Raw genomic sequence first — 72089 nt, forward strand, 5'->3', positions numbered from 1 at the left:
TAGATACAGCTCACTGTACAAAAGCTGGAGCATGGCTCTTGGCTCCCTCGGACTCATCTTGTGCTTGATTGGAAGACATTCGCTATATTCAAAATAGTTTCAACAATTAGGAGACATCACACTATCAACATTCGAATAATGGCATGTATAACGAATTTTAACATCCTCAACGGTAGTCCTAGAATCGATTAAACCGTAGCTCTGATACCAATAAATGTAACACCCCTCACCTGTACCCGACGCCGGGATAGGGCATTACCAAGACTATACATTTTGAAACGTACCAAATTGGGCCGCCAAGTTTTACTCAAATTTTAAGCTTTTCATCCATGAACAACTCGTCCTTATATAGGCCTTCGAGGCCTATGACATACCTAGAGGCAATGCGGGATAAATTCGGGTACGTTCGATAAGCCTTGGGCTCCTTAGGAAATTTTTCCTTATCATAAAATGTCACACGCCCATGTAGGTAGGCCGTGTGGACTCACACGCCCGTGTGACTTGGGGCACGCCCATGTGACAGCCCAAAATTGACCCTAGTCGGGAAGTGGTTTCGGGACCGCTAAACCGAGTCACCGAAAGGTTTGAATGTGATGTTTATTATCTAGAATATGTAATCATCAATGTGTGAAAATTTCAAGCTTCGATTTAGTCGATTGCATGTGAATTTAGTCAATAGGACTTATATGAGAAAATTTTAAAATGTGATAGGTCAATGCATGAGGACCTATTAGTGCATGTGGAAGAAAAAGGGGACTTGCATGTCAAATTCCCCCTCCCTAATATGTAGCGGTCGGCCATGCTATGGGTGGAAACATGTCACCAACATGTTGTGTTAGTGATGTATGGTAAGGAAAATAAAATATTAAGCATGATAATTAAAATAAGTTAAAGAAAGGAATTAAACAATGAAAAGGAAGGGTGATGAAAAAAAAATGGTCTCATCCATACCCCCCCTTGTTGCCGTGAGTTGAGGAAAGAAAACAAAAAAAAAATGTGTGTTCATTCTTGAACACCTTTGGCCGAATAGAGGAAAGAAAGGAAGGGGAAGAGCTTGAGAAAATCGGCTATGGTGGTTTGCTAGACTAAGGTATGTTTGATGTTGTTCTTGAGATGCATGCATGTTTTAGTAGTTGACTTGAGTTCTAAAAACCCATGGTTCAATTTTGTGGATTGATGATGATTTTGTGTTTTGCCATTGATGAGTGCTTGAGCTTTTTGATAGTTGTTGATGAAAAGTGAAAGATATGTTAAAGATTAATATGTTTTGTGTTGAAGTTTTTGGTGATTTTGAGTAGTTAGAGCTAAATTACAAAAACAAATTTTTGAAGGACTCAAAGGTGAAATAAATGAGATGTATGGACTTATATGGGCACTAGGAAGATTCGGCCCTTAAGGAGTGTGACCAAACTTTGTGTGTTTTGTGTTTTGTGGAATAAAGACTAAATTGTGAAAGTGCGAAATATTAGGGGTAAAAATGTAATTTACCCATTTATGCGTTATTAGACTAAATTGAATGAAAATATGTTAAATTAAGGCTTGGCAAGCTAGCTATTAAGGTGAAATGCTAATGTTAGTATTTGATTCGGTAATAATCTGTTTGGGGACAGCAGCAGTAAGGTGATTTTGGAAAATCGCCATAATTTGTAGGAGTTGAATTAGAAGCTGAGTGAATTATGCCATTAAAGCTTGAAGAGTCTATTTTCTTACAAAAGAAACTATGAAAACAAAAGAGTTACCGATCTTGAGATATTTGAAGTATTGTGGGGCTGAGTCAAAATGACTACTAGATTCCCTGTTCTGTTTTTAGAAAATCATTATAAATTGTACAAAAATGATTATAAGATAAAATTTATATGCTTAGACTCCTTAATGAGTCTAGTTTCAAATGAGATCAAATACAACACATTTTGAATTCTGTAAAATGAGAAATTTGATTCGTAGTGAAGAGTGGTCAGAATAGTCAAACAGTGAAACAGGGGAAACTTTAAGAAAAATCTGGTATTGATTGGCCAAGCCAAAAATTCTGAAAATTTTATGGATGGAAGATATACGAGTCTATATTCAGGGAAAATTAACGGCTAGTGATTTGGAGTTTTGTAGCTCCAGTTATAAACAATTTAGCGACTACTGCTCAGGAAAACAGCTCGTAGTGAATATGTGATTTTGTTGTAAACATTAATGAAAATTTGCCAATGAGTTATTTATTGACTATTATAAAGCTTACTATAATCTATGTGTGTGAAAGTCAAATCAATATATATATTATTCTGAAAGTAATACTTGAATAGTCGATTAATGACTATTTTAAATTATTGATTTGGCTCAAGGAGTTAAAGGAGGTGAATCGAGTAAAGGCAAAGAAAAGGTTATCGAGTAGTCGAGTTGGAACCGTCTTACCCAACACGAGGTAAGTCATTAAGCATGTAGTTGGTATTATTTCAAATGGTCATAATGTGTATGTATTGATGCGAATGGAATGAATAAATATACATATATATATATGTGCATGTACGTATGTGATGATGAAATCGTTGAATGAAAGAAAAGAGGTAAGATGTACTGAGTTGTTGATCTCGGCACTAAACGTGCGGGATAACCATTTATGACCATGAGATTGGCGCTAAGTGCGCGGGATTAAATTGTACAGCACTAAGTGTGCGATTTGACTATGTTGCACTAAGTGTGCGAAATGAATATGATGCACTAAGTGTGCGAATTGACCATGCGGCACTAAGTGTGCGAGTTTGACTATGTAGCACTAAGTGTGCGATTTGATTATGTAGCACTAAGTGTGCGAGTTGATTATATAGCACTGAGTGTGCGGACTCGATATACATTCGTGAATCATTATGGACACTATGTGTGCGACACTATTGAGTCGATCGCGGACAGCGGATCGGGTAAGTGTCTTGAGTACATGGCTAATAGGTGCTATGCTTATACTTGGTGTTGAGCTCGGTAAGTTTGAACCTATGTGACAAATATACTTGAAGTCACGTACATAAAATTTATCGTAGGATGAGTGAAAGGCCGTTTAGTCGTTTGATTGTAACGAAAATAAATTGATTTATGAAAATGCTTCAATGTCCTATTGATGAGTATATGGAATGTGAATGCATGAATTGATATGAAATTGAATTGATAGGTTGGAGGAACTATGGTATGGTTCGGAATGGATGGAGTAATTAGCCTCGTTCCATTTTGTTTTCTCTTGTGATAATGTTATTGATGGATGGTAGTGCATAGCTTATGACTTACTGAGTTATAAACTCACTCGGTGTTTCCTTGTCACCCATTATAGGTTGCTTGGACTCATCTATTTTTGCGTGGTCGGGCCGTCATCGAAGTCATCACACCGGATAGCAAGTTTTGGTACTTTCTTCTTAGTTGGCTTAGAAGAACATTTTGGCATGTATAAGCTAGTACGTTGTGTTTGAATTATGGCATGTAAACTTTAAGCCATGCGAAAATGGCACGAATGTTCGATTGAGTTGGATCAAGGGTAGGCATGAAATGGACCTAGTTACTTTCGTAACAGATGCTGGCAGTAGCAGTGTCATGAGATTGAAAAATCACTAAAAATAGTAGGAGTGGAATTAATTGATGAATAAATTATGTAATCGAAGCTCGATGAGTCTGCTTTCATGAGGAAGTAACGAAAAGATCATATGGGCAGTATATTAAGAGATAACCAGATTTTTGTGGGACAGGGCCAGAACGGTTTCTGGATTCCCTGCTCCGACTTTGGAAATTCATTATAAATTAACCAGAGATAATTAGGGGTCGTACCATATATGTACAGATTCCACTCTGAGTCTAGTTTTCATAGAAACAAACGGCATCAGTATTGAAGCCCCGTACAGGGAGATATTCAAGTCGTAATGGGAAAAGGTCAGTGTAGTCGACCCCTGCAACTTGGGGAACTTTGACTAATAAACTGTACTAATTGGCCCAACCAAAAATTCTAGAAAAAATACATAGATGGGCACATGAGTCTAGTTTCTGGGAAAAATTACGAAACTGATTTTCGAGTTACGAAACTCAAGATATGATTTTTAAAACGACTAGTACACAGGTTGGGCAGTGTCTGGAAAATAAATTTTGTAAGGGGTTAAAGCCAGTTAACACCTCGTGTTCGACTCCGGTGTCGGTTTCGGGTTCGGGGTGTTACATTTTATTGGTATCAGAGCCATGGTTTAGTCGGTTCTAGGACTACAATAGCGCGTATGAGTCTAGCTATACATGCCGAATGTTAATGTTTAAATGTGTGATGACTTCCGACGGTTGAAATGTTTTTGTTTTGATTAGTAAATGGACCCCGGTGAAGAAAGAACCCTAGCGGATGACGTTGAGAGCATAGCGGCTGCTCCTGCACAAGGGACGCCGCTTGTTGAACCTCAGTCATCTGCGAATAATCAAGGTGAGGGGGCTAAACAAGCCTTCTTTACCATGATGAATGAGTGGGTCGCGCAATATGCCCGAACCAACCCGGCTGTCCAACAATTCCCGAACTTGAATAATCCACCCCAAGAGCCTGTAATGCCATCAGTCGTTGATCCTGTGAGGCTGAGTAAGCCACCTGTAGACTTGATTAGGAAGCGTGGGGCCGAGGAGTTCAAGGCCATAGTAACTGATGATGCCGAAAGGGCCGAGTTCTGGCTAGATAACACCATTCGGGTGTTCGATGAATTGTCATGTACACCCGACGAATGTCTAAAATGTGCTGTATCTTTGTTGCGAGACTCAGCCTACTATTGGTGGAGGACCTTGATTTCCATAGTCCCGAACGAGCGAGTAACTTGGGACTTCTTTCAAATGGAATTCCGGAAGAAATTTATTAGCCAACGGTTCATTGATCAGAAGCGTAAGGAGTTCTTGGAACTCAAGCAAGGCCGTATGACTGTATCTGAATACAAACATGAATTCGTAAGACTCAGTAGGTATGCCCGGGAGTGTGTAGCTGACGAGGTTGCTATGTGCAAAAGATTCGAGGAAGGATTGAATGAAGATTTAAAGCTACTAATGGGTATTTTGGAAATAAAAGAATTCGTAACACTAGTCGAACGAGCCTGCAAGGCGGAAGAACTTGGAAAGGAGAAGAGGAAGGCTGAATTTGAAGCTAGAGATTATCGTAAGAGATCGACGGGTAAAGCTCCGTTCTCAGCTGTAAAGAAGTTCAGGGAGGACATTAAGAAGTCGAGGGCGACTGCGGGAATTTCCATCAGGGCAAGACCATCGATGGGCTCCCGAGCTACTTCGGTAGCTAGTGTGGGCAATAATCGTCACGAGAAACCTGAATGTCCCCAATGTGGAAGACGACACCTAGGTGAATGTTGGGGCAAGTCTACTAGCAGGGTCTGTTACGGATGCGGTTCGAAGGACCACCTCATTAGAGATTGCACGGAGCTGGATGAGAAGAATAAGATTCAAGGTGCAAGACCTAGTGGAGTGACATCTAGGGGTAGACCACCGAGAATTTTAGGAGGCAGGGGTGGTAGTCAGAGGGGGGCTTCTGATACGGCCGATCGAGCCGAGAACCGTACTCCTGCTAGAGCATGTGCCATTCGCGCACGAGAGGAGGCATCCTCCCCCGACGTCATCACTGGTACCTTCACTCTCTTTGATACTAATGTGATTGCATTGATTGACCCTGGTTCTACTCATTCATATGTATGCGAAACCTTAGCAACCAGTAAGACTCTACCTGTTGAGTCTACTGAGCTCGTAATTCGAGTATCAAACCCTTTGGGTCAATGCGTACTTGTTGATAAAGTGTGTAAGAGATGCCCTCTAATAATCCGAGAATCCTGTTTTCCGACCGATTTGATGCTTTTGCCGTTCGACGAGTTTGATGTTATTCTTGGGTTGGATTGGTTAACCGCGCATGATGCGGTTGTGAATTGCAAAAGCAAGACTATCGATTTGAGGTGCGCAAATAACGAAATAATCCGAGTTGAGTCTGCGGACTTAAGGGGGTTGCCAGCTGTAATATCGGCAATGTTGGCCCAGAAATATGTAAGGAAAGGGTGCGAAACGTACCTCGCGTATGTACTTGATGACAAGGAGTTAGAAAAGAAACCCGAATCGGTGCCGGTGGTTTGTGAATACCCGGATGTTTTTCCTGAAGAGTTACCGGGTTTGCCACCTGTTCGGGAGGTAGAGTTTGGTATTGAGCTTGTACCTGGAACTACGCCTATTTCGATCGCTCCGCATCGTATGGCACTAACCGAGTTAAAAGAGTTGAAAGCTCAGTTGCAAGAATTGACGGATAGAGGTTTCGCTCGACCGAGTTTCTCACCTTGGGGTGCACCAGTATTGTTCGTGAAAAGAAGGACGGAACCATGAGGTTGTGCATTGATTTTCGTCAACTGAATAAAGTGACGATAAAGAATAAGTATCCGTTACCGCGTATCGATGATCTGTTCGATCAATTAAAGGGAGCATCGGTGTTTTCAAAGATAGATTTGAGATCGGGTTATTATCAGTTGCGGATTCGAGATTCAGACGTACCCAAAACTGCTTTCAGAACGAGGTACGGTCACTACGAGTTCTTAGTGATGCCGTTTGGGCTCACTAATGCCCCTGCGGTGTTTATGGATTTGATGAATCGGATCTTCAGGCCGTATTTGGATCGGTTCGTAGTTGTGTTTATTGATGACATCTTGGTCTATTCAAGAGATGAGACCGAACATGCTGAGCATCTGAGGCAAGTGTTGCAAATTTTGCGGGATAAGCAGTTATATGCTAAGTTCAGTAAGTGTGAGTTCTGGTTAAGAGAGGTTAGCTTCTTGGGTCATGTGGTATCCGCATCGGGTATTCGAGTTGACCTGGGCAAAATTTCAGCCATACTTAACTGGAAGCCTCCGAGAAATGTTACTGAAGTCCGGAGCTTTCTAGGGCTCGCCGGTTATTACCGACGATTTGTCAAAGGTTTCTCGATGATAGCCACACCAAGGACGAAGTTACTTCAAAAGGATGTTAAGTTCGAATGGACGGAGGAATGTCAGAAAAGCTTCGATCAACTGAAAACTCATTTGACTGAAGCTCCAATTTTGGTGCAACCCGAATCGGGTAAAGAGTTTGTCATTTATAGTGATGCATCCCTACTTGGGTTGGGTTGCGTATTGATGTAAGAAGGTCGAGTTGTGGCCTATGCGTCGAGACAATTGAAGCCACACGAGAGAAATTATCTGACCCATGATCTCGAACTAGCCGCCATTGTGTTTGCATTGAAAATATGGCGACATTATTTGTTTGGTGAGAAGTGCCATGTGTTTTCGGATCACAAAAGTCTCAAATATTTGATGACTCAACGAGACTTGAATCTGCGACAAAGACGTTGGCTTGAGTTGTTGAAAGATTACGAGCTTGTCATTGATGACCACCCGGGAAAGGCTAATGTGGTTGCGGACGCCTTAAGCCGGAAATCACTGTTTGCTTTGCGAGCGATGAATGTACACTTGTCTGTTCTACCTGACAATATGTTAGTAGCTGAATTAAAAGCCAAACCATTATTGACTCATCAAATTCGTGAAGCTCAGAAAGTCGATGATGAATTGGTTGCAAAACGAGCTGAGTGTGTTCCGAACAAGGAATCGGAGTTTCAGATTGATGATGATGGTTGTTTGAGGTTTAGAAGCCGTTTGTGTGTTCCAAGGAATTCGGAACTCATTCCGATGATTTTGAACGAAGCCCATTGTAGCCGAATGTCAATTCACCCGGGGAGCACGAAAATGTACAACGACTTGAAACGTCGGTTTTGGTGGCATGGTATGAAACGAGACATCTCCGACTTTGTTTCGAGATGTTTAATATGTCAACAAGTGAAAGCGGAACATCAAGTGCCTTCAGGGTTACTTTAGCCGATCATGATACCCGAGTGGAAATGGGATCGAGTCACAATGGACTTTGTGTCCGGACTGCCATTGTCAGCAAGTAAGAAGGATGCGATTTGGGTTGATGTTGATAGGCTGACTAAGTCGGCTCACTTTATCCCCGTGCGTACGGATTTTTCATTGGATAAACTAGCCGAATTGTATGTTTCACAGATTGTGAGATTACATGGAGTACCTATTTCTATCGTGTCGGATAGAGATCCGAGATTCACCTCGCGATTTTGGGAGAAATTGCAAGAAGCTTTGGGTACCAAGCTGCATTTTAGCACCGCTTTTCACCCCCAAACCGATGGTCAATCCGAGCGGATAATTCAGATGCTTGAGGACATGTTGAGATGTTGCATCCTCGAGTTTAGTAGTTCATGGGAACAATATTTACCTTTGATTGAATTCGCTTACAACAATAGTTTTCAATCAAGTATTAAGATGGCACCTTACGAGGCTTTGTACGGGCGTAAATGCCGCACACCATTGTTTTGGACTGAGCTTGGTGAAAGTAAAATTTTCGGAGTTGATTTGATTAAAGATGCCGAACAGAAAGTAAAGGGGTTATGGCTCGAACACGGGATCGAGGAAGCTACTTGGGAAACCGAGAGCTCGATGAAAGAACGATATCCAAACCTATTTACCGGTAAGATTTTCGGGGACGAAAATTTCTTAAGTGGGGGAGAGTTGTGACAGCCCAAAATTGACCCTAATCGGGAAGTGATTTCGGGACCGCTAAACCGAGTCACCGAAAGGTTTGAATGTGATGTTTATTATCTAGAATATGTAATCATCAATGTGTGAAAATTTCAAGCTTCGATTTAGTCGATTGCATGTGAAATTAGTCAATAGGACTTATATGAGAAAATTTTAAAATGTGATAGGTCAATGCATGAGGACCTATTAGTGCATGTGGAAGAAAAAGGGGACTTGCATGTCAAATTCCCCCTCCCTAATATGTAGCGGTCGGCCATGCTATGGGTGGAAACATGTCACCAACATGTTGTGTTAGTGATGTATGGTAAGGAAAATAAAATATTAAGCATGATAATTAAAATAAGTTAAAGAAAGGAATTAAACAATGAAAAGGAAGGGTGATGAAAAAAAAATGGTCTCATCCATACCCCCCCTTGTTGCCGTGAGTTGAGGAAAGAAAACAAAAAAAAAATGTGTGTTCATTCTTGAACACCTTTGGCCGAATAGAGGAAAGAAAGGAAGGGGAAGAGCTTGAGAAAATCGGCTATGGTGGTTTGCTAGACTAAGGTATGTTTGATGTTGTTCTTGAGATGCATGCATGTTTTAGTAGTTGACTTGAGTTCTAAAAACCCATGGTTCAATTTTGTGGATTGATGATGATTTTGTGTTTTGCCATTGATGAGTGCTTGAGCTTTTGATAGTTGTTGATGAAAAGTGAAAGATATGTTAAAGATTAATATGTTTTGTGTTGAAGTTTTTGGTGATTTTGAGTAGTTAGAGCTAAATTACAAAAACAAATTTTTGAAGGACTCAAAGGTGAAATAAATGAGATGTATGGACTTATATGGGCACTAGGAAGATTCGGCCCTTAAGGAGTGTGACCAAACTTTGTGTGTTTTGTGTTTTGTGGAATAAAGACTAAATTGTGAAAGTGCGAAATATTAGGGGTAAAAATGTAATTTACCCATTTATGCGTTATTAGACTAAATTGAATGAAAATATGTTAAATTAAGGCTTGGCAAGCTAGCTATTAAGGTGAAATGCTAATGTTAGTATTTGATTCGGTAATAATCTGTTTGGGGACAGCAGCAGTAAGGTGATTTTGGAAAATCGCCATAATTTGTAGGAGTTGAATTAGAAGCTGAGTGAATTATGCCATTAAAGCTTGAAGAGTCTATTTTCTTACAAAAGAAACTATGAAAACAAAAGAGTTACCGATCTTGAGATATTTGAAGTATTGTGGGGCTGAGTCAAAATGACTACTAGATTCCCTGTTCTGTTTTTAGAAAATCATTATAAATTGTACAAAAATGATTATAAGATAAAATTTATATGCTTAGACTCCTTAATGAGTCTAGTTTCAAATGAGATCAAATACAACACATTTTGAATTCTGTAAAATGAGAAATTTGATTCGTAGTGAAGAGTGGTCAGAATAGTCAAACAGTGAAACAGGGGAAACTTTAAGAAAAATCTGGTATTGATTGGCCAAGCCAAAAATTCTGAAAATTTTATGGATGGAAGATATACGAGTCTATATTCAGGAAAAATTAACGGCTAGTGATTTGGAGTTTTGTAGCTCCAGTTATAAACAATTTAGCGACTACTGCTCAGGAAAACAGCTCGTAGTGAATATGTGATTTTGTTGTAAACATTAATGAAAATTTGCCAATGAGTTATTTATTGACTATTATAAAGCTTACTATAATCTATGTGTGTGAAAGTCAAATCAATATATATATTATTCTGAAAGTAATACTTGAATAGTCGATTAATGACTATTTTAAATTATTGATTTGGCTCAAGGAGTTAAAGGAGGTGAATCGAGTAAAGGCAAAGAAAAGGTTATCGAGTAGTCGAGTTGGAACCGTCTTACCCAACACGAGGTAAGTCATTAAGCATGTAGTTGGTATTATTTCAAATGGTCATAATGTGTATGTATTGATGCGAATGGAATGAATAAATATACATATATATATATGTGCATGTACGTATGTGATGATGAAATCGTTGAATGAAAGAAAAGAGGTAAGATGTACTGAGTTGTTGATCTCGGCACTAAACGTGCGGGATAACCATTTATGACCATGAGATTGGCGCTAAGTGCGCGGGATTAAATTGTACAGCACTAAGTGTGCGATTTGACTATGTTGCACTAAGTGTGCGAAATGAATATGATGCACTAAGTGTGCGAATTGACCATGCGGCACTAAGTGTGCGAGTTTGACTATGTAGCACTAAGTGTGCGATTTGATTATGTAGCACTAAGTGTGCGAGTTGATTATATAGCACTGAGTGTGCGGACTCGATATACATTCGTGAATCATTATGGACACTATGTGTGCGACACTATTGAGTCGATCGCGGACAGCGGATCGGGTAAGTGTCTTGAGTACATGGCTAATAGGTGCTATGCTTATACTTGGTGTTGAGCTCGGTAAGTTTGAACCTATGTGACAAATATACTTGAAGTCACGTACATAAAATTTATCGTAGGATGGGTGAAAGGCCGTTTAGTCGTTTGATTGTAACGAAAATAAATTGATTTATGAAAATGCTTCAATGTCCTATTGATGAGTATATGGAATGTGAATGCATGAATTGATATGAAATTGAATTGATAGGTTGGAGGAACTATGGTATGGTTCGGAATGGATGGAGTAATTAGCCTCGTTCCATTTTGTTTTCTCTTGTGATAATGTTATTGATGGATGGTAGTGCATAGCTTATGACTTACTGAGTTATAAACTCACTCGGTGTTTCCTTGTCACCCATTATAGGTTGCTTGGACTCATCTATTTTTGCGTGGTCGGGCCGTCATCGAAGTCATCACACCGGATAGCAAGTTTTGGTACTTTCTTCTTAGTTGGCTTAGAAGAACATTTTGGCATGTATAAGCTAGTACGTTGTGTTTGAATTATGGCATGTAAACTTTAAGCCATGCGAAAATGGCACGAATGTTCGATTGAGTTGGATCAAGGGTAGGCATGAAATGGACCTAGTTACTTTCGTAACAGATGCTGGCAGTAGCAGTGTCATGAGATTGAAAAATCACTAAAAATAGTAGGAGTGGAATTAATTGATGAATAAATTATGTAATCGAAGCTCGATGAGTCTGCTTTCATGAGGAAGTAACGAAAAGATCATATGGGCAGTATATTAAGAGATAATCATATTTTTGTGGGACAGGGCCAGAACGGTTTCTGGATTCCCTGCTCCGACTTTGGAAATTCATTATAAATTAACCAGAGATAATTAGGGGTCGTACCATATATGTACAGATTCCTCTCTGAGTCTAGTTTTCATAGAAACAAACGGCATCAGTATTGAAGCCCCGTGCAGGGAGATATTCAAGTCGTAATGGGCAAAGGTCAGTGTAGTCGACCCCTGCAACTTGGGGAACTTTGACTAATAAACTGTACTAATTGGCCCAACCAAAAATTCTAGAAAAAAATACATAGATGGCCACATGAGTCTAGTTTCTGGGAAAAATTACGAAACTGATTTTCGAGTTACGAAACTCAAGATATGATTTTTAAAACGACTAGTACACAGGTTGGGCAGTGTCTGGAAAATAAATTTTGTAAGGGGTTAAAGCCAGTTAACACCTCGTGTTCGACTCCGGTGTCGGTTTCGGGTTCGGGGTGTTACAGCCCATGCCCTTCAGCCGTGGACAACACTGACTTATCAACACGGCCATGGCACACACCCGTGCTGCCTGGCCGTGGAAGATACTGTCTTTTTAACACGACCATGGTGCACGCCCATGTGGCCTACCCGTGTACAACTTTGAGCTAAAATTTTAAGTGCAGGGGACACACGGCCATAGCACACTCCCATGGGACGGAACCGTGTGTCACACACGGCCTAGACACACACTCGTGTGTCTAACCATGTGAACTCTAATAAGCTATTTTCCAAGCCTTTAGTCACCCTTTTCTACTACTTGTGCTTAGTGGTTACCAAATTCAAAGTAAAACACAATTATACCCTTGTAAATAATCTTAATTAAACTAGATGTATGGAAACCTCATATCATTGGTTTCATACATGATAGGTTATTTCCCATTTAGTGTTTATGGGTTCCCATGTCACTTTCATTCATCCGAAATTGGCTCTTTCATGTGACTCATTACCAATTGGTAACGACCCATCACTTGTAAATAAAACCATGCATAAATTCGTAGGTCATAGCCTACTTCAATTAAGCCAATTTTCGTGGCCATATACAAAGAAATGAACATATTTTTACATTCCTTCATTTGGAAAATCAAATGACACATATAACAAAATACTCAAAAATACTATACATGCCATTGAACAAATCAAACAAAGTCTTTATACCAAAGCTTCTCTAGTTGATAGTGTGTTGACTCTCCAATCGTCTTCCAATCCTTTCGAGTCCTCGAGCTTTGTGAGACAGGGAAAAAGAGAGGGGTAAGCATTTACATGCTTAGTAAGCTCGAATAATTGGAAAGTAAACTTACCGAGTAATTAGCATACATCCATATTTAAATCATGAAATCATCAATTATGAAACGATTCCCTATCACGTGCACTCAATCAACGAGTTAGTTACATAACAAAGAATCATGTAATTTATGTAGATGAGCTCATCATTCATCATCTTATTGACATACATCATATTAATCCCGTTGAGTTTCTAGGAAATCTCAATGGAATACCCATTATCCGTCAATTCTTACGAATGATTATTTCACATATATGCACTCCCGCGAACCTCACATCTCATGGCAGGATTACTAGTCCAGGTCAAATCCCCCATATCATGAACTCATAAGGTGATGTTGGGATTACCAGTCTAGGTTAAATCCCTTATAAGGATAAACACCCTTAATGAGCTCGAATCTAAATTACCAGTCCAGGCTAAATTCAGACCCTAATCGGATTACCCGTCCTGGCTAAATCCATAATGCACACATATTCTTCGGAAGGCTTGATTATTCAAAGGACACCCGTCCGGGCTAGATCCATTTCATACTTGAGATAATGGATTACCTGTCCGGGCTAAATCCTTACTGCAACACATGCAGGATCCCTTTACACATATTAATAAGGGTTTATCCATCGAATTCCCTTTGTCAACCTCATCCGAGGCATTTTTCACATATTACCATCAAATATGCATTTCTATGATATTTCATGCTAATAATAAATGCAATCATCATGCATTCATAAATAATTTAATTATGCATATTAGGGGTTTACTTTAAGTTATCCGAACTTACTTGGTATTCTTCTCGGAGTTGTGTTTCGGTTATTCCGAAACCTTGCGTTTACCTCGATCGACCTCTAAAATTTATTCCTTAGGGTCTATAACAACAAAATTAATTCATTAATACACTACATTACACATTTCAAATTTAATATCTACCCCCGGTCCAAATGACCGTTTTGCCCCTAACCTTTCACATTTTTATGATTTAGTCCCTCGACTCTTATAATGAAACACATTCACTTTCTATCTTACCCAAGTCTAGCCGAACACTTTTCTTTCTTATGATAGCCCACATTTTCCATTATTTTCTCATTTCTACCACACATTTACATCTTTTACAAAATAGTCCCTATAAGGGTTTTTCATGAAAATCAACTAGGAAAAGCTGTTTAATACACATTCATCTTTCATATTCCTCCATAATCCATCAAAATACAATCAACTCATGAATGGGTAAATTTTTAAACATGAACCCTAGCATGAAATATGGGTAGAAATGGAGAGAGCAAGCTACCGGGATTTCAAAAATACAAAAAGCATGAAAAACGGGGCTTGGGAGCACTTACTATTGAGCTTGAAAACCTTGAAAACCCTAGCTATGGAAACCCTTGAAGTTTCGGCTGGATAAGGAAGAGAATGGGCTAATTTTGGTTCATTTTTCCAATTTTATTTCATTAAAATACCAAATGACCAAAATGCCCTTAAGCACTTTCCTTAAAATTCCATCCATGCAAGCCCATTTTTGTCCAAAAACTTAGAATTTGGGCAAATTTCTCTCCAAGACCTTCTAATTCATAACCCAAAGCAATTTTATACAAATTTCTTCTAGAATTCAAGTTTTGCAATTTATTCAATTTAGTCCCTAATTTCCAATTGAACACCTTACTCAAAGAATTTTTTCATGAAACTTTAAGACATGCATATACTCATATTCTAGGCCTTATAATAATCATAAAGTAAATATTTTGATATCAGATTTGTGGTCCCGAAACCACCATTTCGACTAGGCCCTATTTTAGGATGTTACACCAAGCCACACACATTTCATATATAATATTGAAATGAGACCATTACTTCCGAAGCCTATCATGGGAAAGTTGGGTTTTAGGGTGATTTTTATTTGTATAGTTACGACTAGAAGTCTATGTAGAGATCTCAATTGGTGACTATTATGTAGTCATGGATCAAGGTATAGCGGAAGAGTCAGTTGACGATCGTTACACGGCCACGAACTCAAAGTTTTTGGATGCTCGAAAATGTTGCCTTATAAATATCATACAGAAGTTTAAGGGCATAATCATACGAAAAAACTGTGGGGCTTTATGCTATAACCGACGTAATTTTCTTTTTTCATTTCTAGGCAACTGATACCTTTAATCTTCCTTTTTATCAAAAGGTCGGCACCGTTGTGGACGTAGGAAGACTCTCAAGCAGGGAGCGGCTGTTCAAGTAGAGTAAAGGTGATGCTCTTTTTAGGCCGACGACAGTTGTCGTTATTGAAAAACTCATTAATTACTATAACAGTTGTCGCACCGACTCGAGTTTGACCTCTACTTTTATCAAAACATCCGGTCTCCTCCTTAGAGTCCTCTTGTATCCACCTCGGTGTTAGCTTTCAGATGAGTATGAAACATTAAATATACCAACTGGTAGGAATTAGAGAAAAAATTTACTTTGATTACACCAGAAATCCTTCTGTTTTCCCCTAAGATTGTGACTTCAATCTTATGTTTGGTATATATAAGGCACCATTTGCGGGTATCCAAAATGCTTGAACTCGTAACTGCATAACGACCATCAACTAGCCCCCAGTTATACTTGAACCCGTGACCGCATCATGGCCACCAACTGGGACCTTCACCTAGACTTTGACCCATGACCATATTAAGCATTGTCACCCCAAAGCTTGACTTTCCCAGGATGGGTTTATGAGGTAATGGTGTTATTCCACCATGACATATGTAATGTATGTGTTCTAAGGCATGTTATCACATCTCTGATCTTTCAAATATATCTATGAACTTTCGCAGTATCAATCTAAAAACCCTAACCCTAAACCTAACAAAATTAAAGGCACACTTTCCCTTTCTCTCTCAAAAAATCGATCTACTTCCTTAATTTTTTTAAAAATACTACCCAAAACCCTAATTAAAAAAATCCGCATATTTCAAGTTATAATCCCTGTTAGTAAAATAAATTTATTTATATTTAGTTTTGAGAAATGACCATTGATTTCGTTAGGTCAAGGTTTATATATGATTTGTTATTTTAACTGTAATTAATTCCATCGCTTATTTATAATTCAAAGAGGTTTTTTTTTTTTGGTATAAATTCCATTTGACAGTGCAGAAGGGAAAGCTTATAAAAACAAAACAAAATCCAAAGGAGTAGAGAGCTTGTGGTTGCCATCCGCTACCGCCAGTTAAGGTTAGGGATTCATGAATCTTGAGACAAAGAGGGAAAGTAGTCAAAATTCTCTAAACTTTGAAGTAATTCCTCACTCAACATGTCATTAGGTGTGGCGTGAGAATTTTGTGGCATTGATCACCTTCTTCAACCATTTGTAAGTCCTCTAATTTTACCGTCTCTTGTAGTTGGTTTATGGTTTTGGATAAAGAACCTTTTCTTCTACTTCATGGGTTTCTTTACTTACGGCTAATGTTGACGACTTACTTGCTCTGCCAGTGCTTCCAGAAAGTGAGTTTGGGCGAGTGAGGAGGCCATGGCTGTATATCTGATCCCAACAGCTACGCTCAACTTGTTTCCTTGTCATCCATCCTTCTGAGCTGCTGCACCTATAATAGCTCCTTTTTGTTTTTTTAACATTAAATTTCAAACAAGCAATAAGTTGAATATACTCAATGCCATGAACAAAAACAAAAACAAAAAAAGAGAGATTTTTACCTTGATGGGTTTCTGCCCAATATATCCGAATAAAGATGATGCACTACTCTATTTTTCGGATTCTTTCGGCTGAAATTAGTAGATGTGAATCAATTGTTTAATAACTACAATGAAGTTTTCCCAATGATAATATATTTAAAAGATTTATGTAAGAAATCATTATAAAGCTGGATGTATTTGGTTTGGTTATAGGGTGAGAAAGAGAATGGTAATGTTGGGTGTTATTATAGTAGAGTGGTTGAGTAAGGGTGATAGGTGTCGAATATGGAGTAAACTGAGGATCGAAAGGGTTTTCATCTAATGCTTTAGAGGTGGTTTCTGGAGAACTTATAACATCTTGCTGTTGAAAACTCTACGAAGGATCTGTCAGAGAATCATAATGAAAAGGAAATCAAAAAGTAGCTAGCATATGCCGCTAACTTAAGTAGGTACTAATTTGAATGTAACCAATGATTCATATTAATTTGCAATTAATACTGAAATCGAGATTTGTATGGGATGATGCCTTATCTGTTATTGAAAATTTTTTGTGTTATAAGTTTATTGACTAAGTTTTTTTTTTTTTTGAAAATTTAGTGGTGAGATGTCTAGCCTTTAGATATATAAGATTGATTTTTTTTATTGGCATGTGTTAGAATTAGGATCACTAATTGTATTGGATTAAAAAATAGTAGATTATTCTCACTAAGATAAGCTCCGTAAACGTAGGAAAATCGAACTGTATAAATAAACTTCCCATATTTACATTGTGCCTGTCACAGTTTTTGCAGAATTGCTCATTTTTATAGTAACTTCTACTCATAATTTGTTGTTACTATTTTCACATTTGGTACACTTAGCAATTGTTTCAAGTCAACAATTTTAATTTGGACAAATTTAGCTATTAGTCCCTATACCATGCTTAAGTTATAAATTTAGTCCTTACACTCTAATTTGGTCATTTTTAGTCTTTTTATTTTTTAAACTTTGAAATTTTAATCTAGACCAAAATGGTATCCTTTAAATTTGTTAAGTTAAATTTTGCTATTTCTAAAATCTCATAGGACAAACATATTATCAAATGTGTAATGCCATGTCAATTTGCTATTTTCACATAAAGTTAAAATAAATTTTGGCCCCTAAACTTGACAAACAAATCCACTTTGGTATTAATAATTTTTTTTGTGTTTTCACTTTGATACTTGGACTTGGAAAATAGATTCATTTTAGGACTTAAACTTGGATTTTGTAAAAGTGTGATGACGCGACAATTTGAAATTATACCATGTCACCACTTAATTTTTTTAAAAGTTTTAGTTAATGATATAGGACAATCTCAAAATTTACAAAATCTAAGTTCAAGGATTAAAATGAATCTAGTTGTTAACTTCAAGTACTAAAGTGGACCAAATTAAGCACACACATTAGAATGGTCATAATACTTACAAAAAGACAATGTTAGTTTAGTTTATGGATATCGCAACTACCATTTGAGCTAGGACTATGGTTGTTTGAACCGGACCAACCGAGATACTGGTTCGGAGAGAGGCATCAAACTGATTGACCTCAGAATTGATACGGATTGTTGAATTGACAATTTAATCATATTTTTTTTTTTTATAATTTTTAGTAATTTATTTAATTGAACTAGATGAACCAGTTGAACTAGTGAATCGATGGCCTAATTAGTTTGATCACCAATCCGATTCCAAAAACCTTGGTTAGAACTTAAATTTCAAAATATGAAAAGTATAAAGACTAAAAACGATCAAATTAGAGAACATGTACTTAATCCACAACTTCCACATAGTATGAGGCGAGGGGCAAAGTCAGAACAAATTTTTAGGGGGCTAAATGAAATTTTAATTTTTTATAATTTATATCTTTATAATTTTTAAAAGATTAAATTAAATTTTATAATTTTAATGGGCCAAAGTACAATTTATATTTACTAATTTAAAATTTTAAAAGACTTAAATGATAATTTTTTTATTTTAAAGGGGGGTTGGCAGGGCCGGCCTCCCTTAAATTCGCCTCTGTATGAGGCTAATAGCAAAATATCATTTAATGGATCTGATTGAAATTTCAAAATTCGAACACTACATGAAGTAAAATAGATAAAATTAGATATATGAATTGAATCCACAACATGGACTAGAAACAGTTCAATTTTATTGTAGAGGATTTTGGGGTTTTGAATCTGAAAATCTTATACGCCCTAAAATAATCCACCTTGAATTTTGAGTGATAAACAAAGAAGCCCATGGAGCCCAGTCACCGTTATAATTACAGAATCACCGTCATTTCAAAAAACCAATCTAATTTCGCGCCAATTCTTCTAATCAACAAAAAGAAAAAATGGACGATCTCAGCAAATCCGACATGAAATTCTTCTCCGATCAACAGCACTGTTTCGCAGACATCCTCCTTCCTCATGAGGTAACCTTTCTTCATCTACCCTATATTAATAATCTTTTTGGTCCTCTTTTGCCAATTATCCAAATAGATGAAAAAATAAATCTCTTTCAGGTTCCAGCCAGAATCCAAGTCGTTGTCCTCAATTTCCTCAAGATCTTGAGCTCTCCTGATCCGGCAATCTCCGATCTCCCTCTGGTAACTAGATTTCTCTCTTTGTTTGGTTGCTGAGAAAATTGAGGAAATATTTTCTGAAGGTTTTTTCTCCCGATTACTATATAGATCAATAGGAAGTCGAGTAATAGTAGAGTGAGTGAAGGGATCTTGACTGATGTTTCGTGGATTTTTCTGTCTCACTCTTTTTGTTCAAGATCATTGATGAAAGCCAACGCTACTAAGGCCTTTATTAGAGGTATTTGCTTTTGTAATGGTTTTAAGGTTTAAGTTTACCACTTTTTTTTTTTTCCATTTTTGTTCTAAATTAAATTGGTTCTTGACCTTATCTTTACTAAAAATGCAGTGTGGAAGGTTATGGAAATGTGCTTTGAAATCCTAATTCAAGATAAGCGAGTTACGCAGAGGGAACTATTTTACAAGTTGCTTTGTGATTCACCCCATTACTTCTCATCTCAATTGCAGGTCAATAGGACAATCCAAGGTCAATTATCTAAGTTCTTACTCGTTTATTAATAAGATAAGAAGTTTGTGTTCAGTGTAAATTTTTTTATTATCATCTTAATGCTTGAATTGATTGAGAACTTTGTGCCAAAGATGTTGTAGCATTGCTTCGGTGCAGCCGTTACAGTCTAGGAATCATGGCATCTAGAAAAGGACTTGTTGCTGGGCGCATCTTACTTCAGGTACTTCAATATCTTTCCTGCTTATTTTATTGCATTGCAAATATCATTAATCATATTGAGGAAAAGAATTGATGAAATTTCATATGCCACTTGCTTATTTGGTTTCATTAACCATGTGATAGGAGCCAAACCAAGAGGCTGTTGATTGCTCTGCTTGTGGCTCTTCTGGATACGCAATTTCAGGTGACCTGAATTTGTTAGAGAGCTTGAGTATGAAGACGGATGCCCGGTATATTGTTGTAGTAGAAAAGGTGGTTTTTTCATTGAAATCCAATCAGACATCACTATGAATTTATGATACCTACATCCAATTAAACGACATTTGCCATGCTTTTGTTTTTAAAGCACGCAATATTCCAGCGATTGGCTGAGGATAATGTATTTAACCAGATTCCAAGCATTCTTCTAACAGCAAAAGGCTACCCTGATATAGCCACAAGGTAATCGATATGTGTTCAAACTCAAAACCATTCCATGAATTTGCTTTAACCGTTTCTACCTTACTAAGCCTATTGTCATTGTAATCACGACCTTGGATGTCATTATAGATTTCTTCTTCACCGAATGAGTCGGGCTTTTCCAGATTTGCCAATTTTAGCGCTGGTTGACTGGTATGGATCGGCTACAAGAACCAAGGACTTGTTTTTTCAATTAAGCGATAGTAGTATTTCAAAGTAGTTAGCTTAGCTAGTTTCAGCACAAAATAGTACTGTTTCATTCTTGAACTCCGTTAATAGATGGGCAGAATAGACACTGGTGAACTTCAAATTTGAAACTTTCAGGAACCCAGCTGGATTAGCAATATTGAGTACCTACAAGTTTGGAAGCATAGGGATGGGCCTAGAGGCATATAGATATGGTACTTTCTTGCAGTCAGGCCATCTATTTTTTCTTCTTGTTTAAGATGTAAAAACTGAAATTATTTGTTATGGCACCATTCAGCTTGCAACGTGAAGTGGCTGGGACTGCGAGGGGATGATCTCCAACTGATACCTCAACAGTCTTTAGCTCCACTAAAGCCACGGGACCTCCAAATTGCGAGAAGCTTGATTTCCTCTACAATCTTGAGGGTTCAGTACCCTGAATCACCCAATAGATAAGATAACCTATTGTCTTCATATTTTTGAGACTTGAATTGGTTTTCCACAGGATAATTATCGGCAAGAGTTGGCAGTAATGATGCAGAGTGGTCAGGGAGCAGAGATCGAAGCTCTATATTTTAACGGATACGATTATTTAGTTAAGTATTTAGCAAAGAAAATTGTACAAGCCAATTACATCTGAAAAAAAAATAGGAATTGTTAGAGAACCATGAATCAAAACTTCCATTGATATAAATAATTTCTAAATATCTGTTGGGTTTACTCGTAAAAGAGCTGGCAGAGTTAGCATGGCCATAATAATTGGCCGATGCTATGAAATTCTTTAATATTGCCAGCATACTTTGTTGCGCGGAAGCATGTGAAAGAGTAAAATTATTGTACTGAAAAATCACACTAAGTTCAATTCCCAGGAAAGAGAGGTAGATCACGAAGATCACTTAAATACCAAGTCTTTCCTAGCCAGAATATCCCTCTATCGTAATTTAATAGCACAATAAATCACTACAATCACATTCACAAAATATGCAAAACAAATAATAAAGAACACCAGAATTTTAATGAGGTTCAGCAAATTTTGCCTACGTCCTCGGGCACTACCAAATATATTTCACTCCAAAAATTACAAGTGAAATTTACTAATAGAGAGAGAGAATAATGCCTTAAGTAGAGAATGGCAATTATGGGATGAAGAAAGTAAGAAATGGTTAGGCCTATTTATAGTTGAGGTTCAAGGATCAACTTGCAATGTCCCTATACAATTAGGGACCAAAATTGCAATTATCCCATGCCAACTTTTAACCCAACTTGCCAACCAATTTTACTTTCTACTTTCGGTGCCCACCCTTTTTGACTTTTCAAACAATGGGTGGGTTCCAATAATCTCCACCTTGAAGATTTGATTAGGATAATCTTATCTTCACACAATTCTTTCTGCCTTTGACAACAATACTTGACAGTGCCTTCTTCAACTGTTAAACTTGCAGGATATTAATCAAGTTCAAACAATGTTCGAACTTGGTTGATGTTACCACCTTGGTCATCATATCTGTGGGATTATCTGCAGTTTTGATCTTCTGAAGACAAATTTTCCCCTCTTCAATAATTTCCCGCACAAAATGGAATCGTACGTCGATATGTTTTGTACGTGCATGATAGACTTGATTCTTTACTAAATGAATAGCACTTTGACTATCACAATACACGTTAATATGCTCCTGAACCAACCCCAAGGTTTTAGCCATACCTTGTAACCAAATAGCCTCCTTTACAGCCTCTGTTACAGCCATGTACTCGGCTTCTGTGGTTGACAATGCAACTGTAGACTGTAGTGTAGACTTCCAACTTATTGGTCCTCCAGCAAGTGTAAACACATAACCGGTGGTTGATCTTCGCTTGTCCAAATCACCGGCATAGTCAGAATCAACGTACCCAATAACACCTTTACCAAGTGTATTATCCTGCTTGAACAGTAATCCAACATCCACGGTCTTCTGAATATACCGTAGAATCCATTTCACAGCTTGCCAATGTCCTTTTCCAGGATTATGCATATACCTGCTCATTATACTAACTGCCTGTGAAATGTCGGGTCTTGTACACACCATTGCATACATCAAGCTACCCACTGCATTAGAATACGGAACTTGCAACATGTATTCTCGTTCCGTATTCGTCGAAGGAGATAGTTGTGCAGAAAGCTTGAAATGAGAAGCCAACGGGGTACTTACAGGTTTTGTCTGCTCGTTCATGCCAAACTGCTGTAGTACCTTTTTCAAATACTGCTTCTGAGACAAGCTAACTCTATCATGAGCTTTATCTCTCCATATTTCCATGCCGAGAATCTTTTTAGCTTCTCCTAGATCTTTCATCTCAAACTCGAGATTGAGTTGAGTCTTCAATCTTTCAATCTCAACTTTGCTCTTAGATGCTATTAGCATATCATCAACATATAAGAGCAAGTATATGAAAGTTCCTTCTTGTAGCTTCTGAAAATACACGCAATAATCAAATTTACTTCTTGTGTACCTTTGCCCTTTCATGAACTGATCAAATCGCTTGTACCACTGCCTCGGAGATTGCTTCAATCCATAAAGCGACTTTGTCAGTTTGCAAACCCAATTTTCTTTTCCAGCAACCTTGAACATCTGGCTGAGTCATATAGATTTCCTCTTCCAAATCACCGTGTAAAAACGCGGTCTTCACATCAAGCTGAACTAGTTCAAGATCATATTGCGCAACCAAGGCTAGCAAAATCCGAATAGACGAATGCTTCACAACTGGAGAAAACACTTCATTGTAGTCTATTCCTTCTTTCTGAGCGTAACCCTTTGCTACTAATCTAGCCTTGTATCGAATTTCATTTTTATCAGGAAATCCTTCCTTCTTTGCATATACCCATTTGCATCCAATTGTCTTCTTTCCCTTGGGTAGTGTCACCAACTCCCAGGTCTTATTTTTATGAAGAGACTGCATTTCTTCATTCATTGCTTGCTTCCACTTTACACCATCAGGGTTACTTATTACTTCTGTGTAAGTAGAAGGAACATCATCATCTGTAATTGGAAGTGCATAGGCCACTATATCATCAAAGCGAGCAGGCTTACGAATCTCTCTTCTTGGCCTTCTATATGCAATTGAATCTTGTTGCTGTAGAGGTTCTTGGGTAGGAACCTCTTCATCATTTGTCCCTTCAATATTAGCTGGATCATCGTTAACCTTTTCAAGCTCCACCTGCTGCAAAGTACTACTGGTTTTGTCATCCTTTTGTGAATCCTTGTACTTCAACATGGTTGATTCATCAAAAGTCACATCTCTACTGAAAACAATCTTCCTTGTATCAGGACACCAGAGACGATATCCTTTTACTCCATCAGTTATACCCAAGAATAATGCTTTCTTTGCTCTTGGGTCTAACTTAGATTCTTTTACATGATAATATGCAGTGAAACCAAATACATGCAAAGAATCATAATCAGTAGCAGATTTACCAGTCCACATCTCCATAGGAGTTTTTTCATTTATTGCAGCTGATGGCAAACGGTTAATTAGATGACACGCATATGTAACTGCCTCAGCCCAAAATTCTTTGCCCAATCCAGCATTGGACAACATACATCGAACTTTCTCCAGTATAGTTCGATTCATTCGTTCTGCCACCCCATTTTGCTGTGGTGTATCCCGAACAGTGAAGTGTCGCACAATGCCTTCATCTTGGCATACTTGTAGAAATGGATCATTTTTGTACTCAGTACCATTATCTGATCGAAGTCGTTTGACCTTTCGACCAGAGTCTCCACCATCTTCTTCCATTTCAGAAATGCATCCAAAACTTCACTTTTTCTTTTCATTAGATACACCCATACTTTTCTTGAATAATCATCAACAAAAGTAACAAAATAGTGCATACCTCCCAAAGAAGCTACTTTGGTAGGTCCCCACACATCACTGTGAACGTAGTCCAGAATTCCTTTCGTATTGTGAATTGCTGGACCAAATTTTACCCTCTTCTGCTTGCCCAGAACACACTGTTCACAGAATTCCATTTTGCAAGAATTTGCACCTTTCAATAAGCCTTGCTTCACCAATGTCTGCAAAGCTTTTTCACCAGCATGTCCCAATCGCATATGCCATAATCTGGTAGCCTCTGAATCTACATCTTTTGTAGAAACTGTTGATGTTGATCCAATAACTGTACTTCCATTTAAAAAATACAAGTTATTTCTTCTTGTGCCTTTCATCACCGTCAGTTGCCCAGCTACTACTTTTAGTAATCCATCTCTCAAAGTGATTGTGAGCCCTTTAGATTCTAGGGCACCTAATGAGATGAGATTTTTCTTCAGGCTAGGTACGTAGCGAACATCTGTCAAGACTTGGATTGAGCCGTCGTGATTCTTCAATTGGACTGTACCCACTCACATTGTCTTACAAGCACTATCATTGCCCATAAGAACAATTCCACCTTCTAGCTCTTTAAGACTAGAAAACCAGTCCTTATTAGGACACATATGGTAAATACATCCTGAATCCAAAATCCACTCATACGTTTGACATGCCATTGCCATGCCAACCAAGCTAAAGTCTGACTCCTCATCATGCTCCGCTACACATGCATTAGAAATAGCCTTGCCCTTTTGTAGCTTAAGACAATTCTTTTTCCAATGCCCTTTTTCACGGCAAAAGGCACATTCATCTTTGGCGGGTCTCCCTTTGGACTTTCCCCTTCTACCAGATTTGCTGCTGTGTGAACGACCTCTTACTGTTAAGACTTCTGCGGTTGTATCTCTGTGATCTCTTTTATCTTTCTTTCGAGTCTCAGATCTATATCTTGGCCCACTCCTTGTCATCCATCTTGTCAGGTTTTTCTTCAAGGGCTATATCTAGCTCTTGCTGACATAAGACATCCAGGATCTCACATTGCCACATACCAAAATTATTGGTACCGTCAAATTTCTCTACTTCAAATTTTGCATTTGTCACAGTAGTCCTTGCTGATGACGATGCTGCTGCCATTTTTCTCCTCAATCCCAACTACTGTATACGTGAACAGTACCGTATACGTGAATAGTGCCGTATACGTGAATAGTACCGTATACGTGAATAGTGCCGTATACGTGAATAGTACCGTAAACGGTCGTATTCCCCAAGTACGAACCTGGCTCTGATACCAATTGTTGCGCGGAAGCGTGTGAAAGAGTAAAATTATTGTACTGAAAAATCACACTAAGTTCAATTCCCAGGAAAGAGAGGTAGATCACGAAGATCACTTAAATACCAAGTCTTTCCTAGCCAAAATATCCCTCTATCGTAATTTAATAACACAATAAATCACTACAATCACATTCACAAAATATGCAAAACAAATAATAAAGAACACCAGAATTTTAACGAGGTTCAGCAAATTTTGCCTACGTCCTCGGGCACTACCAAATATATTTCACTCCAAAAATTACAAGTGAAATTTACTAATAGAGAGAGAGAATAATGCCTTAAGTAGAGAATGGCAATTATGGGATGAAGAAAGTAAGAAATGGTTAGGCCTATTTATAGTTGAGGTTCAAGGATCAACTTGCAATGTCCCTATACAATTAGGGACCAAAATTGCAATTATCCCATGCCAACTTTTAACCCAACTTGCCAACCAATTTTACTTTCTACTTTCGGTGCCCACCCTTTTTGACTTTTCAAACAATGAGTGGGTTCCAATATACTTCTTGTCAGTTTCTGCATATACAGGTTGCTAAAAGAATATAAGAATTACATTTTTTTGTGTGTGTGTATTATCCATTGTTGTACACAATTCATTAGTTGAAATCTTTGTTTAAAAATATACCAATTAATAATTATTTTTTATAAATATAAATTTAATGTTTTAATAATAATATTTACTATTTATAATATAAAATATTAAACAATGATTTTATTACTTTTTAACTTTAATTACGTAAGTACAGTTTAAATGGATACTTTTTATCTGATTTTTCTTTTAATATTGTTCTAAAAAGTTTTGGATCATGATAACATTTTCAATGATAACTTTTTTTTTATATCAATAACCAATATTGATAAACTACATATTAAATGAAATTTACATTCGTGTACAAAAAATATCAAATTAATATAATTTTTTTAAAAATAAGTAAATTATAAAGTAAATAAATTTAATTAAATAAAATATTTAAAATATCAAATAGAAATAAAAAAAATATCAGCTGAGTTTTTAATCGATTAAAAATCTTGTTGACATTTTTTTATCTTTTATATCTATTTTATCATTCATAATCGGTATTCGTAATTACTTCTTTTAACAATGTCTTCTTTAGAGTTCAAACTTATACTTTCTTTTTAAAAATACAATACATCTTACCACTACATTTAACATTTGTTGATAACTTTTTGACAACTTATGTATTATGATTAAAAAATATTATATTTAACAAACTCAAAATTAACTTCAAAAATAAAAACTTCACTCTATAAATTTTAAAATCTATGAAGTTGCCCAAAACAAAATGTTTGGGTTGGGTTAAAATTTTGGACTATGAGGTGAAAGTAATATTTTGAAATCTAAAACACTTTTTAAACAAAATGTCTACTAAAATTTTTTTAATTCCTTCAGAATGATAAATTTAGTTTACAATTTAAAATATAATCCATAATTATTAAATTATGGCAATTAAAATAACATAATAAATTTAGACATTAACATCAGAAGTAGGGTTGAGCGTTCGATCAAATCGAAAGAAAAAATTTCAAGTTGACGAATTATATTTTATCATCCTAATTTAATTTGAAATTTTCTCGAATTGAGTTGAGTGAGATGGAATTTGAATTGAATAATATATTTGTTCGAGTTAAATTTTAAAAAATAATTTTGTCCACCCATCATAATAAAATTTGTCCACCTTAACCAAAATTTTTATTAACTTTCACCACCTCATAATTTATTTATTAATCTTTTATATACGGGTTAGCTTCTTTGCTTGCTTAGTTGTTTCAATTATTTTCAAATTCTTGTCACTATGTATTTTGGAATTAAAAAATATATTAAATGTAAAAATGTGATTTTTTAATAAAAGTTATTTTAAAGATAAAATGTGAAATTGATACCAATATAAAATTTTAACATGAATATTTAATGGCATAATTAATAATTCAATTTTAATATAGATATTCAATATGAGTGGGATGGGAAGAAAGTAAAAATTTTAGGGGAAAAGTGGAGGGAGTAAAAATTTTGGGGGAAAATAAAAAGTTTTGAGGGTTTTTGGGAGTAAAATTTTGAGAAAAAAGTAAATGGGAGAGTAAAATTTTGGTGGGAAATGAATTTTGGGTAGATTGGAGGGTTAGGATGGAAGGGGAGTAAAAGTTTTGAGTGAAAAGTAAAAAGATTTGAGAGTTTTGGGTAAAAATATAAAATATTATAGTTTAATATTTGAATTATTAGAATTATTCGAATTCGAAAACTCAACTCGATTCAAACTTGAAATTAAAAAAAAATTAAAGTTGACTCGAATAACTCGAATAACTCGATTCGTTTAACTCAAAATTAGAATTTTTTTTAATTTTTTTGAGTCGAATCGAGTTTTTCTCACCCCTAATTAGAAGTCAGAAAAACAATACATTTATACATCCATTAAAAAACAATTCATTTACTCGTCATCTCAAAATATTTTTACAAATAAAAAGTAAATTTCATGAAGGAGCTATCGTTTTTTATTAGAAATATATAAAAAATAATAATGTATCGTATTTTTACATTAAAGATATATATTATTTAAATGTGAATAGTGTTATTTAAAAAAAATAAATATTTATATTATATATTAATTATTTGATTGAGTTTATATTATTATTTAATCGAATAGCAATTTAATTGAGTATTGATAAAAATATCATTATTTTACAAAGTAAATTGTATTATTTTAAATATTGTAAAAAATGTATTATTTTGAATTATTTTTATCATTTTTATATTTTAGATAGAAAAATATTCATACAAAATAGGATTTAAACTCGAACTTTTATAATTTTCAACATTTATACATTACTATTTCAACCGAGCCTAATTTATTTTATATATATATATCAATTTTTTATTAATATATTTATTACATTCTATTTTCACCAACATTGTAGGTGTGCCGTAATCTTAGTATAATTTAATTTTTTTATATGTTTAAATATTTTATACAAAGTTGAATATTAACTCGTTAATGTGAAAAAGTATATGAAAATGTAAATAAATAAATATTTTGAAAATAAAATTAAATGGTGAACTATATAAATCGTCATCCAATTATTAGAGTATTTTTATTTTCGCTACCTAAGTTTAAAATTTTATATTTTTGTCACTAATGTTATCAAAATTTAATATTTTGATCACTCTCTATTAAACCACTAACGGAATATTGGTGTGACCTTTTTTTTTAGTGACATGGTAACAAATTTAACATGTTATAGATTCTATTAATTTGGTTCTAATTCTAAAACGTTCAACAAATTTAGTCATCAACTTTATACATTCTATCAATTTACTCTTGATTCTTAAAATTTTAAAATTAAAAAAACTTTAAAGTAAAAAAATTATTTAAAAAATTATTTTTAGATAAAAATATAAAAGATTTTATAAAAATACCTACAAAATTATAAAAATTTTAGAAATAAATGAATATCCATTTTTCTTATTTTCTAACATGACATTCATTTATTAAAATAATAATTTTATAAATAGAACAATTTATAGGGAAAAATCATGAAGAAGGCTTAAAAAGGACTTAAAAGATTTAGTTTTTTTTTTTAAATATTAATGGCCACCATGTTTAAGTTGGGTAAAAAACTACAACCTAAGGTTGATGTCTTTTAGGTTATTGCCTAGAATGAGTTTCTTGTGTTTGAGGTTGTGCTTGAGGGTGGATACGATTGTTGAGTTTACGTGTCATTTTTGGGGTTTGCAGACCTTATTTTTAGAGATTGTATTGTTAGTGATATTAGTTAGTTTCATTTTAAATATTTGTGCTTCTATTTTTAGCACATTGTTGTTTTTTCTTTGCTTATTTAAAGCTCTGCTCGATGAATAATATGGTGTAATACTCTAAACTCATATCCGTTGCCGAAATAGGGTTACGAAGCATTATAGGACTTATATCTCAATCAATCAAACATCTCATGCACATATGTCGTTCAAATCACAAACCATTCACAAACATTCATATGGTCTCTAATATAAGCCCTCGAGGTTCAAAATTCATAAATTAGGTACAGGGGTTACACGGCCAAGTCACACGCTTGTGTGACAGGCTGTGTGTCACACACGGCTGAGACACACCGCCGTGCCTTTGCCCGTGTGAAGTTACCTGAGCATTCTGTTTCTATATTTTAAGATACAAGGGACACACAGCCAAACCACGCGCCCGTGCGCATGGCTGTGTGTGACACATAGCTGAGACACATGCCTGTGTCTCTACCCGTGTAGACAAAAATAGGCTATTTTTCCAAGCCTTATTTCTCACCCAAATTAATACCAACCTAAGTTCAACCACATGCATATGACTCTAATATAATAAACATTCAAATAAACCCAAAATTAGACTTAAAACATGTATCATTATCATATACAACATTGAATTTGTTAAATGCACATTCTTCATCTATCATTCATATTCAACTCATTTGAGCAAACATCATTTTTAACATAGTATAAAATATCAACAAGTATTTACAATCATATACGCTTACAAAAACTAGTACTCTAGTGTTCATTAAACAAAAGGACACTATCATTAAATTTGTATCCTAGGTTCATGCTAAAACACAAAAAGAAAAAATGTCACCAACTTTGAGGACGGGATTCTCACTGGATGCTGAGTCCAACTCTACTATATATCTAACCTGTAACATGTAAATCAATTTATCATCAATAGGTTTCATTTATTAACTAAACACAACCCAAACTCTCTTAATATGAAATTCTAACTTAACCAATTAAGATTTCAATTCTCCTAATAATTTAAGTAATAATTGGCACCCATTGCCTAGCCGGATTAACTGACGATAATGAAAGTGAGCCCAGCTCTGGTTAGATTAACCAACAATATTTGCACCCAGTGCTAGTCGAATATACAGACAATAATGATTTTAAGCCCAGCTCTAGTTGGATAAACCAACGGTAATTGTGCCAAGCGCTAGTCGGATTAACCGACGGTTATGTGCCTAGCACTAGTCAGACAAGCTGACGAAGATTGCGCCCAGCGCTAGTTGAACATATCAAGGATTATACAATTATTTATTTAAACATTTTTCCTCACTTATTTTCTTTACTATTATTCAATAACATGGATACATTTTATATCATGAGCAAAATTTAACATTACTTAATTTAAATGGTAATTAGAAGTAAAAAAAAATCAAGTTCGAGTCTACGAACTTACTTTAACAAAATAGTTGTAATAGTGAGGTCGCTAGCTATTCCGTTACTTTCGTTTTTCCACGATTCACGTCTGATTGATTCGTTCCTCAACCAAAGTTCATAATTTCATTATTAAACTCCAAACATCATAAATTTAATAAAAATCATACTTTGCTAAATTTATTTATAACATTTAACTAATTTCTAGTTATTGCTAATCAATTTCATACCACTAATAATTTATATACTTAATGAACTTAGTGAATATATATCCCAAATTTTTCTAACATAAGAATAGTCCATTAAGACAATTCCTATACTTAACCAAATTAACAATTTAAGCTATATTATTTTAAATTTATAACATTTTAGTCCCTAGGAATTATTATCAATAAAATCACCACTCAATATGACTAATTTACTCTACAAAATTTATACTTAAATCATCATATCAAGACATTTAGTATTCATCAAAATAACCCCAAACCTTTGCATTTTCTCATCCATGGCGATTTCCATAATTCCCATTTATTCTCAAAATTTCCATGTGGGTAAACTAACTCATAATCTTATATCATCAAAAACATAGATTTCATGCTAAAGGAATCAACTTTTACTTATAGTTTTGTTCATGCATTCAACCCCTATAGCTGAGCATCTTTTCCTCCAATTTCTTCTTCTATTTTCGACAGCAAAAAGAAAAGAAAGATTTTCACTATCCTTCTCTCTACCTTCTTTTTCACTTTCTCTCTCTTTATCCCTTATTATTTATTCAATACTTTATTTCCTTTTCTTTTATTTATTCACTTCTTTTTCATATATATAATAGTTATCCTATTATAATTATTAATGATATCACCTATTAGGCTCATACTCTTCTACTAACTCTATTTAACTAACATAAGAAATGGGCTATTTATTCAAATAGTCTTAGCAACTTTTTCTTTTTTCATGGTTAACATAGTCCTTAAAAATTAAGATTTATCAAATTAACATTCAATTAACTTCTAAAGTAATTTCTCAAGATATAATATTAATATATTTAAGTTTGACACACAAAAGCGAGGTCTTGGAAGTACGTTTTCAACATCCCCAACTTTCGGGTCATTATATATAGTGAGGTAGTTCACAACATCATTGATTTCTCTGTTCTTCTATCACTATTGATAATTTATTTTCATTGTAACAGTGGTATCGAGCCAGGTCATAAGCATATGATGGTAGCAAAAAGCTTCGTCTAACCTGCCATTCCTCGTTTTGATGATCACTATGACAATTGGGGTATGCTAATGGAGAATTTCTTGAAGTCTAAAGAGTATTAGCATGTTGTTGAATCTAGAGTGACAGAACCGGAGCAAGGTGTTGCAATGACAGATACACAGAAAGCAAAATTGGAAGTATTGAAGTTGAAGGATCTCAAAGCCAAGAACTATCTCTTTCAAGCCATTGATCGAGCCAGTTTGGAGACGATTCTTTGCAAAGATACATCCAAACAGATATGGGACTCGATGAAGAGAAAGCATTAAGGGAATGCAAGGTCGAAGCATGTGCAGCTGTAAGGTTTTCGGATTGAATTCGAAAACTTAAGAATGAAGTCCAGTAAGTTGGTTACTGATTTTTATCAAGAATAATGGTAATCGCCAACAAGATGAGAATCCATGGAGAAAGAATGGAGGATATTGTCATTATTGAGAAGATTCTTAGATCGATGACAATAAAATTTAACTTTCTGTTTGTTCGATAGAAGAATCAAGAGATGTTGGTTCCCTTACATTTGATGAACTACAATGTTCTTTACTGGTTCATGAACAAAAGATTATTTAGCAAGATAAAGAAGAACAGGCGTTGAAGGCGACAATCAATCCAAAAGGTCCTAGGGGTGGGAAACCAAGATGGAAGGACAAGAAGGAGCACCACAACGCAGATGAGGATTATTCTACTCATTCTAGGGGAGAAACAAAAGGCCGTGACAATAACTATTCATATGGTTACAAGCAAAAGTCTGTAGACAAGTCAAATATTAAATGTTACAGATATCATAGGTATAGTCATTACAAATCAGAGTGTAGAACTAGTCTTAACAAAAATCGTTGTGCGAAATCAAATTTTGCAGAAAAAGAAAAGGAAGAAGAGATTTCTCTCTTGATAGCATGTCATGTAAAGGAAGAAATTCACCAAGATCCGCAGTATTTAGACACAGGTTGCAGCAATCATATGTGTGGAGATAAGATGATGTTTTCTGAATCAGATGAAGTATTTCGAAGCACTGTTTCATTTGGAGACAATTCTAAAGTTTCTTTCTTGGGTAAAGGCAATGTGAAAATCCACACTAAGGAGAATACTACTCAGGTTATTTCTAATGTTTTCTTTGTTCTTGATTTTGAAAACTAATTTGCTCAGTGTTGGTCAGCTTCAAGAGAAGAGATATCTGATTTTTATCAAAGACGGAGTTTGTCGCATTCAAGATGAAAAATTGAGCTTAGTATCTCAAGTAAATATGACAACAAACCAGATGTTCCTACTATATCTCAACAATGCTGCTCAATTATGCTTTTCAGCAAGAATGAAAAATGAAGCATAGCTGTGGCATTTTCGATTCGGACACCTAAATTTTGGTGATCTAAAAGTGCTACAGTAGAAAAACATGGTAACTGGTCTTCCTAAAATTGAAAGTCCTTCTCAAGTTTGTGAAGATTGTGTTGTTGGCAAACAACGTCGAGACCACTTTCTGAAAGGAAAATCAATGAGAGCGAAGAAAGTGCTTGAGCTGGTTCATTCTGATATATACGGCCCTATCAATCCGACATCAAATGATGGTAAACATTATTTTATAACATTTACTGATAATTACAGTCGAAAAACCTGGGTTTATTTTTTATAGTATAATTCTGAAACTTTTTTAACTTTCAAAAGTTTTAAGGCGCTTGTTCAAAAGGAAGCAAGAATGCCTATTAGGACTCTCCGTAGCGATCGTAGTGGAGAATACAACTCACAAGAATTTTTTAGTTTTTGTGAGGAGCATGGAATTCAAAAGAAACTTACTACAGCCTACACCCTGCAGCAAAATGGTGTTTCAGAGAGGAAGAATCGTACAGTTTTAAACATGGTGCGAACCATTTTAAAAAGAAGCGGTATTCCAAAAAGTTTTTGGCTCGAAGCTATCAATTGGAGTATTCATGTGCTGACCAGAAGTCCTACCATAACTATTCAAAATATGAGGCTTGAAGAAGCATAGAGCGAAAAACAACCGAGTGTTGAGCATTTTAGAATATTTGGTTACGTTGCATATGTGCACATTCCTTATCAAAAGAGGACTAAACTTGATGACAAAACTAAAAAGTGCGTTTTTCTTGGTGTTAGTGAACAGTCAAATGTGTACAAATTGTACAATCCTATCACCAAGAAAATTGTCATTAGTCGTGACGTGTTCTTTGATGAAGAATAATTCTGGTTTGGTGATGAAAACAATAACCAAGGTCAAATCCTGGTTGATTTTGATGGTGAAAATGGAGAACAAGAGCAATAGCCCTTGGAGAATACACAACCTTTAGAAAATGTGCAATAATCAGCAGACACTCAACGATTTACAACCTCTGTCATGGGAGATGATTGACCTCAATGAATTCGACGGTGACCTGCATGGATGGAGGATTATGAGGTACAAAGATTTGATCAAAGTGAAGATATTCTCACTCATTTTTCTCTATTTTCAGATTGTGATCCTATGGTCTTTGAAGATGCTGTCAAAGACTTAAAATGGCGGAAGGCCATGGATGATGAAATCGTTTTTATTGAAAGAAACAACACATGGGAATTGACAGATCTTCCACAAGGACAAAATTGAAAAAGATTGGTGAAGTTGACAAGTACAAAGCACGTTTAGTTGCTAAAGGCTACAAGTAAGAGTTCAACATCGGCTATGAAGAAGTTTTTGCTCCTGTTGCTCGGCATGATACAATTAAGTTGGTGATTTCTCTTGCTACCCAAAATTCATGGCCTATATTCCAATTAGATGTGAAATCGGTGTTTTTACATGGTGATTTGAAAGAAGAAGTGTTTGTTGATCAACCTCCTGCATATGTGAAACATGGAAACGAGAACAATGTATACATATTAAAAAAGACGTTGTACGAATTGAAATAAGCTTCGAGGGCTTGGTATAGACACATTGAAGCTTATTTTTTAAAAGAAGGTTTCTAGAAATATCCATACGAGCATACACTTTTTACCAAGGTTAGTGAAGGAGGTAAGATTATTATTGTTTGCCTTTATATTGATGATCTTATATTTACTGGGAGTGACGTTGCCCTGTTTGATAATTTTAAAAATTCCATGATGGTTGAGTTTGATATGACTGACCTTGGAATGTTACATTATTTTTTGGGTATTGAAGTGATACAATTTACAGCTGGAATTTTCATTTCTCAGAAAAATATGTGTAAGAGATTTTAGACAGGTTTGGGATGAAGAACTACAATCTTGTTTGCACACCGACTGAAGTTGGTTTAAAGCTTGTTTGAAATCCTGAAGGAAAATAGATTAACAACACCTCTTACAAGCATCTAGTGGGAAGCTTAATGCATTTGACTGCAACAAGACTATATATTATGCATTTTGTAAGTCTAATTAGCAGGTTTATGAAGTGCCCAAAGGAGATGCATCTCTTAGCTGCAAAAAGAATACTTTGTTATTTGAAAGCCACGACTAGTTACGGATTGTTCTACAAGAGGGGTGAAAAGACAAATTTGTTTGGCTTCACTGACAGTAATTATAATGGCGATCTTGATGATAGAAAGAATACTTCTGGTTATGCTTTTATGCTGGGTACAAGGGCTGTTTCATGGTTTTCAAAGAAGCAACCAATAGTCACTTTGTCTACTAATGAAGATGAGTTTGTAACTGCTATAGCTTGTGCCTCCTAAGCTATTTGGTTGAGAAATATTGTTGAAGAACTAAATTTTTTATAGCAAGGAGCAACAATGATCTTTTGTGATAATAATTCAACAATTAAACTTTCCAAAAATCCAGTGTTACATGGAAGAAACAAGCATATAAATGTAAAATTTCATTATTTGAGAGATCTCACAAATAATGGAGTCGTTGATCTAGTTTTCTGCAGAAGTGAAGACCAAGTTGTAGATATCTTTACCAAATCTCTAAAGAGAGCTACATTTCAGAAGTTGAGGACGTTGCTTGGAATTTGCGCTTTAGAAGATCTATTTTGATATTCCTTTTAAACTAATATTTATAAAATATTTGGTTTAAGGGAGGATTTGTTGAGTTTACGTGTCATTTGTGGAATTTGCAGACCTTGTTTTTAGGGATTGTATTGTTAGTGATATTAGTTAGTTTCATTTTTAAATATTTGTGCTTCTATTTTTAGCACATTATTGTTTTTTCTTTGCTTATTTAAAGCTCTGGTCGATCAATAATATGGTGAGGTAGTTCACAGCATCATTGATTTCTCTGTTCTTCTATCATTATTGATAATTTCATTGTAATAATGATTTGGGATATATAGGTGAGGATGAGATCTTGGAGATCCAATAGGTGGAATGCCATGTCGGCAGCTCTACAATCAATTCCTTGCTCAATTGCACGATGATGGAGGATGTGGAAACTAAGGATTCCCAATTAAGGGTTATTGGTGTTGTTGGTTGTGGACGAAAATGGTGCCTAACATTTGGTAAATTTAACAAACACTAAGGAATAAGAGTAGAGATATAATAAATAAATTATTCTTTATAAAATAAAACTAAAAAAATAAAGAAAAATTTCAATCTAATTTAAGTTTTGTTTGTGGTGTTTTAAAAATATTATTTTATTTATAAAATTATTATTTTAATAAACAAATCTTATGTTAGAAAAAAATAAGTATTCATTTATTTATAATTTTTTATGATTTTGTATGTACTTTTATAGAAAACCAAATTTTTAAATATTTTTTTATTTTTAAAGTTTGTCTTTAAATTTTAATTTTTATATTGTAATAATAAAAAATAAATTGACAATGTGTAAAGTTGAGAGTTTTGTTGGATATTTTAGAGTTACCATTAAGTTGATAAAATTTGCAAACAATGAATGATTAAGTTTGTTATTATGATAATAAAAAAGTACTACATCAACATTTTATTTATGATTTACTGAATGAGTAACCAAACTGAATGAGTGATTAAAATATTAAATTTCCATACAAATCTAAATGAGCAAACTAGAATCTTGCTAATAGTTTATCATTATTTATAGAGTTTACCCTAAATAAAAAAAAAATACTATTTATTTGGGCAGACGAAATGGATGCTTAAGCTATATAGCTCTTTAAATAAACATCAAATTACGGATTAATCATGAAGCAATAGCCCAACACAGGGCTGATTCTAGAACCCGGGCAGGCATTATGGTGGTTTCTCTCACATCTTGTCTATCATATGCATCTCAATCTCTCTGACATTTTAGGTGCAGGCCAGAAACCATCGTTTCATTCTTCCCCAATGGGGTCTATGCTCGGTAACCTGCCGTCCTTTGACCCCCACAACTTCAGCCAACTTCGTCCCTCCGATCCTTCTAATCCTTCCGTAAGTATCCTTGTCATCCTTTTTCAACCCAACTCCAGTTTCCAAAATACATCTCATATGTATTTTAGTTCTGGGTTTTATCTGAATAACTTGTTTATTTTAGCTCTTCTGATATTGCATTGAAACCCCATATGCAGTTTACATGAGTAGTAAACTTTGTTACATTTTATGATTAGGTGGGTTTACCCAGATATGAACTATGGATTTCTTTTTATGAGTAAATTTCCTAAATTCTTACCTTAATGCTATTGCCCATATAATCAGTTACATCTCAGAACCTTTATGGATAAAGTTGTTTGTGGTTTCAAATAAATATATTTGCTTCCCGATCTATATTGGCTTTAAATGATTCATGTAATTCCAACTCTGGTGTTATTACACATTAGTCATTTTATTGTTTGCATTACAAGATACATTTATTATTAGGATGTTGATTAAACTGATGGAATCAAGTTTAATATGGTAAACTTTCTATGCAAAGAATCTAAGTAATGCTAATAGTAAAATTTGTTTTTTTGTTTTGCTAAAGTGACAAAGATCTTTGCCAACAACCTCTTGGCCTAGTGGCAAGAGAATTAGGTTGTGAGGCATGAGAGCTTGGGTTCCATCCCAAGCAACCCCATCCCCAACCCTAATTATCAAAAAAAAAAAAAAAGAAAGAAAAAAAAGAGGAGGAGGTGACAAAGATCTTTATACAACACCAGTGTAAACTTGGAAATGCTTTCTTGCACTAGATAATGATAAGAGTTTCCTTAAGATGGAAGCCTCTATTCTTTGAGAGCTTGAGATTTTCTCCAGTATTTCAGTTCAAAACTACTAAGACTTTAAGTTCACGCTTTTTCCAGATATTGATGTATAGTTGGTAGTTTTAGTTCTTACAAGTTAAGACCGGATCTTAAAAGTTATCATGTAGTTCTTTGTTTTATTTAAGATACTAGCTGAGAATTTGTGTCTATGTGGCCATATGTATAGGTATACTTGTAGACAATAATTTATTTATATGTATCTATATTTGTTTCCATAGTTTGCAGTGATTCCTTGCTTCTGTTATAATGTTTCCGGTTAAGATCATAACAGTTGAAAGGTCCAAATGGTGTTGTTATGACTGTGAATTTGGAATTCAGTCACGGATGATGGATGAGAAAATTCCTCAAGCTCAACACAGGGAGCCTTACCTTAGAACTTGTTACAGAGAAAACCCAGATCGCTTTTCAGGGTTTTGATAAAAATTCGACTTCAATTTTATTATTCCATTCGTCTCATTTTTATTACATAATTAGGATATTTATTTTGGAAAGGAAAGAATCAATTGAAATAAAATCTCAATCGAGGCACCTGAGGATGAACTGAAATAACATATTAAAATCATAATTGAGAAACCTGAGCCTTAATTAGAGAACCCAAATTGATGGTCTATCCTAACATAGGTTTGGTCCACAGAGCATCCACAATAGGTGTACAATTTTCTCCTGCTTCTTATCCTTTTAAGCTATTTTAGCATGTGAGATGTATGCTATTCTACGGAGTTCATCTTGAACTCCTCTATGTTTTTAAATGAACAACTTATGACAAAGTAGTCTTTTTGCTGTCATGGATTGGTCTTTAACAAAATTACACTGCCTTCACTTGTATGGTTTGTTACTTTGTTCAAACATTTTAGGGGCACAACACACTTCTTATTTTTATGTCATGTTAAAGAGTTGATTGCACTAATCTTTTATATTCTAACTTTTTCTTTTTGGCTAGAAAATGGTTCCTTCCACCTACTGTCCCACTCATAGCCAGACTCTTCCACCACCTGATCAAGGTATCGAACAGATATTCTTTCTCCATATTTTTACTTTTGAAACAATCGATCATTTCGAGTTAAAGAGAGATATTCTTGGCACTTTAAACTTTTTGTGATGAAAATATGGTAACCTTTAGTTGTGAATATACTTTCAGGCTCTACCTATATGGTGATAAATTGATAATATATTTTCATAATGTGTGTCGTATAGCTCTGGCAACTTTTTGGCTAGGTTACTTTCAGGGATGTTGAATGTTAAGTTGATGTTTGAGAGCAGAAGTGCTGGAAAAGTATGCTGAGATGTCTGAATTGAACTTATTAATACATGATTTAGTTTTGTTGGAAAAATGGTATTTTCTTCACAAATTGACTTCGAATAAATAGATATGGATTGAGAAATTGATCTTTATGTAGCACTTAATGGATGCCATTGCTACTATTTGTCACACTTTTTTTTTTATTTTATAATCTTCCTCTGAAATGGTGGAATTGATTTATCTTGTTTGTTTAGTTCTTTGTTTCCTTCAGTAATCTATACGCCATAGATTGCTTATTTGAAATTCTTCATCTTCTCTCACTTTTGCTTTGATTGATATCAACAAAGAATAGAATATTTTTTTTTATCAGAAAATATAATCATTAGTTGCTTTACATGATTGAAATTGTTTTTGAAGTTTTAACAACCAGAATGAACGTGTTTGAGGTTCTTATCTGTACACGTGTTATGCTACCGATATAAAGCCACCACTGGTTGGAATTTCATTCTGTTGCAAAATGCCACAGCTCATTGACTTAAATTCTTGACTTTCTTTATATTTTTTTCCCATATATGATTGACCTGTCGAATACTTTTTAACAGTTATAGCCACTGAGGCCAAAAATATACTTATTAGAAATATCTACCAGCGTGCTGAGGAGAAGGTTAGTAGTAGTGGGTTTTCCTTCTTTTGATGTTATAAAACTGCATATACAAATAATTTGATCATCGTAAATAGAAATACACAGGCACATGCATGCACAGATAATTCATCTAGTTTCTTACTGCTTTCCCATTGTAGTTGAGATCGAAACGTGCTGCCACCGAACATCTACTACCAGAGCATGGACGCAAGCAACCTAGGCCTTCCACCTCCTAGTTGTAACTCTTCGTTTTTTTTTTTTGAGGCTGGTGTAAATGTATCTTCTCATATCAAATGTGTTGTAAACTGTGAAAAAAGTTGCTTACCCACTGTTGTTGGCTGGGACACCATACATACCTGTATATTTTGTGTACAAATCAAACTTATAAATGATTATCATTATAATTTTTATGGCGACCACTGTTATTTGTAGTTCGAAATTATCTCATTGGTATTTATATCATACGGCATGGCTGGATTGCTGAAGCTGAATCCTTTTATACTCATTTCAAGTATTCATCAAGATTCCATCTGAAAGTAATGTGAATAGGAATAGTTCCCTTTGGGTGCATGGGGAGATTTGAACCCATTACCTCTAGGATGTAAAGACTACTTGTATCAAGCGTCCTTAAATTCTCTTCATAATCTTGAAGGTGAGTAGCCTTTCAATGACCACTCTTCAATGCAACAACATTCAAAGAGAATAATTACGGTCTAACTCATGCCCTAACACAAATTTCTCTTCTAACAATTACATAGAATTTCAACTCCAAATCACATGGTATGTGAATTGCTATGGGTGTTTATGAAATATCAATAAAATTGCCAAGAAAGATTGGATTTTTGTATGTGTAACTCCATCAAACGGACCACTCAGTGGTTGAAATGTATAACAAATAATGCAAAATGTTTGGTTCCTTCCTGCGTGCATTAAATAAAATAAAACAAGGGGAAAACTGGGAAATAAATTATGGCCACAAAAACAGAGTCAACAAAGAAACTGAAAGCTGAAACTATTCAACCAAAAAACGGAGTCCGTTTTCTGCTAAGACAAAGGTGTCAACGGCAATGGCCACACACTATTACAGTTGTTCAATTCCAGCGAAACCCACCTCCCAAACAAGCTCTAACAACTTTGTCTTCAGCTTTTAGTCTTGGAGATTCAATTTCAGCGGCTGCTACTTCAGTTGGAGTAGATGGACCCACCGCCTCCACCAATCCTTCCAGGTCTTTGCCGTTTAGAGTGGGTCATGGGTTCGGCCTTCATCTTTTGGAGCCTGGCTACCCATTGATCATTGGTGGGATTGATATTCCTCATTCTGATGGTATTTTTTCGTTTCCTATTTTTTCCTTAATTCCCCTCCCCCCCTGAATTTATCTGTTTAAAGTTTCCACAATTTTGCTTTTAATGCTAATTAATATGTTGCAGGAGATGTGCTACTCCATTGTGTTGTGTATGCAATACTGGGAGCTTTAGGCCTTCCTGATATAGGGCAGATAGTTCCAAATTCTGACCCCAAGCGGAAAGGGGCTGCTTCTTCTGTTTTCATCAAAGAAGCTGTGAATATTTCTTTGATGTGGATCCTGGATAATTTTGAGACATTCCTTTTATTTATTTATCTATTTTCGGCTGTTTATTTTCCACTGAATTCTCCTTTGACTGCTTCACTGCTGCCTACCTTAAAAGAATGACAGATACATCGGCCATTGCTATATTATGAAATGTCTGTATGTAGTCTGGCCATAGATGGAATGTTTTAGGTTGGGATACTGGTCCTAGATTACAACCTTAGTACTGTAAGTACCAAAAAGGAACCTTGGTAAAGTAATAGAAAGGGCAATGCTAGTAACCAAGAATATAATCAGTCTGAATGTTGTAGGCTCCACTTAGGTACTCTTTATTCTACATTTAAGTATTAAAATGTTTTGAAACATTCCCTTTTTAGCCATTTCAATAAGAAAAAGAATAATAGAAGAAACTCAGAGTGGGTTGGACTACATGATATGGAACTGCTTTGTTGATTCCATCCGCTTAGAAACTAAAACCGAGTCTGTAGTTTCAAGCATTGGGTAGTTTGTATTAGATGCATCAGCAAAGTAATTTGATAGAGCTCTGCTGTGTTGGGGAGCAGAGAAGTGCATATGAAAATGCTGCATTAGAGCAAACATCTTCTGCTGATAGTGACTTCCTAGCAAACAATGCAATGCACCTTGTACTTTATTTTATACACTGAACCTAATAGGCAATGTATCTTTTCTTCAGGACAGCTTTATCTTTTTTTATTGTTGAAAATGAGATTTAATTTTTTATATTAGACTATAATCACTAATATTGTATGTGCATGAACATAATTGAAGGGAACTTCATATATCCTTAGATTCTATCTAGCCTGCGAAAGTGATTCTACTCGTGGATGCACCTTGTAAACATGATTTTTGACTTAAAAAGTTGTGTAAAGGAGAAAAAGGATGCTTTTAAGACCCATCTATCAGATATGATATTCCTTCACTGCAAAATTCTGCAGAACCTCTGATGTTTGTTTGACGGCGATTTCACCAACCAAAATGCAATGAATGTTTCTTCAAAACAACCTAAATTGTTTTTTTATTCTCGACTGAACTATAGATATTCATTTATGTGCAGGAAAAACCCGTATCATACACGACGTCCAAAGTGATGCTATACCCTGACATCAATCTATGCTATATGCTTTCATCTAGAAGTTCTGTTGTAGTTTTCTGTATGTATAGCTTACAGGAGAATCCTTGTTGAACCTTGAATTTGCATGTATGCTGCGTCTTTCTATGAAGAGACTAAATCCATGAAATGCTCCCCTAATGCCTCCATTCATCCAACTATTTTAGTGCTAATTTCTTCCAAAGAACTTGGCTGTTATGTGTTCCAAAAGTACTACTTAATCCGAAATTAACAAACCTACACTTAAAATTCGTTTGTAGGAGTAGCATTAGGAAAAATATTAACAAATTTGCAAGGCAAAACAAACTATGAAGTGGGGGAACTATGATAGTTTTTAATATAGATGTGAATGATCCATTTACTGATTTGGTTTGGGTAAGAGATATGTGTTCTCTTTCTATTCAACTCAGATCTTAGAAATTTGTAGTAAATAAATAAATGTGTTTTCTTTTTCCTTGAATGGATTATGTAAATGTGCTCATGATAGTCGTGCTCGGCCATCAATGTTTATATCTTCCATACATTCAATTTTACTGTTCAGACTAATTAGATTAATCATGGTCATCCTCTGCAACACGGTTCATCATCTCAGGGGAGACTCATGCATGAGGCAGGTTATGAGATTGGAAACTTAGATGCCAACTTAATTCTTCAAAGACCAAAATTGAGCCCACACAAGGAGGCAATCAAGTCCAACTTGTCTCAGCTGCTCGGAGCCGACCCTTCTGTTGTCAATCTGAAGGTAAGACTCATGAAAATGTCGACAGCCTAGGTGAAAACCGAAGTATTGCAGCACATACTGTGGTCCTACTGATGAGGAAGTAAATAATAAGTCTCGGATAACAGTGTCAAGTATGCAACTGTATATACGGCGAGTATCATTATATATGGTATTGCTAATTGTGACAGCTTAATGTATTTGGTTGGACCAGATTGTTAAATCCTCAGCATTTAACTTGAAACGCCGATGGTGAGTTTGGAAATAGAATACATTACCATAGTCAAAGTTATGTTGTAATGTTCACTTCTTGCTATCTTGAGCTTTATTAAAGTGCACATGGCAGCCTAAAATTCAACTTCAAGGAATTCACCCGATCTTTGTTTGAATTGGAATGATTCGCAAGAATCGGATTCATGTACATGGGTTTCACATTTTTTATAATTGAATACCGTCTTTTCAAATATTGTTTGCTGCATGTAAAAACAAGTCTACTAAGGGATTAAGATTTTCTGGGCTTTTTGTTTTGTTTTTGGAACCCTTTTTGCTGTTAATCCTTTTATTTTTATGGAAAACCCAGAAAAGTCCCTGGACCGGTTCAAAGAGGGAGGTAGAAATGTTTTATGACTGATATTTGAAGTGTTATTACACCAGATACGAATTGTCAAAGCTATTCTATTCTCTTCTAACAGGAATCAAATATATTGACTGAAGGAAACATCAATTTCAACTTAAAAACGAGTGGGTGGATTGATCCAACGCCTGCTTCAAACTTCCCAACTCCCTAGGACAAAGCTTGTAATCATCTTACCCACCCACAAAAACATTTCGGGGTCTAATTCATCCACTTGACATATAATTGAGCTATTTAAATTTTATCAATTTTAAAAATAATTACGTAATTCAATAATCTAAAAATATAAAAAATTTAATGAGCCTTTCAAATCAAATATTAATAAATTTGATTGATAGCTTGAGTTTGATAAATACATATTAAAGCGGGATAAATCAGTAAAAGTTGAGTCAAAAGTCAACTAATTTTACCAAATATTATGAAATAATTAACCTAAACTTGTATTATTACCATTTCCATTCCAGCATTAATAAGTATGAAAAGCATATAAAAAGTATTATCTTAGTTAGTGTAATCCAACTGTTGTAAAAAGGACATGAAAATAGTATATAAAAAAGTCAATGCATACCCTAACCAATTGATGCGAGATATGTAGGTACCTCCGAGGTGCAGTGAGCATTTATAAAATAGGGCCGAAAGAGCATTGCAGATAAGCAGATTGAGACCTTTGGACTAAACATTCAGGCACTCACTGGATGTGTCGGTCGCTCTCTATAATTTTCTAATTATTTTAATCACTTCCTTCATGTCGGTACCCTATTCTACAGTTCTAGAACTGTCCATTTTCATTCTAATTAAATAATTATTATTATTTATTAATCAGCTTATATTTTTGCAAAGCAGACAACATATGAATTAAATAATATAGAGGTTAGTGAAGATTTGCTGGGTCCAACCATAAAGGATTAGGAGTAGGAGTGTTTGAGTGATGGCATTAAAAGACGTGGAGAATTTCACTTGTCAATGTCAAAGAAAAATGTTTTAAAGATTATCGAGTTGATGCAAATCCTTTAATTGAAGCCGTGGAAAATGTTTTCCTTGCTAAACAACATTATGTAAGTGTGAAAAAAAAAGCGTGTTTGGTGAAAATGGATTACAAGTCAAAAAACCCACAGCAAGCAAACATACATATACACGAGAGATTTGAATATCCTTCCCTTTTTAATCAATAAGTGTTACTACACTCGTTTTGCAATCAGATCCATGATAATTTATCTCTTTTCTTCATATATTTTGATATGCTTATTTGACTATTTTTTTGGCATTTTCTTTTAAGTCTCTTTTTATTGCTGAAAATATTTTGACAAAGTTTAATATTATTTACTTGCCTTATTTAAAAAGCTTTATGATAAGTGAAGATTTTTTTTCATCTCATTGCATATCAATGAGTTTAATTGGAGTGAAATTTTGGTGATTTGATTCGATTATACTAGTTTGGATTCATAAGTCTACAAAAATCTATATACTGGAAAAAATTGTTTACTATTTTTAGTGTGCACGAATTAAATAACTTAATTTGTTCAATTGTGAGGAACATTCATGAGTGTTTTTGTATTGTAAACAAATTATTTATTAGTTTGGTCTAAGTTTGCTTAAGGAAAAAAATTAGTGGCAGAGTGAATTCAGATAATTGTATAGAGGTGAGGCTGCAAAGAGTAGAGTGAGTGGAGCTTAAATCATCTTTTGTTGAATCACAATGGATTACTTTCTGTGCAAGGCTTTGTAGAAGTAGGAAAGGAGTTTTGAATTGCATTACCAATTCGAGTATTCCTTGCTTTAATTTTCAAGTTTTAGTTGTTTCCTTAGTTGCAACTTACAATATAATTAACCATTAATTCCACACTAATAACCAGTATCAAAGCTAGATACTATATAAATTTGTGAAAATTGATAGCTTAATCTCTAGACCTCTATGCTTGATGACTCCAACTACACATGCATAAGGGTGTTCATCAAGTCTATAGATGAAAAAGCACGGTGAGTAATGCTTACTGGATGAGAGCCACCTACTATTCACTACAACAAAATATGCATATAGTGGTGCTTCTAGCGACGTTTTTAAGACAAATGCTGCAATTGTTAAGATTTAGTGTCATTTCTAAGAAAAATGATGCAAGCTATTAAGATTTACTGATGAGATATCTATATTGAAACATAAAAATCGATGGCCCTTGAAGAAGATTAAAGAAAAATACTCCTTGCTGACTAAGAATTGAGCTAAACTTAATGCAACTGTGAAGGAGTTAGCTATAGCCAGGGGCGTAGCTAGGGGGTTGGCAGGGGCCCCAACCTCTCTTAAAATGGAAAATTGTCCATTTAGGCCTTTTAGAAATTTTAAAATTAGTAAAGGTAAAATTGCACTTTGCCCCCTAAAAATGGTAAAAATTTGATTTAATCCTTTAAAATCATAAAGATATAGGCTATTAAAAGTTACAATTTAATTTCAGCCCCATAAAAAATTTTCTAGCTTAGCTTCTGGCTGCAACTCAATTTATATTGAAAAAGCAAGGTCTGGAGAGTGAAAAATTGGACAAGATCCTTTCCACTGGAAGAAGAGAACCATGTAAAGGTGATTTGGGATATGTTGACATAGGATATGAAATAGTTACTCCAATAGTCTTTGTGAAAACAAAGAAAAATTCTGACAAATAAAAAAGACAATACATTTGAAAGATGCTATAGGCTAGTAAAACCACATTTCTATAATTAAGCTAGCTTTTCAGATCTTGAGCTATGGCACAGGAGACTTGGCCATGTAGACTTTAAAGGAATGCAAAGATTGGTAAGATACATGTTGTTAGTGAACGCCAAAGTTAGGGGAGTAATTCCCAAAATGTGAGGTGAGTGCTTGAAGGGAAAGCTGTTAGGTTTTATATGCCCTAAGTGTAGTAATTTCATCATATTTGATGGTCAAACTGATTATTCATGGAAATATACAAATGGCATTAATTATGATAGAACATATTAGTTGCATCACAATAAGTATTTGTAATGTTGATTAGTAGAAAATTTAAACAGTCTATAAACCAAGGGATCATAATGAGCAAATGACTCATGTTAGGTCTATTATGTTGTTTATAAGTCTAAATAGGGAGATAGCTTGTCTTGACTATTGAAGCTTGATTTATTCTCATGATAGATACATAGATGTTGTTGTTTATACTAATAATACATTGAACTAGATGCAAGTTAAATTAATCCTATATTTGTTTAAGGCTTAATTCACTTATGACATTGATGGTGTTACATACCTAAACCTTGAGTAAGTGAATGACTATGTGCACATAACATATATACTTTGATGTACTGAAAACTTACACATATCAACGTAGTAATATGAAATTTAGTACATTGGGTATATGACTTATGCATGACATAACTTTACTTACAATAGTGAAATGATAGCTCGATAATGAGTAAGTGGTATCATCTTAATGGCATTATATTGTTCATGAAAATAGAACATAGTTGTGGGTCATTTGTTTGGAACAAACAATTTAATCATTAATAGTATAAGTAATAATCATTTTCAGTAAAATAGGTACAATGGAGAGCATGAGATAAAATTAATCAAATTAGATGACATATTTGACCTTAAGGGATCAGAAATATCCTATGAGGGTAACATGCACATAACAAGTTTATTAGATTAAAGCTTAGTGAAATTATTAGCTTTCATTATGGTATATAATAGGGAGTTTAGTCATGGTACTTTTTTGGATTGACTCCATGATTAAATAAGTACGTAATTAATAGGAATATAGTTGAAAGTCAAGTACATGTTATTTTAGCCATTATTTTATACGTCCAGTTAGTTCTTTACTAGCTTAACATAACTATTAATGAATTGTGTTTTATACGAACATTCGTAAAAAATTGTAAAACGATCGAATAAAGAAATATAGTTCATTGGAATTACTTATTTGAGTAATATGTGTTTTCTTGATTTAATGATTTGTTTGACCTAAGGTTAATTTATTCACTATATATGTGTAATTAATTAGATTAAATAAAAAATCCAAAGTGGAAAATAAATTAAGGGATCATGTTATCTAATTATTTGGAATAAAATTAAATTAATAAAGTTGCACATGTATTTTAGTATAGCAAAACCGTCAAAGGCTGGTCGACCATATGGGAGGAAGGGTGTTTGCCACCTAAGAAAAGGCAAGCAAGGTGGAGACACAAGAATCCTTATTAGGCTAAGGTTGCTGCCTACCTTGTTTTCAACTTTGGACTCATTATTTTATTAGCAATTTCAAATATATTAAACCTCTAATAAACTTTCTGTAAATATCTATTATTAGTTGAAAAGAAAGGATTGATGAGAATTGATGAATTGGTCAAAACTAGAAAACCTTAGTTATCAATTCACTTATTCGATTAAAAGAGAGAACTGATTTAAAATCATTTTTCATTACAGATTTATGAGCAAGTGCTTTTGTTTGTGTTTGGAATACTGCCCAATAATCGCACAATCCATGAGTTTGAGAATAATAAAGAAGATTAAAATGGTAGAAAACAATAATTTAAGTTTATGAGAGTTAGAAACAAATCTCTCAAGATTCCATAATGCTCTATTTAACTAAACTTTATAAATCGTAGACTTGATTTTTGTGATTCTTATGCCCAAACATTAGATCTTTGAGCACTCTTTGCAATGATTTTTTCAATCACTTGGTATTGAGTTCTATAGCTCAAGATATGGCTATTTTTTGTAAAAAAAAGTAGTGCCTTGTGGATAGTTCAAGATTAATCACAAATAAACTTCTTCAACTTCTAAATTTAGAGAAAAACAACCCAAGTATTAGATTATCAATGATTTTTTGTTATTAACAAATTACGTTGATTCTTCATTATATAATTTTTTTAAAAATTTCGTGGTGTATCCTCCTATGTTTCTCCATCAGAAGTGATAGTGTGTGTCACACCCCAAAAGCGACGGATCCAAAAAGGTGAGCAATATATATATGTATGTATGTAAACTATTTTGGCGCACTATAATAGTATAATTCACCACCCTAACTTGCACATACTAACATTCAAGTACCCGCCCGTTAACGGTATCTAAGGATTTTATTACAGGACATTTTCAATTGAAGAAAGAGTACACACAAGAAAGAGTATACTCTAGGGTTTTTAATTGAGCACGAAGAGTGTACCAAGTAAATGAGAAAGCTGCAAAAGACTTAACTGTCTTTAAGGCCATGCCATACATGAGTCACTACCAAGGTACAATACGCTTGGTTTGCATGAGCACTGTTCAGATTGGTTCTTGTAGTGAGATTAGTTGGGAGTCAATTGGATTGATTTGGAACTTTCTCCATGACTAGTTAATTGTAAAGTAGATCTTCACCGGATTTACTTTTACCTACCTTTAGATTTGGTAAGGAAATTAAGAGAACCTAGAGTATGTATATATAAAAGGGAAGGGGACATTCCAGATGGTTTTTCTTTCTACTCAATTTTCAGGTTCTTCTTTCTAACCTAGACATTCTCTTCTTCTTCATTAAGATAGAGCTAAGACCTCATTTAATCAGTGGATGGTTTAACCTTCTGATAAGTCTTACAGCCTTGTGTGTTACGATTGTTGAAGAGTAAGGATGTTAAAAGGTGTAAGAACAGTAGGATGTGAGTGGAAGGCCCTGCATGGGGGTCGCATGTAGTTGAAATATTAGTAAACTATTTGTAAATGGGGATTATAATGGAAATTCCATGATCTTTTAAGCAGTTGTAGCCATTGGATTGAGAAGGACAATTGAAGCAAAAACTTCAGGCTGAGGTAAAGGCAAGTCTCTAGATCGTCTTTTGCACGTTATCTTATAATGATTCTTTGCACAGTTGACGTCCATATAGATGAGCATATCTTATAATGATTCTTTGCATAGTTGATGTCCATATAGATGAGCATATCTTCTTAAGGAGTTGTAGTATGTATGTATGTGGGTGTATTTTCTGAGAAGTATTTGTATGTATGTATTGAAATGTACTATGTGCTGCATGAAAATATTGATGTGTGGTAAGCATCTACAGGAAGTATGATTCCGTAAAGGGTATGAATGAAATCTATGTAAACGTATCCATATTTTTATTCGAATGATGCATGACAAATTATAGTTGGCGATAAGAGGGTTCGGGCGAAGTGTCGGAAAAAATATGCGATGTGATAATGGACCCCGCGATGGTGCTTTGATGATGTCCGTTGAGATAGTAAAAACGAAGGCAAATATGATGAAAATGTAGTCCATTGAGACTGTAAACTCGAGGTTCGCCGGGATAGTAAACACAAGAAAAGGTCAGTGTGACAATTATGTGGAAAGACCATGGTTGTGGTACATTCTGGAAATGGTGGATGAGTTATTTTTGTCTTTTAAGGATTTTACATGTCCCAAGGGGGATGATGGGTAAACCTCAGGTAATGTTGAGTTTAGGCAAATCCATATCGTTAAACATTACAGTTTGTGTGGTGCCTTGGTGGCACGCCAAATCGAGCCTTTGTGGTGAGTTGTCTGAAAAGTTTGTAAGACAAATTTTGTAATGCATGAGTGGCGAGTTGTTAGTCCACCTTTGCAGCTAGATCTGGGTATGCCTTTAAGGCATTTTCTGAAAGAGTTCTTGGCAGTGTAGCTGACTGATGAATTAGTCATAGTAACTCGCTGGGTCAAAGAATTTGGCACATATGTAGTTATGAGTGGTATAAGTGTCGCCAAACTTGGAAGTTTTCACATTTTGTATCAAAGTCATCTGAGTTTCTATTAGACGATCTAAAATATTGTCTTCATTAAATTAAATTCATTGTCTTGATCGACTTGAAGATACGATGTGACTGGCATTCTAACAGTCGCTAGAGCAAGTATATGAAACCGCCGAGAGTAGTGTCCGTATACATATCATTCTGAGAAATGTATCCAACCTCTATCTCTAAGTGATTGTGAAATAGGATCCACTATAAGGTGGGAAGTATATGATCTGCCAATCGAATGGAATACGTAGAAGGTGGTCAAGTTAGAGGTTGGCGTATAGTTATCCGTTAAGAATCAGAAAAATATCCTCGAAAGTTTGAAAGGAAGTCTAGAATTCTTAAGTCGAGGAATTCAACAACATCATTTAAAGGTAAAAATGATTGGGATTCACTAAGTTCTACTGAACTTATAGGTGTCTATTTGTTATGCAGGATCTTAGAATTGAACCAATACACTAGGAGGGACCAAGCCAGGAATTTGCCATGGTGGCAATTTGAAGAGCGATATAATGCATACAGAAGGGCATTTCTAGATATATGGCCAATAGTACTTTACGCCATGATTAAGTTTGGTTTAACAAAAATCTATGTTGTAATGTCTTAAACTACTTTCGAGAATATGTTGTAATTAATAAATGTTTCTTTCAAACCTTTTAACTTAGAAAAAATTTTAAATAAAGAAGAAGTACATCCAATATGATTTTTCTCCAGTTGAAAAATTTTTGTTAAGTATTTAAGTATTGTGACATCCTATATATAGGTTCAGTAAATCGGGTCAGGTATAGGGTGTTATAGTGTGAGTCATATAATCAGTTGTAACTAATTTAAATTAGTTGACCCATTTTTGCTTCCTTGCACATAGATTTGATGGGGCTAAAACAAATTGAGATCCTAGGATATAAAAGGTATGTTCTTGTATGTGCAAATGACTTTCTAAGTTTACATGGGTAAGACTTTCGCATGATAAATTAAAGAATTCAATGCCTTTAAAAAATTATGTAGAAAATGATAAATAAGAAATGATAGTTGGTTGAGAAAATTGTTAGGACTAGAAGTGATTTTGTGACAATGTAGGCTTTTAACATGAACTTTTTGCTCTAAAAAATCAGTATAATGAGGTTGTGTTATGCTAAATTCCAAGTGAATTTCTTACAGTTTTTGGGCAGAAATTGTTAATACAAATTGCCATGTGATTAATAGTCTTGCTAAGGCTAAAATGAGGATGACACCTTATGATATAAGAAGAGGAAGGAAGCTAGTAGTGGGTTACTTTTATGTGTTTGGGAGAGTGCATTGCATACTTCAAGATGAAAGCTACTAAAAGAAGTTTTAGGCATGCAATGGTAAAGGCATATTGCTTATGTATTTATCACATAAAAAGGCTTACAGAGTGTATAACAAACAGACTAAATTTGTGATGAAATCCATTAATGTGATGGTTAAATATGAGACTAAAAGTACTTGCAAAAGAAGTTGCAATTAAAAAAGTAATTGAATAGAATAACTGTAAATATGAGCAATTTTATAGGGTATGTAAAAACCATCATTTGGGTAATAGTATTGGTTGCGTTGATAGTGACATAAAGACAATGGGCAATCTTGGACTAAATTATCATGATATGGTTAGACTAACTTGCTACATATGTAACACCCTTAACCAGTATCCGTCGTCGAAACAGGGTTACGGAGCATTACTTGAATAAATAGATCAAATACAGACATTTCATATTATTAACATTCATGTCAGATATTATTTATAAAGTCCTTTATATTAGCCCTCAAGGCCCAAAACATACATTAGAAACAAGATGGGACTAAACTGGGTACTAAGAGAATTTTTCGCGAAATTTCAAAATTTTTCCAAAGTGCAGGGGACACATGCCCGTGTGGTCAGGCCGTGTGGCTCACACGACTAAGAAACACACCCATGTCTCAGGCCGTGTGGGTATTCAAAATAGGGCACATAGCCATGTCTCAGCCTATGTCGATACTCGTGTAACTCTCTAACTTAGGTCACACAGCTAAGTCACACGCCCGTGTGCTAGGTCGTATGTAAGTGCAGGGGTCACACGGCCAAGCCACATGCCCGTGTGCTAGGCCGTGTGAAAAATCTTGAGTATTCTGTTAGGAATTTTAATGATGTAGGGGACATCCAGCCAAAACACACGCCTATGTGCTAGGCCATTTGTTACACACGGCTGATACACACGCTCATGTCTCTGCCCGTGTAGACAAAATAAGGTCATTTCCTAGCCATATTTCTCACCCAAACTTGTCTTCCACCTACAATAGCACTTAAATACTTTCACAAACCATATCAAAGCATTTAAAACAAACCAAAACCATATCTTAAACTTGACATTTTACAAATACAACCAATGTCCTTTTAGGCACCCTAAAAGACAATTTATTAATATGTCATTCCAAAACTTATACTTACCTAGATACCAAATGCATGTATGCTTAATCAATTTCATACTTCAAACATGATAATACTATATATACCAAAACATGACCATTACAATCCATTCCAATGGCTAATTATAACCAAACATTTATGTGCCAATATTGGCTAATTAACCTACACATGCCATTATAACCAAAATGACTTTACTATTTATACCGAAATGAGCCGAGGGATAGCGTGGTAATGCTCTGACCAATTTCCAACCTTTACAAGCTTCCAAGTACTATAAAACAGAGAAATAAAATAGAGTAAGCATTTAATGCTTAGTAAGTTCGTATAACAGGAAATAAACTTACCATTAATTTACATTTAAGGTAAGTATACAAAATACATCCAAAGCAAATTGGCCAATTTCCTAAACACATTTCCTCATCAAGCATGTTAGTCATGTAATTCACATGAATATCAAGAAACATGTAGGAGTTCATGTTCATCAATATTCAATTTCCACATACATGTATTTATCATTTCAAGTATCCATGAACATGTACATCTTATATATTTGTATTTCAAGTATTTCTCATAATAATTCATCTTGAATTCTTATCATTTCATGTTAGAGCTTTACCCATTGAATCATTTGAAATATCGATGGATACAAGGGTAGTACACTTGAAGTATACGAATCTGAAATTCGTCAATTCATTTTTGGGGATGATTATTAGAGCACATAAACAAGAAGCCCCTCTCGAGCCATATGATAGGAAGCTCATGTGAGCTATATAACGGGAAGCTTATCTGGGCTATATAATGGGAAGCTCATAAGAGTCATAATTTAGAAGCTCATACAATCCAATAACTGGTAGTTCCGAAGAGCCATTAACGGGAAGCTCTGGATAACTATATATTAGGAACTTCAAGTGAGCCATATTGGGAAGCTCCGGAGAGCAATTAATCAGGAAGCTCACAAAGAGCCTTTAATCAGGAAGATCATGAAGAGCCATATAACGGGACGCTTATAAGAGCTGAGGTGTGTCTACAACACATGCAGAATCACAACCGATCTGGATGCTTCGAAGAGCTATTAACGGGAAGCTCGCAAGAACCATTAACGGGAGGCTCGAGAGGACTAGTAACAGGACGCTCTTTTTAGCTGCGGTGTGTCCGCAACATATGCTGGACCCCAACCAATTCGAGAACCCAGTATTCATCGAATTTCATTTATTCAAACGTGACTTTATATTTGTCGGGTATTTCTAGATATGTGATCAATGTTCATACATGGAAATCATACATTTTACAATCATAATACTCAATTTAAAAATATAAATATACAATTTAGTTATATGAACTTACCTCGACAAGTGTTCGTGTATGCAAAATCTACTAATCCAAAACTTTTTCTTTTCCTCGGTCTAACTCCGTATTTGGTCTATCCGGATCTATACGGGTAAATTTAGCTCAATTTAATACAATTCACATTCAATTCAATTCAGTTCACATCCTAGGCAAAATTACCATTTTGCCCTTATAATTTTAATTTATGACTATTTCGTCCCTAAGCTCGGAAAATGAAGTTCATGCAATTTAATCCTTACTCCAAGCCTAACTGATTTTTACATGTAACATTTACAACCCAAGTAATTCATAAAATTTAGAAATTTTTCGTAAATTTCACATCTTTACAATTTAGTCCCTAAATCACAATTTCATCAAAATTCACTTTACAAAAGTTGTTTATCCATTAACAACCTTTCATTTTCTACCATAAATTTCATAATTCATACAAATTTATCCATGGAAAAACCCTAGTACTTTGATAACTTTACAAATTAATCCCCGAGATAGCTAGAGTTCTCTTCTATGCTTACCCAATTAAGCCAAATAAGCTTGCTTGAGTTCTCTTCTCTTAGCTAGGGTTTTCATAAAAAAATTTGGAAAAGATGATGAAAATGATGAAATTTTATTACTTAATTAACTTATTATCTTTTATTATTTCAACTTTCTAATTTAGTCCTTTTCTTTATCAAATATTCCATGGATGAATCATCACGCTTATCTACTAACTTCTCTTAATGGTCTATTTTCCATATAAGGACTTCCAATTTTGATTTCCATAGCTATTTGATCCTTTTAGCTACTAGAATTCAACCTTTGCATTTTATGCAATTTGGTCCTTTTATCAATTAATCATGTAATCAGTAAAATTTTCATAACAAAATTTTTATATGATATTCCTATCATAAAGCAGACCATAAAATAATATTAAAATAAATTTTCTTTCGGACTCAGATTTGTGGTCCTGAAACCACTGTTTTGATTTAATTGAAAATGGGCTATTACAACATATCCTCTATTGAACCCAAGAAAGTGAAAGAAGCTTTTAAGGATGAACACTAAATATAGATCATGCATGAAGAAATTAACAAGTTTGAGAAGAATAATGTATAACAATCAATTATTAAATTAGAAGGCAATAATGTGATTGGTGCAATATGGGTTTTTAGGAACAAAATAAACGAGCATGGAAACATCATTAGGAAAAAATCTAGCCTTGAGAATTAAGGATACACTTAGGTGGAAAGAGTTGACTTTGATGAGACCTTTGCACCAGTTGCTCATTTTGAAGGTATTAAATTGTTGTTGGCAATTGCAATTTACCTTAACATCAAGTTATTTCAAATAGATTTTAAGAGTTCTTTTCTAAATAGATTCATCAATAAAGAGGTCTTTGTTGAGCTACCTAGAGGTTTTAAGGATCCTAGACATCCCAACCATGTTTACAAGCTTATTAAAGCCTTTTATAGCTTACAGTAAGCTCCAAAATCATGGTATAAGAGGCTCTCTAAGTTTCAATTAGAATAAGGTTATATATGGGGCGATGTGGATAAAATATTATTTTTCAAAAAGGTTAAAGATGAGATTAATGTTTCACAAATCTAAATATCTGCAATTATATTTGGCTCAACATATCAACAAGCCAAAGAAGCCTTTTTCAAGTTATAATATGATTTTGAGATGAGTATGGTGGGAGAATTGTCCTATTTATTGAGATTTCAGATCAAGTAGCTCAAAGATAGAATCTTCTATCCCAAGAGAAGTACACTTGCAACTTAGTGAAACAATGTGTCTTAGAGGGTCAAAAGCCATAAGGACACCTATGGGAGTTTATGAGAAATATAACTAAAATACGAAGGAAGTTGAACTAACCTTAGCAACTACTATAGCATGATTGATGTCCTTTTTATTTTATCTTACTACAAGTAGGTTAAATTTGTGTTATTGTATAAATGTGTGTGCCAGGTATCAATCTATTATTTAAAGTTTCATTCAAAAGCTATTAAATTTATTATTAGATATGTTAATGATGTTTTTGATCTTGGTAGTTGACTGCCAAAGGGACACAAAAATGAACTTGGTAGGCTCTAATAATGTAGATTGGGTAGGAAATGTAAATGATAAGAATATCACATAAGAAAGATATTTTTATCTAAGAACAAACTTGGTATCAATGTATAATAAAAAGAAACCCTAAATCTCTTTGTCAACAGTTAAGGCAAAGTACATGGTTGTAGGTAGTTTTTGTATGCAATTATTGTGGATTAGATAGATGCTAGAAGACCTTAGAGGTGCATCTTCAGTTGCAACTCTCTATAGTGACAACTCTAATGGCATCAACAGTTCTAAAAATTCCATGTTCTTTCTAAGTCCATATATATTGAAATAAGAAATTATTTCATAAGGGAATTAGTAGAAGATATGATAATAAAAGTTGACTTGTTTATTGAAATTTTGGTGCATCTCAATTTAAGAAATTAAGGAATGATACAGGTGTTTGTCTAGTTGGATTTGGCCTTGAAGGCATGAGACCAAAATTCTTTATTCTTGGGTTGTTTTTTATTAAATTAAGAATATTTAATTTTGATTTCATAATTATATTTTTTGAGGGATTAATTTTGCCAAAATTTCTTTCTTAAATTTTTTGAGAGAATATCTTAAAGATTTCATTTATTTATGCGATAAAAGTTTCACTCTAATGTTATTTGATTCCACTCAACTACCAAAGAGCCCTAAAGGAAATCTTTCTTTGTCATCGGTTATTCTTAAGAAACCTTTTCACAAGAACTTCTCTCAAACCCTTCTTCTAATATAAAAAACAAATCACGTTAAAATGACTAGAACTTTTAGCCATTAAAGAAAGATCACCTTTTTCTCAACCCTTAAAAAGAATATCAGAAGCAAAAGATGAGGGAACCTCATTAGTAACCCTCTAGAATCAATTCAAGTTGATCCGATTATTCTTGAAATAGAAAAAAGCCTTTCAATTCCTTCTCTAGTTACAATTATCATAACTAACTTACCTGGTGGTATGGTTTCACATCCTTATAGACCTAGGGTGGATGATTTTGTAGACCTTAAATATTAATATGCTTTTGAACTCACTACAAATCATTAACATGATGAGACTAAGGATCATGAGGTTGTATATGATGCTATATAAGATTTGAGAGAAAAAAAATAAAAAACAAATAGAAAAGAATGAAAGGTTAATGGAATAAGGATCCAACCTGATCAAGATTAAGCCATTGATCATGTCATTGAGGAATTACAACAAATGATTAAGACTTCTAAGATTGAACCTAGTCTTCAAGAATTAGTTAAAGGAGTTTTCCACATCGATTAACAAGAAGAATAGGATGTTGGAAATGAACCATAGAAAGAATCTAAAGAACTTAAGGTGGTTGTAACCTAAGTTACAACTGAAAGAGTAACTTGAGTTGTTGGTACTAAGGTTGTTGAGGAAGCCTATGCTAAGAAGAAAGTTGCCGACAAGGGTAAAACATGAATGGTTGACGCTCTAAGAAATATTATTGATAAGGAAAAAACACATGTTGTCAATGATGATGATGTGCCTTTGTCGAACTTGATTCCTTAAATTACTAGAAAAATGACTAATAGGACTAATATACCTTTGATCTTAAAGTAAATGAACAAAAGGCTAAAAACCGTATGTGTTCTTGAGATGCTTAAGGAGGTAGAAGTCATATTGAAATGAAGAAGCCTAAGTTAAACAACACATTGTTTTAAGAGAACGAAGTTGATGTCACAAAAGCGTTTCAAGTATTGATAATTAGTTTACATAACTATTGTTGGTGATTCTTAAGAGGAGTTTCTACCTTGGAAGTTTCTATATTTTATGCTTATGTTGCTTAAGAAATTTTTCTCTAGATTTTTTTTATCAAAAAGGCTAAAAAAGTAGAGTGTTAGTGTTACCAATTACATAGTTAGTTGCAATTCACTTTGCAATAGGACTGATGACAACTTGTCTATTTGGTAGGAATATTTTCACTCGATTACTTTGACTATTTTGAGCATCAATTTTTGTTACTTTTATTTGTGAATATATTCTATCAAGCAATGATATTTTGAAGAGTTCTAGTATAATTTACTTGCCTTGTTTAAAAAGATTTTTGACTAGTTGAAGTTTAATTGGTGAATTCCTCTTTCATCTTATGCCATATCAAGGAGTTTAGTTAGGGCAAAATTTCAGCGGTTTAATTTGATCATATATAACTTTCATTCACAAGTCTAAAAAAAGCCTAAATATTAAAAACTTGTTTATTATTTTTTGTGTGCATGAATTACAGAGCTCAATTTGTTTGATTGTGAAGAACATTCATGAGTGTTTTTATATTGCAAAAAAACTATTTACTAGTTTGAACTAAACTTTCATAGGGTATTGGCTTAGAGATGAGTAAATCTAAATAATTATATAAGAGTGAGACTATAAGGAATTAAGAAAGTTGAGTTTAAATCATCTATTGTATGATGGAATTATAGTGGAATATTATCTGAATAAGGCCTCACGGGCGTAAGAAGAAATTCCACATGATCAATTCATGTGTTTTATTTAATTGTAAGAACAAACAATTCATCGCTAGCAAAAATATTTTTATTATTGAGTAATTAATACTTACCAGATGAAGTATGATAATTTCATGTTAAGTATATAAAAAGGATAAAAGCAATTGATATTTTATGGCGTCAAAGAATGTTTTAAAAGTAATATATATATATTTATTGAAAGTATTCAAAAGTGAAAATATTATAAGCGAAGAGATGGGTTTATTTTTCTTTAATGAAGCATAGTGTATTAAAATTTAAAATTTATACTTATTAAGTATTATTTTAAAAAAAATAAGTATATGTATAAAATGTTTCAAATTTAATCTTTTATTTTTTGTTACTTAAAAGGATTGTAGCGGAATATATGCATGGCGTATTTTATTTATACATTGGTGCTGTATTAGGATACTAATATTTCCGTCACCTATCATGAGGTCATATGACATTAAGTTAATAGAAGGATATGTAATCTATTATTTTGTAAAGAATCCAGTTCAAATTTTTTTATTTAATTTCATAAAATCCAAAACCAAATTTTATGTTAAAAATGATTCCTGTCACACACTAACATGGTCCTTCATTGAAACTTCCAACACATCACCGATCGTAGCCTTTTATATCAACACTATAAATAGCCACCCCCTTCCTATCAAATCCCACAATCACCTCCTAATACTCTCTCATCAAAACTAATCTGGGTTGCTTCTTTCAAAACTTTGTTGTGAAAATGGTTGCCATGTCCAAGATTGCTACTGGGAATGGACACGGTGAAAACTCTCCTTACTTTGATGGATGGAAGGCTTACGAGACCAATCCTTTTCATCCCACTGAAAGACCTGAGGGAGTCATTCAGATGGGTCTAGCTGAGAATCAGGTACCTTATTATAGCTAAGATAACAAGAAACTTGCAGGGATTATTTTTAGTCACTTTCTATGTGTAGAAACTGACAGATATTCATGGTCTTCAATTAAACACTCCAGCTGTGCTTTAATTTAATCAAAAACTGGCTCATCAAACACCCAGAAGCCTCCCTCTGCACCCCACAAGGTGTAAACAAGTTCAAGGAGACAGCACTTTTCCAGGATTATCATGGGATGCCTGAGTTCAGACAAGTATGGGTTATTATATTTATAACACAATCTGTGTATCAACGTTCATGAATATGTTAAATGATTGATTAATGACATTAAAAATTAATACTCACAGGCGGTTGCAAAATTTATGGGGAAAGTGAGGGGAGATAGAGTAAAATTTGATCCAGATCGCATTGTTATGAGCGGTGGAGCCACCGGAGCTCATGAGATGGTTGCCTTTTGCTTGGCAGATCCTGGTGAAGCATTTCTCGTCCCCACTCCTTATTATCCAGGGTAATGCTTCATTTTTTTTTTTTGATAATTATATTTTGTACACATGTCCATATAGTATACATAAAGATTTCGTAGATGCCTCATTTTTAATTTTTTAATGACTAACCTTGACCTTTGTCCCCAAACCCACCCACACGCTGGAAACTAGGGAGAAATTGCTAATTAAGCAAATCAAATTTTGACTAAGATAAGTTTTAGTTTAATAGAACTGGATTTAGTCACCTAGTATAATTTCTAATGTTCAGTAATGTTAAAACTAAGTAACGAAGGGAATGATTTTTGGGTAAGGGAATCATGAAAGCAACTTGGCTCTCTTTTTGAAGTTCTTGGCCCATCTCTGATAGAATTATGCAACTGACATATTTAATTATACCAAGTAACAAAGCGAAACAAAAACTAAAAACCTGGTAGTATATATAAAGGCTCATCATCAGTAATAATCATAGAAAGTTGAGTAGTCATTTTCATTTGAACCGGTCTATTATTTGTCATTTCATAACAGCTGGATGAGATGAGTTGACTACCTAATTTGAGCTTTCAGAAGAAGTTATCAATTTCATGGTGTAATTATTTATCTAGTTCACTAAAAAAGAACACACACACTTTTGACATCACTTTGCAGGTTTGATCGTGACTTGAAGTGGAGAACCGGGGTTGAACTTGTACCAGTCAACTGTGAGAGCTACAATAATTTCAAGATCACCAGGAACGCCTTGGAAGCTGCGTATGTTAAAGCACAAGAAGCTAACCTCAGAGTGAAGGGCTTGCTCATAACCAATCCATCGAACCCATTGGGTACTATCTTGGATCGGGACACATTGAAGAGCATGGTTAGGTTCATAAACGACAAGAACATACACCTGATTGGTGATGAGATTTATGCTGCCACTGTTTTCATGGAGCCTGAGTTCGTTAGTATTTCTGAGATTATAGAGGAAGAGGATGTGGAATGTAATCGTGATCTCATACACATTGTGTACAGTCTTTCCAAGGACATGGGGTTCCCTGGTTTCAGGGTTGGCATTGTATACTCATACAATGATTCAGTCGTTAGCTGTGCCCGCAAAATGTCCAGCTTTGGATTGGTGTCTTCGCAAACTCAGCACTTGATTGCATCTATGCTATCTGATGGAGAGTTTGTTGATAACTTCATTACAGAAAACAAAGAGCTGTTATTCAAAAGGCACAAGTATTTTACTTGGAGTCTTTCTCAAGTCGGTATTGGTTGTTTGAAGGGCAATTCTGGGCTGTTTATATGGATGGATCTGCGTAAGCTCCTCAAAGAGAAAACATTTGCAGCCGAGATGGAGCTGTGGCGGGTAATAATCAATGAAGTTAAGCTCAATGTTTCGCCAGGTTCTTCTTTCCATTGCGAGGAGCCTGGTTGGTTCAGGGTTTGCTTTGCTAACATGGATGACCACACCATGAAAGTTGCTTTGTTGAGAATCAGAACCTTTGTGTTCAAGAACAACGAGGCCATGGTTCCTCTAAAACTATGCAGGCCAAGCAGCCTTAAACTCAGCTTATCACGAAGCTTATCTCGAAGAATGGAGTCACCGGGCATCATGTCTCCCCACTCTCCCTTGCCTCAATCACCCCTCGTTCGAGCAAGGACTTAACAAAGTTCAACAGCCTCATAAACTTCCCCATTATGCATTACTCTTTGCATGCTACAAACTTTAATTAGTGTTATAATTAAACTGTAAACCAGAGAATCCGCTGCATTGTTTCCTATAGTCATAATAACCTGAACACGATCCTTTTGGCGGAAAGCTGTCCATCATAAGGGTACTCCATGGATTCATTCAACTCATGTATTTTTCTGTCTTCCCTCACATGCAAAAATGCACTATTTGTGAGGAAAGTTCAATGTTGCGGAGTAGTGTGTACTGGTCGTGCAGATGTATAAAATTATATGTAATGGTGAAGCCCTTCTATGTGAAAAATAAAGGATTGTTACTTGAATCTCTACTGCCTACTAAGTGTATAATTTGTAAAATGCTAAGCCTGTACGTATATTATATAGCAGTTGATTGCAGAAGTCACGTAATAATTACATGAATGCAAAACAGGTTAAATAGGCCCTGTTGTAACAAGTGTCATACCTTTCACCAACTTCTCTGTTTAAGTTCCTACCTTGGCACAAGCTCATTGAGATTGAACTTCACAATGAGATTTCGTAAAGGGAAATTAAATGAAGGCTACATTTTCTTAACTTAGTATCAATATTTACATTTTTTTTCAAATTAGTCTTTATTTTCTTTATAAGTTAAATTTATTTTTTAATTTTTCAAAAAAGAGTCAAATAACTTTTTTTAGTAAAAAAATGCTATTAAAATATTAATTTTTTAACGATATTAGTGTGACAATAGTTGATGTGCACTTTTTATATGGCCTTAATAAATAATTTTTAAAAATATAAAAAATATTTAAAATTTAAAAAATTATAAAAAGTTCATACAAATTCGAAATTAGCATGAAGTATTTGTGAATTGTCATTCAAGTTGTCATGTTTGAAAATTTAATGTTTTAGTGTCCCTTTGAATGGACAATTACCTCTAGTGCGTTTAGCTTTTTTATTTTTTATTTGTGTCTCACGCTACAATATCTAATCTCACCACCACCACTACTTTTACAGTAATCGCAAGTAAATGCATCTCCCATCCAAAGGGACCCTTAGTCAGTATTTTCATCAAAAGAACAACAATTTAACTCTTTTTGAAAGATTAATGGTTAAATTAGACTTTTTTTTAAAGGTTGATAGTCAAATTTAGTTAAAAAAAAATAAATGCATCTGCCATCCAAAAGGACCCCTAGTTAGTATTTTCGTCAAAAGAACAATAATTTAACTCTTTTTAAAAGATTAATGATTAAATTAGACTTTTTTTTAAAGGTTAACGATCAAATTTAATTAAAAAAATAACAATCAAATTGACAAAAAATATAAACATTGAATATACCACTAATCAATAAGGTTTATATATATATATAAATAAATAAAATAATACATAATACATATACTAATTTTAATCACACGCGCTATGCACGTGATACAATATAATAAATTAATTTAATAATTTATAAAAATAATATTCATCTTGTATGAATATAAAATTTAAAATTTAAAATTTGAATTTAAATTCAAATAAAATAAAAAAGACACAACAAATTACTATGAGTAGAAAATAAATATATATTCTTTTCTCTATTTCATCTTTTCTATATTTAAGATAATGTTTGAAGAGATACTTAGTAAATGAATTTGGATATAATTACTTGCAATTAATAAGTGTGAGTAATTAATGTAATTGATGGGTTCCACCAAATTAGTGTGTTACACTTTTCAATTATTAGTGGAGGATGGGGATTAGGTAATTACACCCAAATCATGTATTAATATAAAATTTAAGATTTATAATATAATTTTTAAAAAAATTATAAAATTATAACAAAGATATATTATTCAAATACTAAAAAAATTCTACAATTATGAACAAAAAGTTTATTGTAAAAAATAATTTATATGTTATAAAAGTATTATAATATATTTATTTATTAACAGTTATGGTAAAAAAGTATGAATATAATTTCTTTATATCTTCATGATCCATGCTATATATTATAAAATAATATACTTGTTCATAAAAAAATGTTTTAATTTTTTCAGCATAACTTATAATAGAGAATAACTTTATAAGATTATAGTAAAAAAATATATCATTGATAAGAAGTGTTATGAAAGGTTTCGACACTTTATAAAATATTTTTTATAAAGGTTATAATTATAATTTTATATTACATATTATGAAAAGAGATAATTTAGTATAAGTATTTTTCCAAATTAAGTTTATATAAGTGTTTATAATTGATGCTACATATTATTTGGATTAATTTGTACTATTAACTCAAATACTATAAGGTTGTTGCTAATTATGAAAATAGAAAATGTTCTCTTGCACCATACTGTGAATGTATGATACCATTTAAGAGAATGTGGTTAAAAAGATATTTGTTGTTCTAAAAAAATATTGTCCATATTAACACTACCACTTTGATATAGCATAAAAGAAAAGGTTGAATTGTACTTGTATATTGTATGTTTCATAACTATGTGGTACAAGAAATGTAAGAAATGAGGTTAGAAGACATTCGAGGAAACGGGCTGACGACTCAACGGGTTTGAGTTGGAAGTTTTCGTCACAACTATGTGGTACATGGAAGGTAAGGAATGAGGTTATTATAAATTGTAATTTTGTTACTGAAAATTCTATTGTGTCAAAAGCAAAAATATTGTTGCAGGATTACATTTTAGCACTAGCACAGATGGTGAAGTCTAACAGAGCAGCCAGTGGCCAAGTGAGATGGCAACCTCCACCTACTACCTACTTTGAAGTGAAGTTCGATGCTGGTTTCAATGCAAATTTACAGCAAACAAGAGCGGGACTTGTTGAGGCTCTCTATGGATGTCTAGCTATAGGCTGAGATGACAGCAGCATTGAAGGCCCTGGAATCGGCGAAGAAACAAGTTAAAAGATCCTATACGTCCAAAGACAAGTTAACCCCCCTTGTAGGAAATGATGATGTTGAATTGTCATGATTGATAGGCTCTTAATTTTCGATGAAAAGAAGAAGAGTTAGAAGCAGCAAATTGGTTTAGTTCTTCAATAAAATTATGGGATTCTGGAAGTAATATAAATTAAACCGAAACTGGGGAAAACCCATTGTTTACAGTTTCATGGATATGTACGAGGAATGAGTTACAAACAATTTGTTGTTGGGACTTTTGAGATCATCTAATTAATGATAAAATCATTGCAAACAAGTTGGCAGCCGGTGGTTAATTTAGCCCATAGTTATCTCAATTATCTTCATCTGTTTTTGGGAATTTAATAGTTAGTCATTGTCATGATGACTATCATGGTATCATACGGAGGGGTAGTATCCATGATTTGCTGGTGCAAGTAAGAATCCGGATGAGTTTTGCTTAAACAACCAAAGATTAGTTACAAATTGGGGGACTAATCTTTATGCTTTACTACGCAGATGACATTATCACCTATTATAACAGAAAATGTGATTATCCAAATGATCTTATCCATCCCATGTTCAATACTTTGGAAAAAGAAAATAAATAAAATAGTCTATCATTCTGTTCGTTCTATAAATGTAAATTCATTATTGAGAACGGAACAAGAATAATCTCTCCGGATAACAATCTCTAGAGAGAGTTTTCTTCACAGCTCCGATGCTCACTTGCATTGCATGCATCCTAGCAACATTGTTTAGACTTTTGATGTAAGTACTTCCCTTAGGACTAAATGAATTAATCCCTCCATTATTAAATAGACCAATTTAATTCATGTATTGTTAATAGGAATTAAATAAGATCAATGAAATATATCACTTTGAAATTAGGTATGTCACACCCCAGAAGCAGCAGACCTAAAAAGGGGAGTATATATGTAAATAAACTATTTTGGTGCACTATGGCACCTTACTAACTTGCTAACGAGATAGAGTATTGGCATATACTAGTGTTAAGACATCTGCCCATTGGCAGTATCTAAAGATTTAATTACAGGATATCTTCAAGTGAAGAAAGATTATGCCCCAGAAATAGTACGCCCTAAAGTTTTGGTTGAGCACTAAGGACCTATCAAGTGTATGAGAAAGCCGTAGGAAACTTAATTGTTTTTAAGACCACATCATACGCGAGTTGCCACCAAAGTATAGTATGCTTGGTTTACATGAGCATTGTTCTAATTGGTTCTTATAATGAGATTAGTTGGGAGTCAATTAGATTGATTTGATCCTCCCCATGATTGGTCAACAGTAAAATAGATCTTCTCTAGATTTATTTCACCTACCCCCAGATTTGGTAGGTAAATTAGGGGACGAGAGTATATTTATTTAAGGGAAGGGGACATTCCAAATAGTTTTTCTTTCTGCTCAATGTTTAGGTTCTTCTTTCTAGCCTAAACATTCTTTTCTTATTCGTAAAATAGATCTAAGACCTCGTTTAATCAGTGGATGTTTAATATTCTGGTAAGTGTTATAGCCATGTATGTTACGATTGTTGAAGAGCAAGGATGATAAAAGATGTAAGAACAAAAGGGTATGAGTGAAAGGCCCTGCTTGGGTGTCGCATGTAGTTGAAATGTTAGTAAACTATCTGTAATTGAGGATTCTAATGTAAATTCTATGATTTTGTAAGCAACTGATCTATTGGATTGGGAAGGATTTCTTCAAGAGCATCAAAATCTTCCAAGTTTTCCTCATCTATTTTTGGCTCTCTAGAGATGAAAAAGTTGACCAATTACCTCCATTCCTTTTGGAACTTCTCCTAATCTTCGCCCTAAGGTTATAGACATCAAAGTTTAAGGACTCAACAGCGACCTTCTATAAGTAGTTGAAGTTCACCTGACATAAATTGAGAGGACCCGCAACAATTTGGGCGTGAAGGACTAGGTTGGATCGTAGTATGGACAAGGCTTCTGCCAGATTTTTCTTAATGTCTTCTTGGTGTTTTTTCAAAGCTTCCTCGTTGGATTGGCATAGATGCCCCAACTTTGATAAATACTGCCTTGAGATTTAAACTTCTCCTCTTAAGAGGACTTCTTTGTTCTTAGTTGATTGAATTCTTCCTCCATCTACTTGGCCTAGGTTTCTAATTCTTCATATTTGGCCTTCCAAAAATAAGCGTAGCTGAGCTAAGGACTATTTTCCAGAATCCACAGTTCTTCCAAGCTTGCCAATTTGATGTTGTTTTGATTACAAGCCTCCTGAAGGCCCAACTCATACGCCCGTATTCAGCCGCTAAAACTAGAGAAGAGAGGAAAACTTTTTTCACCTATTGAGGCAAGATGCTATTTTGCTGTTGCTGGATGACTTCAAGAGAGAAGAGATATTGCCCTGACCTTATGAGATCACGCCATGGGAAGATTTTTCCTGATTCACCAAATGAAATGTTAATGTGTAAGTAACCAAGAGGGGCCTTTGGCTGGCTTGGGCATACTGAATTTAGTGTGAGTACAATCAAAGATGGATCTGAGACATAGATTAGAAAGTCTACAGAGTTGGCAGACTCTACTAGTACAACTAGAGCAGGAGGAAGGGTAAGAATAGGAGGCAGGACAAGAGCAGGAGGAGTGATGGCTCTTATGGAAGCAGACCATCTCCTAAGTCTGCAAGGGATCAGGTATAGATGGCCACTGCCCTTAGTATCTTGGGTGCTACCCTCCACCCTTGGCCTTTTTTGAGTTCTACCAACTATTGGTGTGATGACAACTCTTTCACTCTAGTGAATTGCATCTCATAATGCTAAGGCGTCCATATTGGCTGCAGGAGTAGGTGTGGAAGTACTAGATATATGAGAAAATGAAGATCCTGCAGCAGTAATAAGAGAGCTAGCCTAGTTAAAAGAAAGAGCAAAAGACGTACCATAACTAATTATATTCCAATGGCATGGGCGTAGTCCACAAGTCTTATAGAAGAAGAATGAAGGCTTTCTCATCCTCCTTGCTAGGATTCATGACAAATCATCATTGGCGTTGTAAGGCCAAACCACCTTAGCGAAAGGAACATTATGGGAATCGACCCATAGTAAAAGGTCATTCACTCAACGATAATTTGGACTCAGCCATTGCAGATAGTATTGAAAGATGTTTCAGACAATAACAATCTCTTTCAATTCTAGGATACACTTCTTCTTTAACCGCTTAAATTACTTCCAAGAAACTTCTGAATCAACGTGTTGGCTTTGTAGGTAGAGGTCCTTTTAGCGTATGGACCATAAAGTGGGAAAGCTAAAATCAGTTTCGAGCTTGTGCGTGACTCTCACAAACCTATCCTTCTTAATATGGAGGTTTGATGCCCAATTTTGGATAATGGGCTCGTAAAACTACACTAGCATGTGCTAAAATGGGCCATCCCGATCAAAGTACCTTGCGTTTTGATCTTCAGTTGATAGATCCTTTAGAAAATGGCAAGAATAGATTGCTTGTTGTATAAGTAACAATCGATGAAATAAGCCACCAATTCCCACTAGGAAAAGATAGAGGTTTCCCTGGTGCGATACTATATTCGTTGAGCAGCAAACAAAAGAAGGCATGAAGAGGCAAATAAAAGCCAACTCGAGCAGGAAGAGGGATAGAATAAAGCCGTTGGTGTTGTCACTTTGGTGACATTCCCCTCGGACTAAACGAAAACTATAGGTGAAGTTTGAGCGAAGGATACCTCTGGCCCATAGATATTAAGTCAAATCCTCTTTAGTAGTACTGCATTCGTACATGGGAGCGAGTACACGATGAGTACAATCAGGACCTTTGGGTCCGATCATGACAACGTTTCTAAGGTTGTAGCTTCTGCTACTTTGGGCATGGCCTCTTCCATGAGAAGTAGTTTTAAGCATTTTGAATAATAGAGAGAGAAGGAGAAAGAGAGTTACCTCAGAAGAAAGTTACAATTGAAGTCGAAAAGAAGCAAATAGACTTGAGCAGAAAAAAATTAGGGCTCCAATGATGTAGAGAAAAATATTGGGGGAAAGTGTTGAACATTCAAATTTATATAGAATCAAACGTCTGTCAAAAGTTTCAAATTCAAAACCAACTATTGGAATTCTTAAATCACAACATGACACTTGTCAAGGCAAAGGCTATAGGATGTTTAAAAACACAAAAGTACCTAGCAACTATGTCCACGAATCTAGGATTTACCAATCGAGACTTTTTGTCTACATTCGCACTAGTTGGAATCTCCAGTGTGTACGTCTCAGACGAGAAGTTTGTTATGACTATGTTTGGGCATTTCGCCAAGAAATATACTACATCTAATCTAGGAAGTTGGTCACGTACCATTGATAAATGGGGATTTCCAAGTTGGTAAAAAATTTCAGGGACGAAATTTCTTGAAGGAGGGAAAAGTTGTCACAGTCCAAAAGCGGCAGATCCAAAAAGGTGAGTATGATATGTATGTAAATTTTTTTGGCGCACTGTAGTAGTATTACCCGCCACCCTTCTGACTTGCTAATGAGTTAGAGTATTGACATATACCAATGTTAAAGCATCTGCCCGTTGGTGGTATCTAAAGATTTATTTACATGATATCTTTAAGTGAAGAAAGATTACGCCCAAGAAAGAGTGCACCTAAGAAAGAGTACACCCCAAAGTTTTGGTTAAGCACTAAGGCCTATCAAGTGTATAAGGAATCCATAAGAGACTTAATTGTATTTAAGACCACACCATACGTGAGTCACCAGCAAGGTACAGTACACTCGGTATATATGAGCACTGTTCTAATTGGTTCTTGTAACAAGATTAATTGATGTCAATTGGATTGGTTTAACCCTTCCCATGACTGGTCAACAGTAAAGTAGATCTTTGTCAGATTTTATTTACCTACATCTAGATTTGGTAGGGAAATCAGGGGGACCAAGAGTATATTTATTAAAGCGAGGGGGACATTTCAGATAATTTTTCTTTCTGCTTAATATTCACGTTCTTCTTTCTACCTAAATATTCTCTTCTTCATTAAGATGAAGCTAAGATCTCATTTAGTTAGTGGATGATTCAATCTTCTGGTAAGTTTTATAGCCCTGTATGTTACGATTGTTTATGAGTAAGGATGATAAAAGGTGTAAGAAGAATAGGGTGTGAGTGAAAGACCCTGCTTGGGGGTTGCACATAGTTGAAACATTAGTAAACTATCTGCAAATGAGGATTCTAATGGAAATTCCATAATCTTGTAAGCAGTTGCTGCTTCTGGATTGGAAAAGACAATCGAAACAAAAGTTCTAAGTCGAGGTAATTATAGGCCTCTGGTGAGTCTCTAGACCCGAATTCTACACGATATATTCTGATGATTCTTTATATGATTGATGTTCATATAGATGCATATAACTTCCTGAGGAGTTGTATGTATGTATGTATCTATATGTGTGTGCGTGTTCTCCGTGAAGCATTTGTATGTATGTATTGAAGTGTACGATGTGCTGCATAAAGATGATGATATGTGGTAAGCATATATGAGAAATTTTGTGTTAGGAAGTGTGATTTTGTTAAGGCTGTGAGTGAAGTCTATGTAAATGTGTCAAATATGTTATTAGAGTGATGCATGCGAAATTTTGGCTGGTGACAAGGGGGTTTGGGCGGAGTGTTGGGAAAATATGTGATATGATAATGGACCTTGTGGTGGTGTTTTGAAGACGTTCAACGAGACAATAAACACAAAGGCCAGTATGGAAAAATATAGTCCGTCATGACCATAAGCACGAGGTCCACTGAGATGTTAAACACGATAAAAGACCAGTGTGGCAGTTATGTGGAAAGACTTGGCCATGTTACATTTTGGAAATGGCGGATGAGCCGTTTTTGTCTACTAGGGTTTCTGTGTCCTAGGGGTGATGGTGGGCAAACCTCAGGCTATGCTGAGTTTAGACAAATCCATATCATCAAACACGACATTTGGTGTGGTGCCTTGGTGGCAAACCAAACCAAGCCCTTGTGGCGAGTTATCTATAAAACCTTTATGGCGAATTATCTGAAAAGCCTTTGTGGCATATTGTTTGAGAAGCCTTAGCAGTAAAGTTATGCAGCACCCCAAACTCGACTTAGACATTATGGCCGAATCCGAAAGTGTTACGAAGAAAATTATAAATTCGACTTCTTTCTTTTTGAAAACATCGTATCTCTTTGTTACTAAAAGAGTCCACTTATTTAAAAACGTGTTGTTATACTTATTAATTAAAATTGTTAATTGTTTACGTTTTAAAAATAAACTGAGTTTGTTTTCTTTAAAAATAATTGATTGTAGAAACATCGTTATTTTTCGAAAAGCCATTTTGTCATGTGCTATGTCAAAACCCAAAACAAAAGTCCAAATCCAAAAAAAATAAAGCCAAAAATACAGAGAGTCCAAAAATTGAAAAACTAGCAAAAATGGAATTTTAAATGAGCTAAATTAATGTAAATCAAGTTTTATGGAATTGTGGATAAATTCGAGCTCTCGTCGCACTGAGCCGCCTAAGTCTGAGGGTTACCTGAAAGTATCAAACAAACAGAGAGTGAGTTTTATAACTTAGTGTGTAATTTAAAGGAAGCAGATTCACAGAACAGATTCACAGATTTAATACATAATAGAACATATATTGACGAATGTCTCATGTAGAATTAGAGTCACATGCAAATTACAATTCTACCCCTATCCGTTACACGCCATCTCCGACCATCCTAACACACCATGTGGGGTATAAAACACCCATTCTTCCCTACATACCACTTAGTGTCCTTATGACGCTTTTTAGAAAAATTGCAACAGTGCTGCTAGTATATTGGCAAATCATCGCCTTAAACAGAACACTTCCTCCTCATAAT

At 34.6% G+C, this 72089-nt stretch overlaps 4 protein-coding genes and 1 long non-coding RNA gene across 5 annotated transcripts; all 5 read left to right on the top strand.

Annotated features, from left to right (window-relative positions):
* The first annotated feature begins 16169 nt into the window (after positions 1–16169).
* Positions 16170–16785, top strand: LOC121204511 (uncharacterized). The gene is made up of 2 exons (XR_005899455.1): positions 16170–16381; positions 16504–16785. It is a non-coding gene; the product is annotated as an uncharacterized lncRNA (long non-coding RNA).
* Positions 16786–19000: 2215 nt separating this feature from the next.
* On the top strand, positions 19001–21325 carry LOC121204509 (meiotic recombination protein SPO11-2). Its single transcript, XM_041074428.1, has 11 exons — positions 19001–19140; positions 19231–19314; positions 19399–19528; positions 19637–19774; positions 19888–19976; positions 20099–20227; positions 20322–20416; positions 20525–20587; positions 20759–20835; positions 20919–21046; positions 21126–21325. The coding sequence occupies exons 1-11, from the start codon at positions 19060–19062 to the stop codon at positions 21258–21260; spliced, it is 1149 nt and encodes a 382-aa protein (XP_040930362.1). The 5' UTR covers positions 19001–19059; the 3' UTR covers positions 21261–21325.
* A 15728-nt stretch (positions 21326–37053) lies between these two features.
* LOC107947508 (DET1- and DDB1-associated protein 1) lies at positions 37054–40663 on the top strand. The gene is made up of 4 exons (XM_016882144.2): positions 37054–37558; positions 39305–39365; positions 40207–40268; positions 40406–40663. The coding sequence occupies exons 1-4, from the start codon at positions 37412–37414 to the stop codon at positions 40481–40483; spliced, it is 348 nt and encodes a 115-aa protein (XP_016737633.1). The 5' UTR covers positions 37054–37411; the 3' UTR covers positions 40484–40663.
* Positions 40664–41088: 425 nt separating this feature from the next.
* On the top strand, positions 41089–43080 carry LOC121203530 (2-C-methyl-D-erythritol 2,4-cyclodiphosphate synthase, chloroplastic). The gene is made up of 2 exons (XM_041074426.1): positions 41089–41571; positions 41676–43080. The coding sequence occupies exons 1-2, from the start codon at positions 41217–41219 to the stop codon at positions 41936–41938; spliced, it is 618 nt and encodes a 205-aa protein (XP_040930360.1). The 5' UTR covers positions 41089–41216; the 3' UTR covers positions 41939–43080.
* Positions 43081–59988: 16908 nt separating this feature from the next.
* Positions 59989–62685, top strand: LOC107947488 (1-aminocyclopropane-1-carboxylate synthase). The gene is made up of 4 exons (XM_016882131.1): positions 59989–60226; positions 60334–60465; positions 60560–60720; positions 61343–62685. The coding sequence occupies exons 1-4, from the start codon at positions 60080–60082 to the stop codon at positions 62337–62339; spliced, it is 1437 nt and encodes a 478-aa protein (XP_016737620.1). The 5' UTR covers positions 59989–60079; the 3' UTR covers positions 62340–62685.
* The last annotated feature ends 9404 nt before the right edge of the window (positions 62686–72089 follow it).

This window comes from Gossypium hirsutum, chromosome A08 (assembly GCF_007990345.1).
Source record: "Gossypium hirsutum isolate 1008001.06 chromosome A08, Gossypium_hirsutum_v2.1, whole genome shotgun sequence".
NCBI classification, from domain to species: Eukaryota; Viridiplantae; Streptophyta; class Magnoliopsida; order Malvales; family Malvaceae; genus Gossypium; species Gossypium hirsutum.

Excerpts from the sequence above, each read along its gene's own strand:
- LOC121204509 (XM_041074428.1), top strand. The coding sequence starts at position 19,060 with ATGGACGATCTCAGCAAATCCGACATGAAATTCTTCTCCGATCAACAG. Across the intron at positions 19,315-19,398 it reads CAATCTCCGATCTCCCTCTG|ATCAATAGGAAGTCGAGTAA; the intron begins GTAACTAGATTT and ends ATTACTATATAG. Across the intron at positions 19,775-19,887 it reads GGTCAATAGGACAATCCAAG|ATGTTGTAGCATTGCTTCGG; the intron begins GTCAATTATCTA and ends TTTGTGCCAAAG.
- LOC107947508 (XM_016882144.2), top strand. The coding sequence starts at position 37,412 with ATGCATCTCAATCTCTCTGACATTTTAGGTGCAGGCCAGAAACCATCG. Across the intron at positions 37,559-39,304 it reads CCGATCCTTCTAATCCTTCC|AAAATGGTTCCTTCCACCTA; the intron begins GTAAGTATCCTT and ends CTTTTTGGCTAG. Across the intron at positions 39,366-40,206 it reads TCTTCCACCACCTGATCAAG|TTATAGCCACTGAGGCCAAA; the intron begins GTATCGAACAGA and ends ACTTTTTAACAG.
- LOC121203530 (XM_041074426.1), top strand. The coding sequence starts at position 41,217 with ATGGCCACAAAAACAGAGTCAACAAAGAAACTGAAAGCTGAAACTATT. Across the intron at positions 41,572-41,675 it reads TGATATTCCTCATTCTGATG|GAGATGTGCTACTCCATTGT; the intron begins GTATTTTTTCGT and ends AATATGTTGCAG.
- LOC107947488 (XM_016882131.1), top strand. The coding sequence starts at position 60,080 with ATGGTTGCCATGTCCAAGATTGCTACTGGGAATGGACACGGTGAAAAC. Across the intron at positions 60,227-60,333 it reads TGGGTCTAGCTGAGAATCAG|CTGTGCTTTAATTTAATCAA; the intron begins GTACCTTATTAT and ends TAAACACTCCAG. Across the intron at positions 60,721-61,342 it reads CCCACTCCTTATTATCCAGG|GTTTGATCGTGACTTGAAGT; the intron begins GTAATGCTTCAT and ends ATCACTTTGCAG.